Source organism: Erigeron canadensis, chromosome 2, assembly GCF_010389155.1.
Source record: "Erigeron canadensis isolate Cc75 chromosome 2, C_canadensis_v1, whole genome shotgun sequence".
In the NCBI taxonomy this organism is placed as follows: Eukaryota; Viridiplantae; Streptophyta; class Magnoliopsida; order Asterales; family Asteraceae; genus Erigeron; species Erigeron canadensis.
This window is the reverse complement of record NC_057762.1, coordinates 17,390,909-17,462,997: the sequence shown is the minus strand read 5'-3', so window position 1 is coordinate 17,462,997 and position 72,089 is coordinate 17,390,909. Positions and strand designations below refer to the sequence as shown.

The 72,089-nt window shown below is 38.0% G+C and overlaps 4 protein-coding genes across 4 annotated transcripts; 3 read left to right on the top strand and 1 right to left on the bottom strand.

Annotated features, from left to right (window-relative positions):
* Nucleotides 1-18,756: 18,756 nt before the first annotated feature.
* Nucleotides 18,757-21,990, bottom strand: LOC122587796. Its single transcript, XM_043759962.1, has 2 exons — nucleotides 20,524-21,990; nucleotides 18,757-20,355 (listed from the first exon to the last, which is right to left on the bottom strand). The coding sequence occupies exons 1-2, from the start codon at nucleotides 21,988-21,990 to the stop codon at nucleotides 18,757-18,759; spliced, it is 3,066 nt and encodes a 1,021-aa protein (XP_043615897.1).
* Nucleotides 21,991-25,675: 3,685 nt separating this feature from the next.
* LOC122587795 lies at nucleotides 25,676-26,758 on the top strand. The gene is made up of 2 exons (XM_043759961.1): nucleotides 25,676-26,025; nucleotides 26,413-26,758. Exons 1-2 carry the CDS (start codon nucleotides 25,676-25,678, stop codon nucleotides 26,756-26,758), a joined length of 696 nt encoding a protein of 231 aa, XP_043615896.1.
* Nucleotides 26,759-32,306: 5,548 nt separating this feature from the next.
* On the top strand, nucleotides 32,307-34,924 carry LOC122587794. The gene is made up of 2 exons (XM_043759960.1): nucleotides 32,307-32,552; nucleotides 34,742-34,924. The coding sequence occupies exons 1-2, from the start codon at nucleotides 32,307-32,309 to the stop codon at nucleotides 34,922-34,924; spliced, it is 429 nt and encodes a 142-aa protein (XP_043615895.1).
* A 4,957-nt stretch (nucleotides 34,925-39,881) lies between these two features.
* Nucleotides 39,882-40,328, top strand: LOC122587793 (secreted RxLR effector protein 78-like). The gene has a single exon (XM_043759959.1). The coding sequence runs from the start codon at nucleotides 39,882-39,884 to the stop codon at nucleotides 40,326-40,328; it is 447 nt and encodes a 148-aa protein (XP_043615894.1).
* Nucleotides 40,329-72,089: the final 31,761 nt, after the last annotated feature.

Below are 72,089 nucleotides of genomic sequence, written 5' to 3'. Positions count from 1 at the left end.
CCATCAGTTTGAGGATGATAAGCAGTGCTCAAGTTAACTCTAGTACCTAACTCTCGTTGAAGACTTTCCCAAAAGCTAGATACATACCTTGTGTCTCGATCCGACACTATAGACAAAGGAACACCATGCTTCGAAACGATTTCATCTATGTACATCTTCGCCATCTTGGTCAATGGTACATCTTGCCGTGTTGCTAAGAAATGAGCACTTTTCGTCAACCTATCCACAATAACCCATACCATATCATTTCCTTTTGGTGTTCTAGGTAACTTGGTCACAAAATCCATAGTAATATGATCCCATTTCCATTCCGGAATCTCTAACTGCTGCAACATTCCATATGGCTTCTTGTGATCAGCTTTAACACGAGCACAAGTCAAACATCTTTCAACAAAAAGCGCAACTTCCCCTTTAATATTTGGCCACCAATAAAGAGGCTTCAAATCTGCATACATCTTTGTAACACCGGGATGAACTGAATATCCTGACCTATGAGCTTCTTCAAGAATCAACTCACGGTTACCATCAAGCAATGGTACCCAAATCCGGCCTTTATAGGTCTGAAATCCACGGCTATTCATTTCCATAGCAAGTCGCTTCTTCTTGCCGATACTTTCTTTATCAACATTTTCTTTCAGTAGAGCTTTAGCTTGGGCTTCCTTGATTCGTTCAAGTAACCCAGACTTAGCTTGGACAACCATACTCATCAATCTACAAGAAAAATTCTTCACTTTTCGGCTCAACGCATCTGCCACCACATTAGCTTTACCAGGATGATACTTTATCTCACAATCATAATCTTTAAGGAGTTCCATCCATCTTCATTGTCTTACATTCATATCCTTTTGAGTGAACACATATTGCAAGCTCTTATGATCGGTGTACAATGTACACTTAGTGCCATATAAGTAGTGTCTCCATAACTTCAAAGCAAACACTACAGCGGCTAATTCAAGGTCATGAGTCGGGTAGTTCTTTTCATGAGGCTTCAACTGGCGTGAAGCATATGCAATGACTTTGTCTCTTTGCATTAGAACACAACCCAAACCTGAAATAGATGCATCGCTATAAACAACAAGATCATCAGTACCTTCTGGTAAGGCGAGGACAGGAACTTCACATAGCTTTTTCTTTAACGTTTGGAAAGCCTTTTCTTGTGCTTCAGTCCACACATACTTCACTCCTTTCTTTGTCAATTCGGTCATAGGCTTAGCTATACGAGAGAAATCTTGAATGAACCTTCGATAGTAGCCCGCTAAACCAAGAAAACTTTTGATTTTCGTAGGCGTCTTTGGTTGTTCCCATTTGGAGACAGCTTCAATCTTTGCGGGATCAACTTTAATAGCTTCGGAAGAGATGACATGCCCGAGAAATTGAACTTCTCGAAGTCAGAATTCACACTTTGAGAACTTTGCATATAACTTTCTCTCCCTAAGAACCTCAAGGACGGCTCTTAAGTGCTCACGGTGCTCAGCTTCAGACTTCGAATAGATAAGAATATCGTCAATGAAGACAATCACAAAATGATCTAAGAATGGGCGACATACCCAATTCATTAAATCCATAAAAGCGGCAGGAGCATTTGTCAACCCAAATGGCATGACAAGAAACTCATAGTGCCCATAACGTGTATGAAAAGCTGTCTTGGCTACATCTTCCTTTTTGACTTTTAATTGATGATAGCCAGACCGCAAGTCGATCTTTGAGAAGTAAGAAGCACCATGGAGTTGATCGAAGAGATCATCGATACGTGGGAGAGGATACTTATTTTTAACCGTTCGCTTATTAAGCTCACGGTAGTCTATGCACATACGCATAGAACCATCTTTCTTTTTGACAAAGAGAACAGGAGCTCCCCAAGGCGAGGAACTTGGACATATGAAACCTTTGTCAAGTAGCTCTTGGAGCTAAGACATAAGCTCTTTCATTTCTGTAGGAGCCAAACGATATGGTGCTTTTGAAACAGGAGTAGCACCGGGTACAAGATCAATCTGAAATGTAACCTCACGGTCGGGAGGAATACCAGGAAGATCATCAGGAAAGATATCAGAAAATTCAGAAACCACATCAACATCTGATATGGGAGACTTTTCTTTTCGTGCATCAATAACATTAGCAAGGAAGTGGTTCTTATTCTGTCGGTTACATTTGAGAGCCTTCATCAAATTAATGATCTTCAAGCTTCCTTTCTTCTTGTCTCCATAAACTGAAATAACTTTACCATCTAGAGAAGAGAAACGCACGATCTTTTGGGAACATAAAATGTTAGCATCATGTTGAGATAGCCAGTCCATGCCAATCACCACATCAAACCCAGCAAGAGTAGTGGGCAATAACTGAACCGGAAAGGAACGACCTTCTATTTCAATGGAACAATCATCATAACCCTCTCGAATGTCACTAATAGTACCGTTAGCAACCTCAACTTCTATAGAACAATCTAGGGGAGTAGTATCTCTATCGAGCTTAGGAGCAAATAAAGTAGACACAAAAGACCTATTTGCACCCGAATCAAAAAGAACAGAAGCAGGTATTGAATTAACAAGAAAAGTACCGCTTACTACCTCATCGTTGTCCTTGGCAGCTTCAACTGTCATCTGTAAGGCTCGAACTTTTGGCTTTGGTGCAACTGTCTTCTTTCCATCATCTCTTCCTTGCGGGCAATCCTTGATGAAATGGCTGTGTTGGTGACACCTGTAACACTTGGGCTTGTCCTTGCATTCTGAAGTAGCATGACCAGTACCACCACAAGTATCGCACCTACGAGTCTCATCTGAACATGGACCTGAGTGAGGAGCCTTACAAGTACCACACCAGTTCTTCGGCTTTGCATAGTTGTTGCTTCCACCCGTTGACGATGATCTTTTCTTGAACTTTCCACTAGAACCCGATGATCCATCATACTTCCTTTTAGAACCAGATTTTTTTATCATCATTTGCCTTCACAGTAGCCTTCTCAGTCTTAAAATCATCATCCAGCTTCTTAGATTCCTTGATAGCACCTGCAAGAGTAGCATGTTGCCTACAGATACCCCGATAGCTAGCTGGAATACCATCTACATAAGCAGCAACTTTGTCTTCTTCATTAGGAACCAAGTGCTCCACAAACTTAATCTTTGACATGAACGAACGAGCATATTCGGCCATGCCTCCAACATCAGCTTTAAGAGCACGAAATTCCTTCTCGAGCAACCTTTTCTCACGGGTACCAATATACTCCTCCATGAACTTCTCCTTGAATTGATCCCAAGTCAAAGCAGACCTCACAGCAGGGGTCATAGAAACCGTAGTGCCCCTCCACCAATCACGAGCACCCTCTTTCAACATTCTAGAAGCACTCAACACCTTCTTATCTTCAGGGCAATCACATGAAGCAAACACAACTTCAATATCTTCTAGCCATTCCATACAATCAACTGCATCAAGGTTACCATAAAAGTCCTTTGCACCACATCTCTTGAAACTCTCAAACTTGAACTCCTTAGGTCGTGGAACATAACCAACGGGAATTACATTTCCTCCAGCAGTAACATTCTCAGCATGAACAACAACCCGATCATTCACTGGAGCACCTTGTGACCTTATCATGGATGGCTCAACACGGTTGGAGCGATTAGAAGCAGTATGCTCTTCCCCGTGTGAGTTGACTTCTCTTTCAGCCCTTACTTGTGCAAGTTCTTGTTCGGTTCTTTGTAGTTGAGCTCGCATAGCCCTCAATTCCTCATACATTTCAGCTTGAGTAGGAATTTGCTCGATTACTGGGTTAGCTCGTTCAATCTTCGACCTAGTTGGTTGTTCACCAGGATATGGCCTTCGAATAGGCCTTGGATTAGCCGGATTTCCAACCTCATTCCGGTTAATAGGAGCATTGCTAGTGGTAGCTCCATCAAGTTGACTAGTAGCACGAGTATTAACCATTTTGTCTACAACATAATGACGATGATTAGAGACGAATCGAGTGAGAACAAAAGAGAGGTTAGGGCCTACGTAATTGCATAAACATATCGTAAACATAATCAAGCCTCAAACCTACACTCACGCTCATCCCAACCCGTCCTAAAGACATTTAATCATAAAGCTAAAGCATTACTACTTAAGCCTATCATTTCTCATGCGGTTTAAGTCCAAAATCCAATGGTCTTGGTCAAATTTTGGTTCACTTAAACCTGGCTCTGATACCACCATGTAACAACCGTCGTTTAAAAACCTGGATTTTTAAAAACTTTGCCAAACGGCGTTTAAAATGTAGCGGAATAGATCACTTTAAAAATTGCCCCATCCATAACGGATGGTACCTTTCATAAATGGTGTTACTAATGTGCATCATCAAAACAATAAAAGTAAAATCCAAGTCATGGCACCAACATAAATGCCATCATTATTACATGCATCATAAATCATAAATAAAGTAGCCAAACAATGGCTAAGAGGTGCAGTCTAAGCATTCAATGTCTAATGTTAATTTTCTTTATTACTTCTACCCATCTCACCGAGCTAATCTTTTCCTAGCTCAAGCCTGCTTATCCTGAAGGCACAACATTTTCAAAAGAGCAAGTGTTAGCTAATAAATTAGCTAAGTAAGATAACATGATTTGAAAACATTTGCCATTTCATAATATATTAACAAAAAACGTGTCATAAGAGTTAATATCACATACAAACCATATAACACAATAGGGTCATCATATACCTAATGTGCCTAACTTTTCTTTCATATCTTTCTTGCATTACTTTATATCTTTGCCTAGACATAGGATAAGTGACTTATGCCACTTACATAGGGATGTGGGGTTGTGTGTAGGCGGTCATAGACCATACATGGAGTCCTCACACCCGACATGATGGGTAAACCATAAGGTGGTCCATCGGCGTCGTTAAGGAAAGACAATGTCTATCCAACTGAATAAATCGTTTATGCCTTTACGCATTGGTGGTTAGTTACTCCACCCGAAATATTCAAACATAACTATGCCACGGGAGGTATCATGATTCCCAAACCACGTGACCACGTACGCACTAGCTCCTTAGAACTAGCACGGGTTAAGCTTAACACAAGACTTTACATATGCTCGAGACTTATTAATTATATTAGCTTAGGCTAACTTTCACTTAAACTAATCACATAAAATCATCTTTACTTTAGGGCCCTTAAACGTGCACGTGACATGGCAATCCTATTCATATTTCTAGTGAGTAGGTGTTCAAGCCATGCAAACATTCATATAATCATAGCATTAAATCATTTCATATCACATGCATATCATCATACCGTTAAAACATACATAACTTACCATTAATCATCAATGGTAATTATACATATCCCATGAGAACCTCCCATATAATCTCATAATCATAAAAACATACAATTATATTTATTTGAGGGTTTAACTTATAAAAACTATGTTTTGTTGTACCATCAGGTGACGAAAGATGTTCTCTTACCTCGAAAACCTTACGCTTTACTTCACAAACGTCCAAACACCTAAATTATGATAGCATTAAATAATATTTATCAACATTGACCATCTTAACAGTTAACACATCTAAAATTGTACAAACTGTCATAGTATTTACCTATTAGTAAAACTAGTTTTTTCATAGCACCATGATAACAGTATTACGTACATATAGCATAAATTATAGAAATCTTCATATTTTAAAAAAAAACTCTTGACGTTGGCCACAATGTACTGATCGATGTTTATGCCAAATTCTTAACAACATGATCATGCAATTAAAATAATAAAATATGTCATAGCATGTGCCACATTAATATATCCTGGTTTTTTAGACTTTGAACAAAATATTAGTATATTCACTACTTGCATGAAATCTATATTGGGCTACACTACAAAATAGTGTTCGTCTTCCTCGCATTTAAATAAACCGCCATGAACACAATTGTAAAGTTCTATTTATCTGCTACTTAACCACAATACGTAAAATTCAGTATTATTTTGATACGTCTAGACCAAGACTTCAGGTTATAGATCACAAGAACATATTTTATACCCATTCGAAAAAACGCGATAAAAAGACGTCAACTGGATGGGACTTTCTGAAACATGTCTATGCGAATTAAACTTGACTCAACATCTATTTGTTACTTCATTACCACTAGTTTAACATACTGGCATAATCTCTAACGATGTAAACATACGTGACTACCTGCTATTTTTTTTTTTAGCGAACAACATCGATCATGTTGACTCAGAAAATTACCAGACTTGCTACCTTACGATACATATACATATACTTATGTTTACTCGCTAACTTATTTACACAGCTAGTTCGTACCTACTGATAATATATATTACAAACACTAAACTCGTAAGCACGTCGTCTATGGTTGTTCATATAAAAAAAATAATCAAATTAGTTCAGTGATTTGTACCTTGTTTATTCGATCGCAGAACTAAACCCAGAAGATCTCTTTATTATTATAATTATTATTAGATGCAAGTATAGAACAAATTTATAAGTATAATTCGGCAGCTAGCATGACCCAACAAACTCAAAAAGTAATTTTTCTTTAATTATCTTGAATCACCCAATGAAGAATACAATTAAATTGGATCGACGCAGCTTTTCCCTATTCCTTATTTTTATGGGTTTCGACGGCCACAAGGCTAGGGAAACGATATATATATATACTTTGGGTTTACGGTATATTAATTCTAATAGGAATAGATTATGTACAGTTTTTCTAAATGTACACTTAGCCCTCTAAACACTAAAAAAAAATACCATATTAACACACATACACATTTAATCACCTAATTTCATTAAGGCACATACATTTGGCGGAACCTAACGCTAACGAACAGTGTAGTCAAATAGTCAAACTTGAAAAGTTTGGGATGTTACACAACGTCTTCTTCACCAGTGTTCTCAACAACATACCAATCGTTCTATTTGTAACTTCAGTTTGCCCATCAGTTTGGGATGTTCACTGAAATATGCTACTGGACGCCCTATTTGCACTAGAACTGCACCAATACCCACACCACTGGCGTCACACTCTAGCTCAAATAACTGATCAAAATCTGGCAAAGATAATACTGGAGTTGAACTGAGCATTTCCTTCAGTGACTCAAATGCTAACTGGGCTGAACTTGGCCAGTCAAACACACCTTTCTTCAGACAGTCAGTGATTGGAGCCACTACTGTAGAGAAATTCTTGATGGACCTTCTATAAAAAGATGTCAGTCCATGAAAACTTCTTACTTTAGTGAGTGTAGTAGGAACTGGCCATGATTTGATGGCTTCCACCTTTGAAGGATCCATGGAGATACCTTCTTTCGACACCACATAACCAAGAAAGATTACACTTTCTACCATGAAATCACATTTCTCCAGTTTACGATGCAATTGGTGTTTTCTCAGTAAATCAAACACACTTCTTAAATGATCAACATGTTCAGCTTCAGATTTTGAATATACCAGAATATCATCAAAGTATACAACAACAAACTGACCAATAAGTGGTCTGACAACTTCATTCATCAGTCTCATGAAAGTACTGGGAGCATTAGATTAACCAAAAGGCATTACTAACCATTCATAAAGGCCTCCTTTGATTTTGAAAGCAATCTTCCACTCATCTCCATCTTTCATTCTGATTTGGTGATAACCACTTCTGAAATCAATTTTGGAAAACACACTGGAGCCATGTAACTCATCAAGTATATCATCCAACCTGGGAATGAGATATTTATACTTAATAGTTATATTATTTATGGCTCTACTATCAACACACATTCTCATCGAACCATCTTTTTTTGGAACCAAGAGAGCTGGAACTGTGCAAGGACTTATACTGGCTCTCATATAACCTTTGGCAACCAACTTATCTACTTGTCTTTGCAATTCTTTTGCTTCAGTTTGTGAACATCTGTAAGCAGCTTTGTTTGGAAGAACTGCCCCTGGAAATAGGTCAATCTGGTGTTCAACACCTCTTACTGGCGGCAAACCCTCAAGTAGGTCTTCTGGGAAAACATCAGTGAATTCCTTCAGTAAAAATTTCAGAAGACTGGGACTCCAGTGAGCTCCTTTTCTCCAGTACGCTCTAGCACCAGTAACATCACAACTGGAGAGCCTCCAGTTAACTCTTCTTCAACTTCAGTTTGAGAAATAAATAAACACTTGCTGGGTTGATTCCCACTAATTTTCAATAACTCATTGGGTTTTAGAGAAGTCAAAGTGACCTTCTTCCCACTTACAAATAATGAATAAGAATTTACACAACCATTATGAAATACATAATTATCAAATAACCAAGGTCTACCCAGTAAAATATGACAAGCATCCATAGGGACAACATCGTAGACAATTTTATCTTGATAAACAGATCCAATGTAAAAAGGAATAGTAACTTGTCGATTGACTTTTACCTCAGATCCTTCACTTAGCCATTGCAACTTGTATGGACGAGGATGCTTTACTGTTGGCAATTCCAGTTTCTCTACCATGTAAGTAGAAGAAACATTAGCACAACTCCCACCATCGATAATCGAATCAACACCTTGCCTTTAACAATACATCTGGAATGAAAAATATTCGCTCTCACGACCAACATTTCTCCAATATCTGCACCAACATATGTTTCTTCACTTTTATCATCATCATACACTGGTTCACCTTCTTCAGTGTCAACATCTGGTAAGCTTTCAATCTCCTTAGCAGTAAGTGCTCTCTGGTTGGGGCACTGTACCTGGAAGTGACCAAAACCATGAAACTTAAAGCATTTTCTTCCAGCTGGCTCTTTTGATCCTCCAGTTTCTTTCTCTTTGCCTCTGAAGGACTGTTGACCAGTTGTACTAGGCTTCAGAGCTGGTTGACTAACTGGTTGACTAGAACTGGAAGAAGTCTTAGTAAAAGGCTTGTACTGGACCTTCTTTTTCAGTTGCTTCTCAATCTGGAGAGCCAATATGCAAGCACCTTCATATGTCCAGATGGGTTGCAATTCTATCTTCTCAGTAATGGATGCATTCAACCCACCAAGGAATCTGGCAATAGTATGTTCTTCAGCTTCTTTCACACCAGTTCGAGTCTTCAGTTGCTTGAATTCCCTGATATACTCCACAACTTCTTTTGAGCCTTGCTTCAGATTGTTCATCTGAAGATATTGATCTTGCTTGTACGACTGAGGAACAAATCTCTTCTGCATAACTTCCTTCAATTTGGACCAGGTCTTGATTCTGCTTTTCCCTTTATAATTTCTTTCATCTTTCATATTATCATACCAGGATGAAGCATACTTTTTCAACCTAATAATGGCAACCTTAAAACTTTTCTTATCATCATACCCTTTTATCTCCATTATTCTATCCATTACCTGAACCCATTCAAAATAATCTTCAGGATTTGAAGAACCAAAAAAATCTGGTGGATCTATTTTAATACCTTTAGTATCATCCTTATGTCTCCTATGCCTTCTTCTAGACTGATTAGACCCATCATCAGAATCACTAGAGGATCTATGAATACTATCAGATCTATCACTAGGATCTGGAGATTCATCATCCCTTTCGCCCACGACACGTTCCCTATTGAACCTTAAACCACCATCTTCTAACAGATTAACAACCCTACCAAGTGTTTCTTGTAGATCTTCAATCTGCCTATCTCTCCTAGCATTATGAGCTTCTCCTAGAGTCATATTTCTTCTATAAGCCATTTATATTCAACAAAATAACACCAACAATAACAGATTTAGACAAAACAAGCCACAATCCCAACAGATCTAATCTGACCCAACAGACAAGATAACAAAACCCACGGATAAAAAGATTAGGAAACCTTTAAAATGATTGTTCCTTTGAAAGATGGTCATATTTATATATATATTGAAATTATATTTTCTGGAAAATTTCATGAAAAGATGTATTTGATGTTGTCTTGTTAGATCCATTAAAGTTTGCATCAAAAAGTGTGGTTATATAATGATAGCTTGTAAAGAGAGTTTTTGCATGAAAAGATGAATATGTTTCTATATGATTTTTATACATATTTTTCTGGAAATGTTCATAAAAAGAATATTTTTATATTGTTGAATGAAAGTATGATGAAGATTTATTGTCAAAATATTGAGATAATTGCATGTTTGTTAGATTTAAGAAAGTTGGATCTTTTGTTGGATTATGAGATGAGGCTAGGCTTGTTCTAAGTGAAAAATAGGTTAAAAGTTATGTTAATATTCTGGAAAAATTTGTAAAATGTCAAGGATATAAAGCTTGAATCAAAACTTGTTAAAATAGGCTTGAAATCGTAAACACGAAAGCTTGCAAAAATGCATTTTGAGCATACACATGCACCATAATCTTATGGACAAGAAAATATGATGAACCTACTGGAAATAATGTGTTTCAAAAGTATAAAAATCAAGTCATTTGCTGCATGGCAAGATTAAGCTCAAAAATCACCTTTTCGGGTCAAATAATCACTAACCGAAAGCACAAAATTACACATATCACACCACCACCACTCTCACGACTTGAACCATCAAAATATGATGCACTTTCTGGACAAAATGAAACAAGAGCAAAAATCCTTTTTGAAGTAGCTAAATTGCTTAAGAAATGAGGCTTAAAACGTTATTTCGGTAAACGATTTTTATGCTTAAAAGTCCTCAAATTACAAAGACACAAGAGAGGTTGAATTGATTAAAATTTTTATTGATATAAGTTGCCTAAAAGGCCTGGGATTTTTGGACAAAAGCTTTTGTGGTGATTTGTAAGAATTTTTTAAAAAATTTAATGAATTAAAAAGGTAATTAAAAGATATATAAATTAATTAATAAATTGTATAAATTATGAATCTGATCAAAATTACATAACCAATGTTGAAAGTGACCAAAAGCTACTGGGAAAAGATAATTATAAGTAAAGGAACAAGAACTATACAATTTAAAGGTAAATTATTAAGTAAAATCACTAATTAATCACTATTATTAAATAGTTAAATAGAAATGAATAAGTATAAGTATAAATCATAATATTATAAATCAAGAAGCATAAAAAACAGTAAATAATCCATATATAATTATTCATGAATTTTAAAGACAATTTAAGAACCTAAAAATACTAATAAGGAATTATTTAATTAATAAATCCATAAAATAAATAAATAATTAATTAAATATTATTAAATCAAATGAATAAAAATAAATCAGTAAAATATATCCACATACATATTATAAGAACACAAATGTCAGATATTATCATTAAACAAAGTATGCAATGGAAATTATATATAAAACAAAGTCAAACTACCGAAATTCCAATAAACGTATAAAATCGTACAAATGACCTTCACCATCAAACATCTTCCAACCAAATGATGTGAATGATATAATGCACTTGAATTCCATAATTAAACAGCAACCAAAGATGAGCAAGTCTACTAGCGTACATATCATGATCTAGTTTACTAGTTCATGCAACACACACTTACGTTGTGTATATTTGAATACCATGGTTTAGGCTTGCTTAAGGGATGACACCACTAGGCACTCTTCACGCATTTGAACAGCTCTATATCACTCTCGAAACAAGTGAGTCATAGCCCCCTTTCAAATTGTTTTATGTGTTTTAACTATCGGGGTGAAATGATTCTTGATAATATGAATATGAAATGGAATTGTCTTGTATGTTCAATGTGATAAATGTTTTATGATGAGCTTGAGTTCTGTCAACCCGTTTTCTTTCAGTACACTACTATTTACTCCGATAGTGGAGGCCTGTGTTAGATAGTTGCGCAACTAGGTTTCGTCCACCCACCCGGAGCGTAACGGTGGAAGGTTGGTTGCCTTTGTGACGACCTTCTCTTCCAGTCCGACCGGAGCGGTGTTCTAACTACCTTAAATTAAATGGTCGTCTCCATGGCGCGACCCTACTTATAAATAAAGCACTTGATTGACAGCTTGTGCTATGAAATGAAATAATATTATTTGGACATGAAAATGGTAGTAGTAGTGGCTCAAGCATTTATTCATCAAAATTTACTTGAAAATGCCCTCGTAGCTAAACGAAATCAATGTTATTATGTTGGATATTATGAATTGAACATACGGTTTTGGAAATGAATATTTTAGAAGAATACTTGGAAGTTTTATGACTCATTATCTCTAATTATATTGGAAGAAACATATGTTGTTAGTTAAAAACCTATGAACTCACTCAACTCTCGTAGTTGACACTTTTTCTTCATGTTTTTCAGGTTTAGAGCATTAGGTTCGTAGCTTGGACCGCCTCTTGGACCTTGTTTGCTTGTTATTCGGTGGACTTGTAATGCTAACAATTTGTCTTTCATTTATGGATTATGGCTATGTAATGGATTCTAAAACGTCATCTTGAACTTATTGTCTTTTGATTTCGAATGATATTTGAAACTTAATGTTGATGTTTTATCTTTAAACTTTTGTACCATGTCGTTCTGTGGCACTTCGTGATTCCGCCTTAGTCAGGGTGTTACAGAAAAATGGTATTAGAGCCAGGTTATAGAGAATTTTTGCTATAACCTACGTATTTTCAAAACGAGTCGAATATTTCTTAAACAATTGAGTCGATCATAAAGTATTCTTGTTTTACTTATGCATAGCCTGATCAACTATGCCTAATTAAAAATTTAATATGGAATGATCGAAATGGCTGTCTAAGGAATATTCAAAATGAATCTTTTGAAAATGAAGCTTTAAAACGATTCTTGGTGCAAAAGATACATAACCAAATCCAATGTTTGCATTACATATTAGAACCCTTAGTTAATACCCCCACTTGGCTAGTACTACGTTGTCTATTTAGATATAATACACAAGAGCTATGCATAAGTCGAATTCTAGTCATTTCGTTGATTCTAAATGATTATGTGAGTCGTGAGTGTCGAGTTGGTCGTTAGTAGTTTTGGTATACGTCGATTGTGAATGGTCATGTCGTTGCTCGGTCGTCAAGCTTGTGAGTCGCTGGTCGAATGGGTTGGATGTCGTCGAATGGTTAAGGTCGTCCCGTGGTCCATCAAGTCGTCTTGCTGTCCTTAAATGGTCAAGTTGGTCGTCAATGGTCGTCTAAGCGTCAAGTGGAGTCGTCATCTTATATTTTATGTAACTTGTGTAGGAAACAATATGTCGCAAAGAAGCGAGGCATCATGATCTTCCGGACACGCAAGAGACATTTACGCGTTTGTGGACATGGTCCGGGAAAGGCATGAAATACAAGAGAGCGAGGAGACGGAGCCCACGATGGACTCCCAACAGACCCCACAACGAGAGGAGGAGTCCGAGCCGATGGAGGACCCGTCAAATGGTGGTGATGCTAGGAGCGTTGCTTCTAGTCAACCGGTACGCCGCTCGCCCTCACCTCCACCATCACCACCAGCCCCTAGAGCTCCTCCACCGCCGAGACAAAATGCGGCTATGAATGTATGTGATGGACGCTTCCCAACTCATGACCCATACTTCCACCCACGCCTCCCTCGCAATCATCCTTACCATCTCGGCCCAAGACAAGCAGAGATTCCCCACCATCCCGTTTATGGAATACCCCCTCCACTTCCCGTGGGTATGACTCGGGAGAAAAGGGAACGAGTGTGGGATATAGCCGGTGGATTAAGGGATGCCCGAGTGACGGTTCGACATCAAGAAGTCATGATGGAACACTACTAGAAATAGGGCTATCCTTTACGCGCAATGCCCGTCAAGAAGAGGTCTGATGACGCGCAAATGCCCGTCAAGGAAGGACCAATCATAAAGCTTCATGACCCGCATCTGGGCGTCATCCGTTTATGACGCGCACGTATGACACGCGTTTATGACTCTCCTTTTTGACTTCCTAGGAGGGGTGTCATATAGTTTATGACCCATTTTTTTGACAAATGTTTTTGCGTGTCATAACTTATAAAATCAATTTTTTTTATTTTTTCTGTTTTTTAAAACCTGCTTATATAAATAATAAACCTGGTAATAAAACCTGATTATATAAATAATAAACCTGATAATAGTATAAAATTAACACATTTCATATATATATCAAAACCATGCGTCACCAATCCACTCTTCTCGAATCTCGTCCAAATCAACATTCATGTACTCATTGCAATCACCACCAATCTAGTAAAAAATAAAACAGCAATTTAGAAACTGTACAAGCTACTTAACAGCAAATGTTAACCACCAAACAATGTTAACCACCAAACAATGTTAACCACCAAACAAATCAATACTTTAAACAGTTAGCTTAAAACAGTTTCAGGTCTAGCTAATAACTAATAACACAAGTCCAGCCCTAGCTTAAAACAAAGCTCCATTTCTCCCAATCTAATGGCACAAGTCCAGCCCTAGCTTAAAACAGTTTCAAGTCACAATTACACAATCACAATTGAACTACTTTAAACAGTTTCAGGCCCCTCAATTACACACTTACAATCTCACCTATGCAAAAAATATGTAAACTGAATTTGCTGTGAGAATTTAGAGACTCAAAGAAAGTTACATTGCATTTCATTAAAGACAATGGCCAATATATATAGCCAAAACTGAGATTCTTATCTCATGACATTCTACTAACATCTCTCCACTCCTAAGTGCCATCATGCCTTAATAAACTAGTAGCTACCTTAATTTAACTCCTAGACATAACTTGTAACATGACTTAATTATAATGCAAAGGACAGATACTAATTAAACAAACCACATAACTATTTGAAATATTTCAAGATTAGCCAACAATCAATTAACTACTTACAGTGTGATTTTCGAGAACCCCAACTCCATGTTTAACTATTTCTTTCATAAACTTCAACATGAAGTACCCACATTCGGTGCTTCCCAGCTGACGTGGACACTACACAAGAGATATACAACATCATATATCCAATCAGTAGCATATTCTGCAGCATAAATTCAGCAACATACAATAACTAGCTTCCTCTATGTTTAACAATCAGCAACATACAACTAGTTGGATCTTGATCAGTTTCAGGTGTACTAACCAAGTAACTAACAAACTTAACATACAACTAACTACATAACAAACAGCAGCAACACAAGATAATATTCAACAAATAACTAATTACCTTAGATTTAACCCAGTTAAGTTTAGTCCTCTTATTGCTTCCAGATTCCACATCATACAATGCAATTGCCCTAAAAAGAATTAACCCAGTTACTATTACATCATACTTACACTAACAATTCTATAATTTGTATTACTTACGCATCCACTATTTGCTTGAACTGAAGATTGACGTCGCTAGTCTTTAGGGAATCAAGATAATAGCGGGTACTTGTCTTCATGTTAATCACGCCTAACACCCAATGTCTTCTACAAAAAACAAAGATCAAATTCTGTTAATTACTGTTAATTTTTATTAATTAATTTAAATGTTATCGAAATCAAACCCGGGATTGTATGGTAGTAAGACAATGTCATTTTGCTTCCTTGTAGATAACCTTCTTGCAATAACTCGACTTGCATCCTCGATATTCTTGGCCCTCGCTTTACGTTCATGATGCATGATCGCAGTCGAGGTCATGAAACAGACTCCATGATCTCTGTGTGACCCATTCTTGATTTGCTCATACAGGTACCTGTTAACAATTAACATACGAAGTTTACTGTACAGTAACTTCTTAAACCCTAGTTTTATCTCTCTATATATATATATATATATATGTATATGTATATGTGTGTGTATAATGATGTATAGATGTTTCTGTGGTGGTGCAGTTACTGCTTGTCAATCTGTATCTAATTGTCAATATACACATGTATATATATACGTATATATATATATGTATCCGTATCTAACATCTGTATCTATAGTCATGTTAACATACAAGTACCAATTTTTTATAAACTATATTTATCACTTACATGATATAAGAAGCAACGACAGCCCGCTTAACTCATCCATTGCAAATAGACTATCAAAATCATTCCAATTTAAGTACGTGTAACTGGCATGCCCAAACAAATCATCCTCGCATTGCACTTTTATGCATTCGACCTTTGCTACTTGTCCATCAACCATCATTGCAATCATTTTCAATCCCATCCTTTCCTCAATTCTTTTCCTCACTCTCCTCTGAGCTCTCGTCATCATTTTTTTCAACGGATTTCCTTGCTTAGTCACTTTTGCAATGGAGGCGACAGTTTCTACGCTTTTTCCCTTATCAACTGCAACTGTAAACATAACAGTCTCTCGTCACTAAATTAAACTCTCTCGTCACTAAATTAAACTGTACATATATGATGTTTTTGGGCATCGTACCTGTTTTTGGCATCATCACTTCTTCTTCGTTGTCGGATTCTCTTTGTCGCTTCTTTTCATTTTTCTGGTGGGTCGACCCACTGCCCACCTCTCTTTTATCCTCTTCTTCTTTCCCTGCTTCTTTTTCTTTTCTTTCTTCTTCTAATTTCCTTTCTTCTTCTTTTCTTTGTTCTTTTCTTCTTTTCTCCTTGTCAACAACAACCTTTTTCTCCTTCTTTTTGGCCACTATCTTGTTCTGCAAAAATATAAAAAAAAGTCATACTACAGATACCATTTTCTTCAAATGATTAAACTGTTTTATAAAAAAGTCTTACCAAACCAGAGCATGGAATGACTAGGTGACTCGACCAGCTTAGTAAGTACCCAATGGCATCTTTAACAGTCTCAACGAACTCCTCGGGAATTGGATTCGGTATCAAAGCTTCTGCTTGAAGAGATACGTCCACCTTAACTTCAATGTTCCCATCTAACATTATATATGAACAAATAAATATAAAATAAGTAAGAATATATATAAATATTAAATAAGTAATTTAACTTCAAATACCCGAGACATGATTCACTATGGTTCCTTTGGCGACTATATTTGAAGGATCGTTGACTGCATGTAAGCATGTTTTATCCTACAAATGTGCACAGTATTATTAAAACAGACAAGAATTGCACAATATTATTAAAACAGACAATATTTGAAGACTTATATTTGGTTCACTTGGTGCATCTGGTTCTTCGTCTTCATCGCTACAAATTTGATAATTACTTGCACCCTCTGAAGCATTGGTACTTGCACATTTTCTTCTTTCTAACTCATCTTCAACAGCTTTTAGCCGTTTAAGCATTATCTTACCATGTTCTTGCAGGTATTGCTTGACATTCCTGGGTATTAAAAAATATTGTTGCGGTGTTATATATCGACTCATCCCACATACACGCCCACGCTGTTCATCAGTACCCAGGGCCTCTGTAAGCAAATCTAGTGATCCCATTGGATCCTCTGAAAAATCCTTGTCCTTCTTCAGCATCTCCTGATTAAACAAAACATATATATATATATAACTTAACAGCTATTGACTTATGGTCAAAAGTCAAACTTTAAGTAACACTAACTAAACAGCTAACTTTGTTGACTAACTGAGAAATCTGAATACTAACTAAAAGATACCAAAATAAAACTGTTAAATATGAGTACTTACAATTTTATCGAAAACTTCTTGGACAGCTGGGTCGTAACCTCCTTTTTTCTTTTTTCTTGCTTTTTTCCAACATTCTACCCTATCAATCTCCTCTTCCCCTTTGCCGGTTTCTTCCATCTAAAAAAGTTAAAAGCAGAAGTTAAAAAGAATCAACATAAACAATACAAAAGTTAGCATAAGCAATAAATTCCATACTATCTCAGAAATAAGTCCAGAATATCCCTTTCGGCTCAAACGATGGTTGTACTTATTACGTTGACGAAGTTTTGAAGCCTTCTCACTTATTTCCTGCATAAGTATATACAATTAATATCCTACAAACTTTTTTTGTTATTAATAACTGTTTTTGGAAACTTAAACAAATACCTAGAATGAAGGCTTAGTTTTTTGTGATACAAAAACTTTCCAGTCTTTCTTTTTAACGGATGGATACTTTTCAGGAGGAGTATATAATTGCTTTTTAGCCTCCTTAGATTTAGCATCTTTTAGTGGCTTAATGTACTGCTTATAAAGATAATGTTTGAAATTTTTCCACTTTATCCTGATTGATTGGAGAACTTGCTTCCGACTGCTTTTGTGAAGTTTAAAATGTGTCTGAAACATAAAAAATGAATCAAAACATAGTTAGAATAAAAATACTAAAAGTAAAACATAGTCAGAATAGAATAATTAGGGTTTGAATTAAGGGTAAGCAAAGAAGTTTGAATTAGGGTTTAAAATAATTAGGGTTTTCATCCTGACTAAATTTGAAAAAACCAAATAAACATAGTCAAAATACTTACACTAACATATTGCCAACAAGCTTCCTTCGTTTCGTTATCTACAGTCAACCAAGAATCATAGGTTATGTTTACCATAGATCTTGCCACCAATCCCTCAAAAGTAGACAGTTTTGTTGTTGTCCTTCCAGTTGGCACACCTCTTTTATTACAAGTAACCACTGTCCTTTTTTTCGCCTTCGCTTTTATTGTCGGGCCTCTATGCGATTTGGAATCTAAATCACCATCCAAACTCGACTCAGAACCAGAAACCACATTTTCTTTGCTATCTGAATCAGAATCAGAACCAGAGATCACATTTTCTTTGCGGTCTGAATCAGAATCAGAATCGGAAGCCTTATTTTCTTCACGGTCCGAATCATTATCCGGACATGAGGCCATCTTTTATTACCAAAAAGCAACCTGTTTTGAAATAAAGAAAAATAAACAGTTATTTTCATACCATAAACTTTAAATAATAAATAATGCTTGACACAAATAAACAGTTACTAAAATAAACAGTTATTTCATACCAAAAACTAATGATCTAAAACGAATATGCTCTCATCATCCGAGTGCGTACACTTAAAATCATCGTCTAGATCTACAAAAGACAGGTTCATATCTTGTGTAGCATCAAATTCAAACACATCATCAGTTTCACCATTATTATCTCCATACTTTTGCATCCTATGTGGTGTGAAGCCAACAACAGACAGGTTCCTATCTTGTTGGTCCTGAACATATAAAACTTGTCTTGCTTGACTAGGTAATATGAAGGGTTCAGACTGTTGACCTAGCCTATCAAAGTTAACCACTGTGAATCCTAAATCATCTTTTTTTACTCCACGACTATCTACCCACTCACACATGAAAACAGGAACCGTAAATGTACGATAATCAAGATCCCATATTTCCAATATACGACCGAAGTATGTAATAGCACCGTACACCGGATTGGAGTCTTTTGCACTAGCAATCTGCATAGTATTTGCAACTACAGATACTCCACTACCTTGAGTGGTTTTAGATTCATCACGCTCTTTTGTATGGAATTGATACTCATTTACAACATACCCGGTATATTTACTAATAGCAAAATCAGGGCCCTTTGCCAACCAACGAACAGTATCACCGGTATTTTCCCTGTTAGCCAAACGCTTATCAACCTCGTTCTTAAACCAGTCAATAAACGTCCGACTATGTTGGCTCTGCAACCATGTATTATTTCGACGCGGGTTAAGATCCTTCAGTTCTGTCATATGCTGCTCTATGTATGGTTCAACGTCGGCAGTGTTTCCTAATACATAAAGATGAGCTTGATCAAGTAACTTAGAATCCACAACATAGATGGTAGCATGCGATAAAGGTTTACCAGTGCGGTTTCTTTCATCAGCACCATCATGAGGATTGCCAATTGATTTCATGTTTTCCAAGTAATCGGAACAGAATTCTAATGCTTCCTCTGCCACATAACATTCTGCCATGCAGCCCTCGGGTCGATAATGATTTTGTACATAACCTTTTAGTGTTTTCATGTACCTCTCAAACGGATACATCCACCTAAAGTGGACTGGGCCACATAACCTCACCTCTCTGACTAAATGCACCATCAAATGAATCATGATATCGAAAAACGAAGGCGGAAAATAACACAATGTTACTACGATGTCAGTTTGCAGCTTGCCTAGCTTACTAACATCAACTACTTTACTACACAACTCGTTGAAGAAATTACACAAGCTTATAATAGTCTTCCTAACTTTCACGTCTAACACCCCCTTTATTGCAAAAGGAAGAATCTGTTGCATTAGTACGTGACAGTCGTTGGACTTCAATCCATTCATCTTCGAATTATCATCGGACACGAGATTCTTGAAATTGGAGGAATACCCATCAGGCACCTTTATGTTGGACAGCGTGTGATAAAACATGCGTTTCTCCGCGCTATTTAATGTGTATATCGCAGGCGGCAGATAATGGCCCTTCACTTTTGGTTGACTTATTAACTCAAGCTTAATCCCTAACTCCTCCAGATCTTGTCTTGCATTTAAACCGTCCTTCGTCTTGCCTTGCAAATTCAGTAACATCCCATAAATACTCTCACATACATTCTTTTCTATATGCATAACATCTAACTGATGACGAACAAGCAAATGCTTCCAGTACTCAAGTTAAAAAAAGATTGATTTTTTACGCCAAAATTTCGATCTCTCATCGATAGTTTCTTTTTTCTTTTTTGGCCTTTTTTGCTGACGTGACATTTTCTTCTTTGATTTTTTATTCTTCAACACCCTCCAGATCACTTCCTTCTTTGCCTTTTTCTTCTTCCCCCATTTAGTCGTAAACCCTTCCAGATAGTCGTAAACTTCTTCACCCGATCTCGGTTTTTTCATCACACCGCTCTCTTGTTCATTATTGAAATCTTTTTTTCTTTTGCGAAAAGGATGTGTAAGTGGGAGGAATCTTCTATGCCCGAGGAAGCATACTTTTTTGGATTTTGGCAACCACTGTGAGTAAGTATCCTCTGAGCATACTGGACACGCGTTATAACCTTTGGTAACATACCCCGACAGGTCACCATATGCGGGAAAGTCATTTATAGTCCAAAGTAAGACTGCTTTTAGATTGAAGAACTGTTTCTTATAAGCATCATACGTCTTAACACCAGGTTCCCACAACTGTTTCAGATCCGCTATTAGTGGTGCCAAGTAGACATCAATACTGTTACCAGGTTGCCTTGGACCTGATATCAGTAGAGTCAACATCATGAACTTTCTTGACACACACAAATAAGAAGGCAGATTGTACGTTGCTAGGGTAACCGACCAACAACTATACTTTGCACTTAATGACTTATGAGGGTTTATACCATCCGCAGACAAGGTTAATCTCAGATTCCTGTCTTCCTTTCCAAATTCTTTCCACTTGTCGTCAACAAGCTTCCAAGATGGAGAATCACAAGGATGTCTTAGCTTGCCATCACTGACCCGACCTTGCGCATGACAAGTTAGGTCATGTGCGGTTTTTGGTGACGAGAACATTCTTCTAAATCTAGGAATGGGCGGGAAATACCAAACAACTTTTCTCGGCACTGTCTTGCTATTCTCCTTCCACCGAGAAGTGCCACAAGTTGGACATTGAGAAGCATCCTTGTGCTCATCCCAGAACAAGACACAATCATTCTCACAGGCATGATACTTAATGTATTCTATGCTTATTCCTTTCAGCAACTTCTTGGCCTCATATATCGACTTAGGAATTGTATTAGTTGAAGGCAAAACATCATTTAGCTCGCCCAATAAAGCATCAAAGCTTGTATCAGACCAGCCAAATTGACCCTTCAAAGCTTGGAATTTCAGCAAACAATTTAGTGCATTATACTCAGACCCTTCATACAGTGGCTTGTCGCATTCTTCGAGAAGTGACTTCAATAAGCTAGGTTCATTCTCTGCATATGTGAAGGCCTCATGTAGCATCTGCTTTGTGTAATCGAACTCGGGAGGTATAGACTCATTAGGGCATGGAGCTTCATCCTTAGATGAATTTTCTCCGTGGAAGGACCAAAAATTATAATTCTCATCGAAACCGTGTTTAAACAGGTGATACCGCACGTTGGAGATGGAAGTGTGACACAAATTGCTACAATTTACACAAGGACACGGAATGGCGTCGGAATTTGGGTTATTGAATTGTGCAAACTCTAAAAAGGCATTCACACCTTCCTCGTATGCGATTGATAATCTATCGGACAAAATCCAAGATTTATCCATAACCTAAAATAGAAAAAGATAACTACTTAGTAAAACAGAACCTAGTAAACTATACATGTTAAAACAAAAAAAGATAGATGCTAAAACATGTTTAAGATTTTGGCTCCCCTTCAAAGAAGAGTGTCACATACATCAAGTTGCCTTGATTGCGAAAGCCCTTAAACAAATTATCACATAAACACATAGATGCTGATCTGGAATTTCCAGCAGCTTAGCACAAAACTAGTCAGCACAAACCTAGTCAACACATACATGTTATATTGCTGGTGATACCAGCTTAAAACAAGAACACTAGCTTAAACAACAAGAACACCGGCTTAAAACTATACAAATCAATATTTAACTACATTACTACCCTAAAAATGATAAAACTACATTATTTACATTTTCACAAACACCTTAAAACAAGAACACATTAAACATATACAAATCAATAAAACAGAAAACATTAAAGCAAAAAGCATATTGCTAAATTAGGGCAATAATTACTAAATTACTACCTTAAAACTATACAAACAGCAAATTGTAAATATACAAGAACACCAGTAAAATGTTTACATTTTCACAAACATCTGGTGTGCTACATTAAACAAGAACAAAAACATATTAAATTGTAAATATAAAACTGCTACATTAAAAATCAATAAACAAAAAACATTAAAATAGAAAGCATACCAATTAGGGTTTTGAAATTAGGGCAAACTGATGGGTTTTGAAATTAGGGCAAACTGATGGGTTTTCAAATTTGTGGGTTTTGAGTGATGAGAAAATTAGGGTTTGATGGGCGGGAGTATTTTGAGAGTTTTTAGAGGGGTTTGATGTCGAGTGAAGGTTTTGAGATGGGAGAATTTAGGGCGGGATTTAATTGAGAAATTTAGGGGGGAAGATTTGAGAGGGGTTTGATGTCGAGGGGTTTGAAGATTTGAGAGGGGTTTGATGGCTGGATTTGATTGAGAATTTAGGGCGGAGGGTTTGAATTTTGGATGAAAATGGCTGTGAAAATAACTAAGGAAGATGAAAAATATGGTGGATAGTTTTCAAAGAGATTTGTAAAAAAAACACAAGTAAAATGCATAGAGAATCGTGCCAAAAAAAATGATGATTCCTATTTAGGACGAAGCAAAACGAGCGTCATCTAGAAACCTATATTTTTACAGATTATGACCCATATGTTATGACGCTTCTTAAAACGCGTCATTCTGAACAATAAATTTACTCGTTATGACCCTTTTTTTATGACGCCTCACTTTGCGTGTCATCTATTAGTGTGGCTCATAAAATGCGGGTCAAGGATAGCCCTGTTTCTAATAGTGGAAAGAGCTTTGGGAGCAATGAGACGAATGGGAGACGATATAGGCATGGCAATAGATGGAGTGCGCCGGATTTATGAGGTGATATTCATGATGGGAAGAGTACTTGCAGCGGTGTGCTCCATTGTGGTAGTTCTTGTGCTTAGGAAATGACCCTACGGATGTTTTATTCATGAACTTATTCGATAGACAAATGTTTGTACTTTGTTATGATTTTCTTGAACTTGTTTGTGGTTGTGTGACTATGATCACATGGTTGTTGGCATATGGCAATTTTGTAAACTGATATTGGATTATATGAATGTGAGCTTGATGCCTTTTTATGATTATACGATGTGTTAATCTCTATGTGTTATAGTTATGCCTATTGTAAAGTGATAGTTACAACAGGAAATCAGTTCTGACCACTTTTGGTAGAATGGCCATATTTGGAGTTCTTTGGTCTTTTGAACTGATTCCAATTGGAGGTGAAACTTAACTCATGGGGCTACATTTTATATTTTATGAGTTTTTCCCAGATCGTCCATCTTGAGCCACTTTTTCGTGCTCCAAGTTCGTACACAGATTTTGGAAAAATCTGTCTAGCAACCCAAAAACAAGATTGATACGTTTTAAGCTTACCCAATCATTTCTTATTCATAGTGATAAGTAGGTTGTGATTAAAGGAAGGAATATGAATTTAGAAATATATGTATACCTATGCATACAAATGAGGCCTTATTAAACTAAGTAATTTAAATGAACACGTGTGAGATCGAAAGTTGTGAGTCGGGTCTATGCCATATAATCCTATATACGAATGACTAAACTATGTTCTCTTTTGTAGAGACATGGCACCACTAATGACCGGCGAGGAAACAAGTGCTGAGGTTAGGCGCCAAGAGGAAGAGGCCCGAAGGAGGACCGAGCTAGCCGACCTCATTTCTCAACAAATCAACTTCGTTATGCCAACCATTGCCACCCAAATCGCGGAGAATGTGACCGCCACACTTAACACGGCTTGGAGACAAGATGGAGGAGGCAATGCCAATGATAGGAATGCCTACAAGACTTTCACCTCTTGCAACCCTATGGAATTCTATGGGACGGAAGGTCCTGTTGGTTTGCTCACATGGTTCCAAAGCATGGAAGCCATTTTGAACATCATTGATTGTGCACTGGCCGACCGCATCAAGTTTGCGGCTAGCAAGCTCCAAGGAAGGGCACTCGCTTGGTGGAACCTCCAAGTTACTACGAAGGGTCAAGCTGTGATGAATGCCTTGACTTGGGAGCAGCTCAAAGAAGAGATGAAGCGGGAGTATTGTCCTATGAAAGGAATGGAGTTAGAGGCATATGCAATTCGTTTTCATGAGTTGTGTATGCTAGTGCCTGACATGGTGAACACCGAGGCGAAGAAAGTTGAGAGGTTTATTTATGGGTTGGTACCGGAAGTAAGATTGATGGTCACGGAGGCGAACCCCGCCACACTTGAAGAAGCGATAAGTTTGTCAACAAGATTGGTTAATGACTTGGTTAGGACCGGGAAATACTCGTGAGGCGAGTCAAGTTCAAGGCAAGGAGGAGGAAGCCGATTTGGTGATCGTAAGGGGAATGGGCCGGATAAGAGACAAAAGGTAGCGAGAAACTATGGTGTTGTTGATGACAACCCCAACCCAAACGGTCGCATGCCGCCAAGGTGTAACCGTTGTGGCAACCCCCATCGAGGAGAGTGCAAGCAATGCACAACTTGTGACAGATATGGACACCTTGCTGCCTATTGTCGAAGTGGAGCAAGAGTTGGAGGAAATCCCAGAGCATGTCGTGAATGTGGAGCTATGGATCATTGGAGGAACGCTTGCCCTAGGTTGGGACGAGCTCAAGGAGGTCGTGGAAACATGAACAATAAGCGTAGGAATTTTCGAAATGTTGGCAACCGTGGGAATCAAGCAAATCAAGGAAACAATAGGAACCAAGTGAACCGAGGTAATGGGGGAAATCAAGCAAACAATGGGAATCAAGGTAACAACGTGAATCAAGGAAATCAAGGAGGTCAAGCAAGAGGACGAGTGTATGCAATGGGAGCAAATGAGGCACGTGATGACCCTAATATCATCGTAGGTACGTTTCCCTTAAATAATGTTTATGCCTCTATGTTGTTTGATTCCGGAGCCGAAAGAAGCTTTATTTCCTTTGAATTCAAGGAATTTATCGATAAGGAATCTAGTGAGCTTGATGAAACTTACTATGTTGAATATGCTAATGGAAACGAGTATGAAACTAGGGAGATTATTGCTGATTGTAAGTAAACTTTAGATGAAAAAGATTATAGTATAGACTTGATTCCCATAGAAATAGGAAGCTTTGATGTGATAGTAGGAATGGATTGGTTGTCTAAAATGCGTGCTAAAATACTTTGCCATGAAAAGATCATTAAGATTCCTTTAGATAATGATGAAGTGCTTATAGTTCAAGGCCATAAGGCGGGAATCCAGCCCAAAATAGTGTCGTCCATGAAAGTGAGGAAGTATTTACGTAAGGAATATCACACGTACTTGGCACAAGTAGTGGATAAGCGAGTGAAAGACAAGGACCCTCTTAAGGTGAAGGTGGTTAGAGATTTCCTAGATGTATTTCCGGACGAACTACGTGGACTTCCCCCTGCGAGACAAGTAGAGTTTACAATTGATTTAGTTCCCGGGGCAACCCCCGTAGCTAAAGCACCGTATAGGCTAGCACCCTCCGAAATGTGAGAACTCTCGCAGCAATTGCAAGAATTGCTTGATAAAGGTTTGATCCAACCTAGTTCTTCGCCATGGGGTGCACCAATTCTTTTTGTCAAGAAGAAGGATGGATCTTTGAGAATGTGCATAGATTATAGGGAGTTGAATAAATTGACGACCAAGAATAGATATCCGCTGCCACGAATAGACGATTTGTTCGATCAACTTCAAGGAGCGTCGCATTTCTCAAAAATCGATCTTAGGTCCGGCTATCATTGATTGAGGGTACGAGAAGAAGATGTACCTAAAACGGCTTTTAGGACTCGCTATGGGCATTACGAGTTTCTGGTGATGCCATTTCGTCTCATAAATGCACCTGTCGTTTTCATGGATTTAATGAATCGAATTTGTAGGTCATACTTGGACAAATTCGTGATAGTATTCATTGATGACATTCTGATATACTCTAGAAGTAAGGATGAACATGAGAAACATCTAAGAATAATCTTGCAATTACTTAGAGACGAGAAGCTATACGCAAAGTTTTCTAAGTGTGAATTTTGGCTCCGACAAGTCCAATTTCTTGGACACATTGTGAACAAAGAAGGAATCCATGTAGATCCGGCCAAGATAGAAGCGATTAAGAAGTGGGAGACACCCAAGTCGCCAATGGAAGTGCGTAGCTTCCTAGGTTTGGCAGGCTATTATAGGAGATTCATCCAAGGAGATTCATCCAAGGATTCTCTAGGATTGCAGTAGCTTTAACCCATTTGACCCAAAAGTCAAGAGAGTTCGTATGGAGTGAAGAACAAGAGCAAGCGTTTCAAACGCTTAAGAACATGTTATGTGAAGCACCAATACTAGCATTGCCGGATGGGATGGAAGGATTTCTAGTGTATTGTGATGCATCGAATAAAGGACTTGGATGTGTGCTTATGCAAAGACACAAGGTCATTGCGTACGCATCTAGGCAATTGAAGCCACATGAGAAGAATTATTCAACTCATGATTTGGAGTTAGGAGCCGTGGTATTTGCCTTGAAGATATGGCGACATTATCTCTATGGCACTAAATACACCATATTCACCGATTGCCTCGAACAAATAGAAATGGACCTAGTGACGAAATTGCCTCGAACAAAGAAAAGTCATGATTCTATATGGGTGATGGTTGATCGTCTTATGAAATCAGCCCATTTCATTCCCATCAAAGAAGATTGGAACACCGAGCGTCTAGCTCGCTTATACGTTGAAAAGATTGTGACGTTGCATGGCGTACCTTTGTCCATAATATCCGATAGGGAGGGTAGATTTACCTCACGTTTTTGGGGTCATGTGCAAGAGGCAATGGGCACAACATTAGCACTAAGCACGGCTTACCAGCCTCAAACGGATGGACAAAGTGAGCGAACGATACAAACGTTGGAGGATATGTTAAGAGCTTGTGCATTAGAATTTAGTGGAAGTTGGGATGAACACTTGCCATATGCTGAATTTACTTACAATAATAGCTATCACTCTAGCATACAATGTGCACCATTTGAAGCCTTGTATGGGCGTAAATGTAGATTACCCATGTGTTGGATAGAAATGGGTGAAAGAAGTCTAGCTACCGTTGGTTTTGTCCAAGAAACAACGGACAAGGTAGCTATCATTAAAGAAAATCTTAAAGCCACGAGAGATCGGCAAAAGAGTTATGCGGATAAAAGAAGAAAGCCACTAGAATTTGAAGTTGGCGACAAAGTGTTCTTAAAAGTGTCGCCATGGAAAGGAACCGTGAGGTTCGGTAAAAGGGGAAAGTTGAGCCCTCGATACATTGGGCCATTTGAAATTGTTGCTAGGATAGGCCCCGTAGCCTATAAGTTGAAGTTACCCCAAGAATTAGGAGATGTTCATGACACATTCCACGTATCAAACTTGAAGAAATGTTTAGCGGATGATTCGAAAGTAGTCCCATTCGAGGAACTATGAGTGGAAGATAAGCTCCAATTCCGTGAGGAGCCCATAGAAGTTCTCGATCGCGATGAGAAGCATCTTAAGAGAAGCAAAATCCCTATCGTTAAAGTTAGATGGGATACAAAACGCGGACCCGAATTTACGTGGGAACGTGAGGACTTCATACGTGAGAAATATCCGCACTTACTCCCCGAGCAAATTCAAATTCCGGGACGGAATTCTTCTAAGGGGGTAAGGATGTAACAACCCTACTTTTTAAATATTATATACATGCTAGTTAGGTTGTTTATGTTCCCGCAAGCCATAGTTATACTTGAAGCTAGTAGATAATGCCCCTGAATTAACAATCTAAATCTATTGTTAGCGTTGAGTTCAACTTAATAAAATACCATTGAACAAAAATTTTAGTTGATATTCGATTAAATTATAAATAATAATACAAGTCTCACAAGTTGAGCTAGCAATCAAAATTACTTATAAATGCCCAACAATTTAACCATCAAGCCAACTAAATAATATTTGATCATGGAAATAGTATGAACACCTTGAAATAATTGTAAGTTCTTTATGTACATAAAATGCTTGAATAATAATAAGTATATGTATATATGTTTAATATAAATACAAGATTTACAACCAATGAGCCATGTAACAAATTAAAACACCAAATATATATATATATATACATATATATATACACAACACATACATATATACATACCTATGCTAGATTAAGTAAATCACCTACACTACAAATATATACAAATTAATATTCTTACAAAAAAATATACATACACCTTATACAAATATCCTTACAACTTTTATTAAAAAAAAAATGAGAAACCCCTTCAATACCCCCCATTTGGCCGTCCCCCCCTACACACACACACACACACACTCCACTTTTGAATTTTTACTTCTTCCAATTCACTCTTGAAACTCACATAAAACACACTCCTCACATTTTACACACACTAGTCATCATATTCTCTCAAGGAAATCTTTCTCCCTCCCTTTCTTCTCTTCCATTTTCGGCAGCCTTAACCCAAGAAAAAGGCAACATAGATCAATATTAACTTGTATTAATAATAAGGGTTAGACTAGAATAAGTAAGAGTTTTGGAGCCTCTCAAGCCATGAATTTTCTGCCATATTTCCATCATCTAAAAGTGTTCTTCAAGGGTATATATCTTCATTTCTTAACTAGATGAATCTTATTCTTGTTCATATTAAAAAGGTTTTATCAAAAGATTATGTTTTCCTTATGTTTTCTTTTGAATATACACTTGATGAGTGCAAAGTTGACAGGATCTTTCTTTCCATGCTCATGCATGTTGAATCCATGAAGAAAGATCCAAGGATTCAACTAGTTTAACACCCAAAAGTGTAGATATAAATTATATAACTTTTAAAATGATTGTTCCTTTGAAAGATGGTCATATTTATATATATATTGAAGTTATATTTTCTGGAAATTTCATGAAAAGATATATTTGATGTTGTCTTGTTAGATCCATAAAAGTTTGCATCAAAAAGTGTGGTTATATAATGATAGCTTGTAAAGAGAGTTTTTGCATGAAAAGATGAATATGTTTCTATATGATTTTTATACATATTTTTCTGGAAATGTTCATAAAAAGAATATTTTTATATTGTTGAATGAAAGTATGATGAAGATTTATTGTCAAAATATTGAGATAATTGCATGTTTGTTAGATTTAAGAAAGTTGGATCTTTTGTTGGATTATGAGATGAGGCTAGGCTTGTTCTAAGTGAAAAATAGGTTAAAAGTTATGTTAATATTCTGGAAAAATTTGCAAAATGTCAAGGATATAAAGCTTGAATAAAAACTTGTTAAAATAGGCTTGAAATCGTAAACCGAAAGCTTGCAAAAATGCATTTTGAGCACACACATACACCATAATCTTATGGCCAAGAAAATATGATGAACCTACTGGAAATAATGTGTTTCAAAAGTATAAAAATCAAGTCATTTGATGCATGGCAAGATTAAGCTCAAAAATCACCTTTTCGGGTCAAATAATCACTAACCGAAAGCACAAAATTACACATATCACACCACCACCACTCTCACGACTTGAACCATCAAAATATGATGCACTTTCTGGACAAAATGAAACAAGAGCAAAAATCCTTTTTGATGTACCTAAATTGCTTAATAAATGAGGCTTAAAACGTTATTTCGGTAAACGATTTTTATGCTTAAAAGTCCTCAAATTACAAAGACACAAGAGAGGTTGAATTGATATAAATTTTTATTGATATAAGTTGCCTAAAAGGCCTGGGATTTTTGGACAAAATCTTTTGTGGTGATTTGTAAGAATTTCTATGATTTAATGAATTAAAAAGGTAATTAAAAGATATATAAATTAATTAATAAGTTGTATAAATTATGAATCTGATCAAAATTACATAACCAATGTTGAAAGTGACTAAAACCTACTAGGGAAAAATAATTATAAGTAAAGGAACAAGAACTATACAATTTAAAGGTAAATTATTAAGTAAAATCACTAATTAATCACTATTATTAAATAATTAAATAGAAATGCATAAATATAATTATAAATCATAATATTATAAATCAAGAAGCATAAAAATCAGTAAATAATCCATATATAATTATTCATGAATTTTAAAGACAATTTAAGAACCTAAAAATACTTATAAGGAATTATTTAATTAATAAATCCATAAAATAAATAAATAATTAATTAAATAATATTAAATTAAATGAATAAAAATAAATCAGTAAAATATATCCATATACATATTATAAGAACACAAATGTCAAATATTATCATTAAACAAAGTATGCAATGGAAATTATATATAAAACAATGTCAAACTACCAAAATTCCAATAAATGTATAAAATCGTACAAATGACCTTCACCACCAAACATCTTCCAACCAAATGATGTGAACGATATAATGCACTTGAATTACATAATTAAACAACAACCAAAGATGGGAAAGTCTACTTGCGTACATCTCATGATCAAGTTTACTAGTTCATGCAACAACACTTACGTTGTGTATATTTGAATACCATGGTTTAGGCTTGCTTAAGGGACGACACCAATAGGTGCTCTTCACACATTTGAACAGCTCTATATCACTCTCGAAATAAGTGAGTCATAGCCCCCTTTCAAATTGTTTTATGTGTTTAACTATCGGGGTGAAAAGCATGATATATATATATATAATGATTCTTGATAATATGAATATGAAATGGAATTGTCTTGTATGTTCAATGTGATAAATGTTTTATGATGAGCTTGAGTTCTGTCAACCCGTTTTCTTTCGGTACACTACTATTTACTCCGATAGTGGAGGCCTGTAGTTAGATAGTTGCGCAACTAGGTTTCGTCCACCCACCAAGGGATCCCCCATCCAGGATTGGAAGAAGTGCTATATGAGGACTTCCGGAGTGTAACGGTGGAAGGTTGGTTGCCTTTGTGATGACCTTCTCTTCCAGTCCGACCGGAGCGGTGTTCTAGCTACCTTAAGTTAAATGGTCGTCTCCATGGCGCGACCCTACTTATAAATAAAGCACTTGATTGACAGCTTGTGCTATGAAATGACATAATATATTATTTGGACATGAAAATGGTAGTAGTAGTGGCTCAAGCATTTATTCATCAAGATTTACTTGAAATATGCCCTCGTGGCTAAATGAAATCAATGTTATTATGTTGGATATTATGAATTGAACATATGTTTTTGGAAATGAATATTTTGGAAGAATACTTGGAAGTTTTATGACTCATTATCTCTAATTATATTGGAATAAACATATGTTGTTAGTTAAAAACCTATGAACTCACTCAACTCTCGTAGTTGACATTTTTTCTTCATGCTTTTCAGGTTTAGAGCATTAGGTTCGTAGCTTGGACCACCTCTTGGAGCTTGTTTGCTTGTTATTCGGTGGACTTATAATGCGAACAGTTTGTCTTTCATTATGGATTATGGCTATGTAATGGATTCTAAAACGTCATCTTGAACTTATTGTCTTTTGATTTCGAATGATATTTGAAACTTAATGTTGATGTTTTATCTTTAAATCTTTTGTACCATGTCGTTCTGTGGCACTTCGTTATTTCGCCTTAGTCGGGGTGTTACAGAGCTAGCTATCGAGGTATCTATAAGCAACATGATACTCTTGCAGGTGCTATTAAGGAATCTAAGAAGTTGGATGACGATTTCAAGTCCGAGAAGGTAAATGTGAAGATTGTGGATAACAAGAAGAGTGGATTGAAGAGAAAGTCAGATGAGTCATCAGATTTTGGAAAGAAGTTTAAGAATGGTTCGACTTGAAAGGGCAAGGACCATGGGAAAAGCTAGTCACTGGTGTTCGGCTTGTAGAGCTCATCATAGTGGACCCTGTTTGGAGAAAACTAAAAGATGTGATAGGTGTGGTAAGCAGGGACATGTTGCTTCTAGTTGCAAAGATAAGGTTCGATGTTACAAGTGTGGTGAGATGGGAAATTTGGTTGCTGATTGTCCTCAAAAGAAAGATGGTACACAAAAAGCTAAAACTCGTGCATATCAGATGACTACCATGGAGGAAGAGGATGTATGTGAAATGTGTGTCTATTGTGTATTTCGTAATTAGTGTAATTATGCTATGGTAGATTGTGATGGAAATGTTGGACATTATGATGTGTCGATATAGTTAAAAGTACACATGCGAGGATTGATATATTTATAATTATGGTCCGGAACATAATTATAAATGTATCATGATGCGGGCATGTTCACTTGATGGTATTCAAGTTGATTAATGGAAGACAAGAAATGAAGGGTGATGAGGGAAGAAATTGATGGAAAATGTGGTGAAATGTTGACTTATACGTGTGTGGAAAGTAGTAAGAAGAGAAATGGAGGTGCTGATATCTTGAAATGATTCTGAGGACAGAATTTTTTTAAGGAGGGGAGAATTAACATCCCAAAACTTTTTAACATTGACTGTTAACTTGTCGTTAGTGATAGTTAGTTACTATGTGTTTTTATGTGCCTAAGTGAATTAAATGAATAACGTGAGATATGTGTTAAAGTGATTTAAAGTAATGAAATTAAAGTTGATAATGATTAATAAAGTCAATTAGTGTTCCCGATAAAATATAAGGATCGTTAAATGTTTCTGAATGCGTTAAACGAGCCGTTAAGTGCCGAAAAGTGTTAAACGGAAATGCGAGGGCCTAGATGTAGAGTTTTTTAAGTTACTCCAGTATATATATGGCCTCATCCACGACCCAAAGTCTGGGAAATCAGATTAAACCCCTATAAAAGTCTTTCGCACAAAACCTAGGTCAATTCCACAATTTCTAGTCGATTTCGGGTGACTTCGGAAGGGTTTTCGCTTGCTTTTCGATCCATTAATCACCCTACAGGTATTATATCATCAATTTATTGTTGATTAAATTTTAAAGTAGGTTTTGTACCTGTAGATTCGACCTCAAGGGTTGGGATTGTTTAAAGTTGTTGTTTTCGGTTTAAAACGACGTTATCGTGAGTAAAATCGTTAATCGAGATGATTAATCATATCAAGATGCAAACTTTAACAATGAATTATGTGTTCTAGATGTATTAAAGCCTATTCCAGGTGTTTAATTGGAAATTGAGTTTTTGATTAAAATGTTACCGATATTACGTTTTTCGGGTGTTTTAAAAAGTGAATCAATGTCGTATTTGATTCAAGGATCAATTGATGTTTTCAAAAGCTTAATCATGACCTAATGAATGTGAATTTAATGGGTGTAAGTCGTAGTGGAGGTTTGGGATCCATTTGGAAGGAGTTTGAGATGAAACGAAATCGAAGTTGCTGGTCGATTATGATGTTGATATCGTGGAAAGTAGTAAGAAGAGGAATTGAGGTGTTGATATCGTGAAATGATTCTGAGGATAGAATCCTTTTAAGGAGGGGAGAATTGTAACATCCCAAAACTTTTTGACGTTGACCGTTAACTTGTCGTTAGTGACCGTTAGTTACTATGTGTTTTATATGTGCCTATGTGAATTAAATGATTAACGTGAGATATGTGTTAAAGTTATTTGAAGTAATGAAATTAAAGGTAATAATGATTAATAAAGTCAATTAGTGTTCCCGATAAGATATAAGGGTCATTAAGTTTTTCTGAATGCGAGAATTTATCAGTGTCTCAACCCTAATGTTCTCTCCCTAACCGTGGGAAAAATGTCGATTTCAATTTCTTTAATCTTGGGAGTCTTTAATTGGTCTGATCATCCATCCCTGCATGCTTGTTAACTATCTTAATTACTTTCGTGTTTGGTGGTGTGTTTTTAGGCCAGTTAGGGTTTCTCTTATTTTTTTCTTTTCGCTTTTTTCATCCATAATATCCACAACCCTGTATTCTTGGCTGTTAATCTGATTGTTTAGTGGCGTGAGTTGCTTGGTCCTGCGGGATTTATACCTTGGGTACCCATTTTACTAATCAGTTTTGGTTGATAGCTAGAATAAGGGTTTGTTAGAATTAGGGTTTCTTTGTTCGTTGTTGCGTGCTGTCTTGTTTACTTAATTTTTTAGTGTTTTTGGGACAACATGTTTTATTCTGGATTAATGGTTAGGTTGTTCTTTAATCTTGAGGCACTTGAAGAACAATTTAATAAGATACGAGAAGGTTTGATCAACATGACTAGTAATAAAAAAAATTAAAAAAAAAAAGGCAGAAGCTCGAACCCAAAAAGTAAGAATAATGGAAAATCGGTTGTTATTCAAAACTAAATTCTTATCCTCTCAATCAGGATACTAAAAAACATGCAAAGGATATTAGTACTAGTGATGGTAGTAAACCTAACGATCAGTCTCCTCAAGTTATTGACACGATTGCTGATAATATATCTGAATTAAAGGGAGGAGAGGATGGAAAAAATGGCGATGCTGTGGAACATACCCCTACTTATGTTGGGGTCACATCAACGTTATGAGAGAATATACCAAAAGCTATTCCTTTGAGCTATGCTGATACACTAAAAAATGAGTCAGCAAAGAGGCAAGTAAACTTCCGGATGTTGGAGTCAAAGGAAGTGTTGGATGATGTTGATATAGTCCTGCCACATGAGTCAGTTAAAGAGGTACATGACAGGTTTCAAAATACTCTATTTGGTTATTTCTTAGGGCAACGGTTAGCGTTTCTGGTTGTTGAATACTATGCGAAGAATAACTGGTCGAAATATGGGTTTTTGAAAGTCATGATGAACGAGAATGGTTTCCTCTTTTTTAAATTTGGAACTAAGGAGGGGTTGAATAAAGTGCTTGAAGGTGGCCCTCAGATGATAAGGAGTGTACCGATCATTTTAAATGTCTGGTCACCAACTATGAAAGTTAAGGTTGAGGAAATAACCACTGTACCAGTGTGGGTTAGGCTCCATAATGTGCCTATGGCTGCATACACAGAGGTTGGTCTTAGTTTGTTGGCTACTAAGTTGGGAACGCCAAAGATGTTGGATTCTTACACCACTACCATGTGTCTTGAATCCTGGGGGAGAAGTAGTTTTGCATGTGCATTGATTAAAATTAAAGCTGAAAACCAATTTAAGGATGATTTAGTCATGGTTGTCCCCAATTTAGACGGTGACAGTTATATAAAGGAAACGATTAAGGTGCAATATGAATGGAGACCCCCTAGGTGCTCTACAGGTTGTGTTTTTAATCATGCTGATGCCTAGTGCTCTAAATTATTCCTTAAATCAGTTAATAATGTGCAAAAATCTGAATCGAAAGTAGATGCCGATGGGTTCCAAGTCGTGAAAAAGAAAGGGAAGGGTGCAAAGCATGAGTTTCCTATTAGCAAGCAGAAACAAACTTTTATGTATAGGCCGGTTAACAAGCAACCTGCAAAATATGTCACAAGCTCAAAGGTACATGATAAGTCAGAAACAAGTATGAAAAATGCTTTTGATCCTCTATGGGACTGAACCTAGTAAACCATTGCTTACAAAAGTTGATGAGAATGAACTTAGACAGACCAAGAATACTTTTGAAGACATGAGTTCAGATGAGGAGGATGTACTAGGAAATATATACTGAAACTGAACAATTCATGGCATCGAAAACAAAAAACTCTGAGGGGGCAAGCACTCCCAGTCCAAATGGTTTTAATGGGTAGCATTGCAGCTTCGAATATAAGGGTGTTGAACCGCCCTTTGAAACAAACGGAGGTTCGACATGGAGTTAATGAAAATCAACTAAATGTTTGTGCTATTATGGAGTCTCATGTTGATGTGTGTAAGCTTTTTGATACTTGTTGAAAGATTTGCCGTCATTGGGATTGGACCTCTAATGGTGCGTTATGCTCAAAAGGTGCACGTATTATTATAGGTTGGGACTCTAATGTGGTTGATGTTATGGTTATTACTCAATCCGATCAGGTTATTCATGTTCAAATTTTCTATAAGATTGATAAAAAGGCATTGTTTTGTTCTTTCATATATGCGGATAATTATTACAAGAACCGTAGGGAATTATGGCAAAATCTGCGTGTACATAAGCAAATTGTGCGTGACAAGCCATGGATTATTCTTGGAGACTTTAACTCATCGTTGAATTTGGAAGATAGTGTTCTTGGTTCTTCAACAATTAATATTGGTATGCGTAAGTTTACGAGATGTGTTAATGATATAGAAGTCATGGATATTAAGGGTACTGGTATGCATTATACATGGTCTTGGGAAACCTAAGAGGTCGGAATTCTTAAGAAAATTGATAGGGTTATGGGGAATATTCATTTTTTCGATGAATTCCCTTCTGCCCATGCATATTTTCACCCTTATAGAGTGTCTGATCATTCACCATGTGTGATAAAAATGCCTTCCGTAACAAGAGATAAGCCAAAACCATTTAAATTTCCAAACTTTCTTATCCATAAACAAGGGTTTATGAGGTTATTGTAAAAGCATGGGCTACTAATGTAGAAGGGTACAAGATGTTTCAAGTTGTGAAGAAGCTAAGAGAGCTGAAATCTCCTCTTAGGAAGTTACTGCACTCTCAAGGTAATTTACATAATTGGGTTAATTTGTTGCGTGCTGAATTGGATGATGCGCAAAAAGCTACTGAAAAAGACAAGTTGAATGTTTCTTTGAGGGGCATGGAGGCGAGTTGCTTGAAAGAGTTTGAGGAGGAAACTTTGGATGAAGAACGATTTCTGAAACAAAAATCAAAAGTGCAATGGTTGAAGGTTGGTGATTCTAATTCAAAAAATTTCACAATTAAGTGAAAAGTAAGAACCATCGTACTAGAATTGAAAGAATAATGGATGACTAGGGTAATATTTCTGAAGGGGGTGGGGTAGCAGATGTTTTTGTTGCTCATTATAACAGATTCTTAGGTGAAGCTGGACAATCTGATCTAGACCATCTTGAAGGTGTTTTTTGTAATAAGATTGAGACATCTATTAGAATGGTAAAATAGGTTACCCATGAGGAGATTAAATCTTCTATGTTTTCAATTGGTGATGATAAGGCACCGGGACTTGATGGATATTTCACTGCTTTTTTTAAACATTCATGGGACGTCATTGGACAAGAGGTTTGTGATGCTATCCAAGACTTCTTTGTTAGTGGTAGAATGCTTAAAGAACTAAACCCACACTATTATTGCCTTAATTCCTAAGGTGGTTACTCCTTTAGCTATCACTGATTATAGACCTATTTCATGTTGCAATGTGTTATATAAGTGCATTAGTAAGATTATTACTAATCGCATTAAAGATGCTTTGGATGATATAGTGAGAAATAACCAGTCGGCATTTGTTCCTTGAAGGTAAATATCGGATAATATTCTATTAACACAAGAATTAATGCATCATTATCATAGGAAATTCGGGGCCCCTCGGTGTGCTTTTAAAGTGGACATTCAGAAGGCGTATGATGCGGTTGACTGGAATTTCTTAGGTAAAGTTTTGACTGGTTTTGGGTTTACATTGTAATGGAAGTGCTCACCTTATGCTGATGCAGGGGACAAATAAGGAATTTAAATATCATTAAAAGTGTGAAAAAATTCAAGCTTGTTAATCTTTGTTTTGCAGATGATCTATTTTTGTTTACTAAGGGTGACTCTCAATCTGCTCAGATAATAATGAGGCTTGGGATTTGGCCTCGGGGCTTTGGAATTATGCTGATTAGAGAAGAAGCTTGAGGATTCTCTCTTCTGATATCTACTGGCCAAAGAGTTTATACATCGTGTAGCCTGATTTGTTCTTTTCGTTTTTCTAACTTGTGATGTAGTTGCTTACTTAGCTGATTAGAAATAGCATGTTAACATATATAGAGCAGGTCATATATTTGAAATAATGTGACACAATGTCATATTCTTGTACTGATTGAAGTTATTATATAAAATCATCAAGGTATCCGATTACTAGAAAAAAAAAGTGTTTCTGAATGCGTTAGACGAGCCGTTGAGTGCCAAAATGAGTTAAAAGGAAGTGCAAGGGCCTAGATGTACAGTATTTTAAGTTTCTCCAGTATATATATTGCCTCATCCACGACCCAAAGGCTGGGAAATCAGATTAAAATCCTAGAAAGGTCTTCCACACAAAACCTAGGTCAATTCCATAATTTCTAGTCGATTTTGGGTGATTTCAAAAGGGTTTCCGCTCGCTTTTTGATCCATTAATCAACCCTACTCGTATTATATCATCAATTGATTAAGTTTTAAAGTAGGTTTTGTTCCTGTAGATTCGACCTAGAGGGTTGGTGTAAGGTCCTGTTGACTCTATAACATCAAGATTTGTATGTATCTAGGTGTGCGCAATCCACCTGAATCTGTTCTTAAGGCTTTTAATATAATCACACAGATTTATATGATAAGAACAGGAGATAATAAGAATTCCTTTGTTATCTCAGTCATATAATAAGAACAGGAATGAATTACAACCTATCAAGATGACTCTAATGACAATGAATAATATGGTGGACTTACGGACTGAGGTTTGCGCATACCTCAGCCTGCTGTGAATGAAATCTGTCTAGACTCTAATCATGGACTAAAACCCTAGACCTATAAAACATATATATAACTGACACATAATATAGGGGTTGGACTTGGGCTTCTAGGACGTATACTACACTATCATCTTATAGAGATTAGTGTAGTATAGATATCATCACATACAACTAATGTCACGTATATATCAGCCTCTTATAGCATCATCTTATAGACATAATCTCATAGAGATTAATGTAGTATAGACATCATCTCATACACAATGCAGTATAGATAATGTCTCATACCCAAATATGCAATGTAGTACAAGTGAAACTCATATAGCCCATTTCCTGAATTGCATTGCAGCGGACAATAATAGGTGCACAGACACTGCACCAATAGTTGGAGTTGTTTAAAGTTGATGTTTTCGGTTCAACACGACATTTTCGTGAGTAAAATCGTTAATTGAGATGATTAACTGTATCAAGATGCAAACTTTAATGATGTATCACTTTGATTAGATGTACTAAAGCCTATTCCAGGAGGTTAATTGGAACTTGATGTATTGAGTTTTTGATCAAAACGTTACCGATTTTACGTTTTTTGGGTGTTTTAAAGAGTGAATCATTGTTGTATTTGATTCAAGGATCAATTGATGTTTTCGAAAGCTTAATTGTGACCTAATGAGTGTGAATTTAATGGGTGCAAGTTGTGGTGGAGGTTTGGGATCTGTTTGGAAGGAGTTTGAGATGAAACGAAATCGAAGTTGCTGATCGAACCCCGATATGCAGCGCATAAGGATTCCATGTGGCGCATAATAATCTGCTCAAGGAACTCAATCATACTGTTATTGCTTTAATTCCAAAGGTTCAATACCCTACTAAAGTTTCTGAATATCGTCCTATTGCTTTATGTAATGTGCTTTTTAAGTGTCTTACGAAGATCTTGTTGAATAGAATGAAAAGTTGCTTGCATGAGTTGGTTAGTGCAAATCAATCAGCCTTTGTTCCGGGCAAAAGGATTACTGATAACATTCTTCTAACTCAAGAGCTGATGCATAACTACCATCTTGATAGAGATCCTGCATGGTGTGCTTTTAAAGTTGATATCCAGAAGGCTTATGATACGGTTGACTGGAGATTTCTTAGGAAAATACTTCTAGGCTTTGCATTTCACCCGCGCATGGTTTCTTGGATTATGGAGTGTGTTACGACCACAACTTTTTCGCTGAGTATTAATGGTGCCTTAAATGGTTATTTTCAGGGTAAAAGAGGACTTAGACAAGGAGACCCATTATCCCCATATCTTTTTACATTGGTAATGGAAGTGTTAATTTTAATCCTTCAAAGACAGATTCGGGACGATTTACCTTTCACAAAAATTGTGAAGAACAATAGATTATAAACCTTTGTTTTGCTGATTACCTTTTCCTTTTCATGCATGGAGATGTAGAATCGGCTGGCGTGCTTTCTAGGGCATTGGATGAATTCAAATTTGCCTCGGGATTAACTCCAAGCTTTGCAAAAAGTTCTGCATTTTTTTGTAATGTACTAAATCATGTCAAATTGGGAATTCTAAACGTTCTACCATTTGAGGAGGGTCGACTCCCTGTTAAATACTTGGGTGTGCCGTCGGTTTCTTCTAGACTTCGATATCGTGATTGTAAGGAACTGATTGAACGAGTTCAAATCCGAATTCAAAGTAGGAGGAACAGATTTTTGTCTTTTGAAGGCCGATTACAACTTATAACTTCGGTTATTTCTTCATTATATGTTTATTGGTCGGCTGAGTTTATTCTCCCTGTTCAAGTTACGCAAGAGATAGAAAGATTAATGAGAAACTTCCTTTGGAGCTCGGGTGATCAAGGAATGGGTAAATCTAAGGTTGCTTGGGAAGATATTTGTCTTCCTAAAGAAGAAGGTGGGATGGGTATTCGACGAATTGAACCTTTTAATGCTGCTCTTATTTCTACTCATATTTGGAATATTGTAGCTAAAAAAGATTCACTATGGGTACGTTGGATTCATTCGGACAAGTTAAGGGGTAAGACTTTATGGGAGCTGCCAATTCGGGGGTCTTTATCTTGGAGTTGGCGCAAAATCCTTCAGGGAAGCCTATTAATTCAAAAACATTTGTGGTTTGCTATTGGCAATGGGATTCCTGCTTGGTATGATTCATGGTGTCTAAATGGCCCAATTATTGATGTTTTATCTGTACGAACAATTACTAGCTCAGGTTTGGGTCTAAGAGATAAAGTCACTGATCTTGTACAAGATAATGCTTGGAGATGGCCATTGCATTGGAATGATATGTTTCATAGTATTCCAATTCCTGTTTTTAATCAGGATACACGTGATAAACTTTTATGGAAGGATAGAAATAGCATCCTCCAGGAGTTTTCGGTGCTTATTGCTTGGAAAGATTTAAGACCACGAAGTGATTATGTACCTTGGCATCATATTATTTGGTTTTCTCAAAATATCCCAAAGCATGCTTTTGTTTTGTGGCTAATTTTTAAGCGCAGATTGAAGACCCAAGATTTGATGGCGCATTGCAATTGGACAGGTGCTACAACGGCACTTTGCTGCCCACTACGCGAAAGTATACCTGATTCGCACAGCCATTTGCTCTTTGATTGTCTCTACTTAGCTCAAATTTGGAATTCTATCAAGTTGAAGGGTGAATTATCAAATACCTCTTCTGATTGGGGATCGATTATTAGTGTACTGATGCCTATGACAAGCAAGAACTCGATCAAGAGTGTGGTGGCAAAATTAATTTTGGCAGCCACTACTTATTTCATTTGGCAAGAAAGGAATTCAAGGCTTTTTCGTCAACAAAAGAGGACTACTGATCAGCTATTGGGAGAGATCACCAACACTATTCGTCTAAAGCTCCTAACCTCTAGATTCAAGAAAACAAGACGGGTAGAAAGGTTTCTCACTGCTTGGGACCTGCCTTTCTCTCTTATTAGACATTAGTTCTTGATTTACTTGTTCCTAGTTGTTATGCATTGTAATAGCTAGGTGGGTTTGTTTTAGTTTGCATTGTATGCAATGGATATTAAGTCAATTGGCAGACATGTTGCTTGTTTTTATTGGTGATGATTAATACAAGTTAACAGGGGTTACGGCGTTTTACCGAAAAAAATAAAGTGCGTCTGGAACTTTCTGACTTCTATTATGCGGCGTTTGAATGGGGTATACGACACATATTTAGGTCTGGTTATCATTTAGGCTTTGTTTTAGTGCTCATTTGACCCTTAGACCTCAAGTATAAGTTATCTTGATGTTTAGGGACCTTGGAGAATTTCTTTAAGGTCCTTTTTATGTTACATGTCGCTTGTATGTGTGTGATAGGTAGTCAGGAACTCGAACAAGATACTTTAAAGTTGCTTATTGATCTTTGTACTCGTCATCAGGTAAGATACATGACTTTTCTCACGCTAGAGGCACAACAAAACGCGATTTTCTATAACTAACCTCTTAATCGGATTATCTTATATGTGCGGGGTTTTCCAGGTTATGCGAGAGGTTATATGGGAATATATGTATGTTGAAATGACTTATGTTGATATGATGACGTTTAAAGTAGAAGTGTATATGTGCATATGAAGTATGATGCTTATAATGACGTTGTTATTATGTGTTTAAGATATGTGTTGTTGATAATGTCGTTACACCTTTCTGTTGATATGTAATGACTTGTTGGTGACACTTAAGTATGATATATCCAGTTCACTAGATACACGTAAGTAATGCTATGAGTAATGCACGTTAGTGAGATTACAAGTTGAAGTAGATGTGACGTTGATTAGGTAATGAAAATACCTAAAGTTAAAATAAAGTGTGAAATGTAGGAAATCATTCTAGCCTTAGTGTTAGCGCATAAAAAGTAAAGTAAAGATGTTGATAAGTGAGCTTAGGTGAAAGTGTAGCCTAAGTTAATAAAGATAAGAAGAATCGAGCATAATTTCTGTAAAGCTTAACCCGTTCTAGTTGAAAAACTAGTGTGTACGTGGTCGCTTGAGTGGCTCCTTGCAGCATAGTCGTTGATCTAGTATTTCTGGTTGGAGTGACTAACCATCATGACGGGATACAATAAGTGGTCGCTTGAGTGTTTTCTTGCATCATAGTTGTTGATCTAATATTCCCGGGTGGAGTGAGTAACCACCAGTGTTAAAAACGTAACGGGATGCTTAAAGGTGATTAAAGTTGATAAGTTGATTCGTTGATTAAAGTGGATCAAAGTTGATAAGATGATAAGTTGATTAACTTGCTTACGTTGATTAAGTTGCATATAAGTATGATTTATCGTTGATAGTCATAGATAGGAGTATGTACTCTACTCTAGTTAGTATGTATACGTGGGATATGTTTCGTGTGTTATGCTAAGTTATGAGATATTGATTATGATAAAAGTATATGATGATATGATGAGATGTTGACTAAGTTGTAAGATATGTTGATATGTTAAGAGATGTTCATTAAGTTGAAAGATATGTTGATATGTTAAGAGATGTTCATTAAGTTGTATGTACTCGTTGATGTGATATGAAATGTGATGGAATGTGGAAAAAAGAGAAGTATGGGTTGATCTATGATAATTGTGGATGAAGTGTAATGTGATCATGTTTTAATAAGTAAAATATGAAGAACTTTTATAAAAGTAAAATGAAGAACATTTTCTCAAATTGTGTGTATCTTACTTAGCTAATTTATTAGTTAACACTTGTTTTTATGAAAATGTTGTGTCCTTCAGGATAAGCAGGTTTGAGCTAGAGAAAGGTTTAGCTCGTGAGATGGGAAGATACAATAAAGAAGGATAGCATAGGTTGTTGAATGCTTAGACTTCCCATAGCCTATGTTTCGGCTACATTATGGACGTTTATGATACATGTAATAATAAATGGCATTTATGTTGGTGCCATGACTTGGATTTCATTTATATTTTTTTGATGATGCTATTAGTAACACCATTTATGAAAGGTACCAACCATTTCGGTTGGGGCGGTTTTTTAAAGTGATCTATTTCTGCTACGTTTTAAACACCATTTGGCAAAAGTTTTTGAAAATCCAGGTTTTAAAATGACGGGTGTTACATGGTGGTATCAGAGTAATGGTTTAAGTGAACCAAAGACCGACAAAAAGCCATAGGTTTTGGACTTAAACCGATAAGGACTCAATAGGCTTAAGTAGTAATGCTTTAGCTTTATGATGAAATGCCTTTAAGACGGGTTGGGATAAGTGTGAGAGTAGGACTAAGGCTTAATATGTTTTTGTTGTTGTTATGTATGATTATGTTGGTTTGCCTTATTCCTTCACTTTTCTCGCTTTCTCCGTCGATAAATGTACTTGTTGCTTTGATAGACGATCTCCTAAGGTAATGTGTCAATTCCCCAGTCAGAATTTGACAAGTATGTATAGTTGATTTATGTGCGATGTGTGGTCAAAGAATTTTCAATTACGCCTTAGTAAGTTGAGCTTGAAGCTGAAGTGTCATGCGAGATGGAATTCGTTGAATTGACTCCAACCCACCGGTTAGAGACAAGGACCATAAAGGAAAAAAAGGTATGAGATTTCATGTATGTAAAGGAAATTGTAGAGTTTCACTATGAGAAAGTGGATGCACGAGTTGACGAAAAGAAGTTTGCGTTAAAAGGATGAATGATGTAAGTTCTTTGGGTCTTATTCTTCTATCGAACCCAGATTGACTTAAGGATATATCGAGGTGCAGAATTCCTCGAGATAAATCACGGTTTTTATATCCACTTTTTATGATATATATATATAGGGGTGAGTTATTTAGAAGATAGAAACTTTAACATCTTCAAGAATTACTAAAAACCCTAGTTCTCTCCTTCACTCATGGCGATTTCCTTTCTTATTTCAAATCCTAAATTGATCTGATCTCCTTGTAAATAAGTCCCTCTCATGAATCTTAAATCCGTTAGGGTTTGAGTTCGTTGAAGTGCAAATTTGAGGTGGATCTTTTCTTTTTAGGGTTTCTTTCTTTTTCCTTCAATCGCAAACTCTAGTTCTGGTTTCAACTCTTACTAAGTATGAAGGTTCTGATCGCGGCTAACAAGTTTAGTTCAAATAGATCGCTTGAAGTTTTTTAATTGATAAAGATTTTGTTGCTAGAATTTAGGGTTTTCGGGTGTCTAGGGTTTATTTTTCTGGTTTTTTCTTGCTTTTCACGTAGTCATTTGTTTCGGTTCTCTTGTTTCATTTGTCTGTATGGTTAGTTAGTTATGGAGGGATTTGTCCAACAAAGTCTACCAACACTGTGGAGGTGGGCTAGCGGGTAAGATAAAGAAAATTGATGGGAAAACCCATGCACCTATACGATCGATCTTAGAAAACCCTAAAAAGGGTTCTGCTGATAAAATGCATGGGACGGGTTCCGGTAATAGGATCCTCAATAATGATGTTCGAGTTAAGGATGTTGATGTTGAGGATGGTTCGGCTACCACTGGTGATTCTCATGATGCTGAAGATGCTAAAAGCGTTGATGTGCAATATTTTCAACCGGAAATCTTTACTGCAGAAAATCAGCCATCTCTGGAGGTGGATGAAAAGGCTGAGCAAACACAAGCTGATATTAAATCCAAGGCAGTATCTTTTGTGGCAGGTGACAGTTCGAGTAAGGCAAACAACAAAGTAAAAAAGGGTAAAGATCAGGTTGATGTAAATGCAAAGCTTATGTCGTATGCTTCTAAAGTTCAATTGCAGCAACAAACTCAATGTAAGGTTAATATTCGCAAACTTGAATCCATGGAACAAGTAGAGGATGCTGATGTGTTGTTACCGGTTGTATCTATTAAGGAGGTATGTAGTCGGTTTGATTATACATTATATGGATATTTCCTGGGAAAACGAATTTGCCTTTCCAGTAGTTGAAAATTTTGTAAAGAATGCCTGGATTAAACATGGTTTAAAACAAGTTATGATTAATGCCAATGGGTTTTTCTTTTTCAACATTCACTCACAGGAGGGAATGGATTATGTTTTGGAGAATGGTCCTTGGATTGTTCGAAATGCACCAATCTTGTTGAATGTATGGTCGCCTAATTTCAATCTCACAAAAGCAGATATCACTAAGGTGCCGGTTTGGGTTAAGTATGTTATTATCTAAATTTGGTGAACCTAAACAGCTAGATTCTTATACGACTACTATGTGTATTGAATCTTGGGGTAGGAATAGTTTTGCGAGAGCTCTTGTAGAGTTGGATGCTAACATGGAATTTAAGGACCAGATTGTTGTTGCTATCCCGAATCTGGATGGGGCTGGATATACCAAGGAAAAGATAAGAGTTGAGTATGAATGGAAGCCCCCAAGATGTTCAGTTTGTTGTGTGTTTGGCCATAATAACTCACAATGTCCTAAATCTATTAAAGAAATCCCAAAAGAAGCTGCCAAGGTAGATAGTTATGGTTTCCAAATGGTTCAAGGAAGAAAGAAAGCTTCTAAGCAAGGATTTCAGATAGGGAAACAGAAAAAGAAGGCTAACTTTGTGTATAGACCAGTCACAAAGCCTAAGGAAAATACTACTGATGCGAGTACTTCAAAAACTCCGGTAACCACTAGAAATTCTTATGAGCTGTTGAATGAGTATGGGTAAGGTGCAAATGAGCCGATTTTGACTGAAGTTAGTAAACGTACATGCAATGAAGCACCAACGGTTTCTACTAATGCAGATGATTCTGATGAGGATGAGGTTGAAAATATATATAACGAATCAGATTTTCTCCATGAAAGTAGTAGTGAACCAAACAAATTTTCAGAGGGGGCAAGGACTCCCGATGTTGTGGGTTCTAATTTGCATCATGGAATATAAGGGGGTTGAACCGCCCTCTAAAACAAATGGAGGTTTGACATGTAGTAAAGAAAAATCATTTGAGTGTGTGTGATATTATGGAGTCACATGTAGACATTAGTAGGGTTTATGATGTTTGTAAGAAGATTTGGAGGTCTTGGAATTGGACATCGAATGGAGTTCTATGTACTAAGGGAACGAGAATTATTCTTGGTTGGGATACAGACTTGGTTGACTTAATGGTTATTTCGCAAATTGATCAAGTCATACATGCCCAAGTTACATTCAAGGTAGATCGTAAATCTCTATTGTGCTCTTTTGTTTATGCTAATAATTACTATAAAAGGCGTAGAGAGTTATGGCATGAATTGTGTAAATTTAAGGTTTTACTCATGATAAACCTTGGATTTTACTTGGAGATTTTTACTCTTCTTTAAATCTGGAAGACAACTTGTTGGGGTCTTCAACAATCAGTATAGGTATGAGGGATTTCAAAGAATGCGTAGATATAATTGAAGTGGTAGATATTAATAGGTCGGGCTTACACTTCACTTGGAATCAGAAACCGAAAAGAGGGATAGGTGTCTTTAAAAAGATAGATCGTATAATGGGTAACATGAAATTTGTGGATGAGTTCCTAGCTGTTGTCGCTCTTTTTCAGCCTTATAGAGTGTCAAATCATTTGCCTTGCGTGTTGAAACTTCCATCAATAACAAGAATGAGACCGAAGCCTTTTAAGTTTGCAAATTTTCTTGTACATAAACAGGGTATTTTAGAAGCAGTAGAGTGTGATTGGGCAGAGGTTAAGAAATTGAAGAAGTTAAAAATTCCTATGCGTAAGCTTCTTCTTAAACAAGGTAATTTACATGCCCATGTTGATAGCTTGTGAAAAGAGTTGGATGATATTCAGATTGACATAGATTTTGACCCATTGAACAATACTTTGCAAGATAAAGAAGCTAAACTCCTGAATGATTTCGAAGAAGTGCAGCTTGATGAAGAGAGGTTTCTCAAACAAAAATCAAAAGTAGAGTGGCTGGATGTGGGAGATGCTAACTCAGCGTTTTTCATAGGTCTTTAAAATGTAAAAATCATAGGTCACGGATTGATTTTATCAAAGATATGCAGGGAGTATTTCATGAAGGTGGGGCTTCCCAAACCGCTTTGGTTGATCATTATACGAATTTTTTGGGTAAAAGGGGCACAACCACACTTACTCCTAATTTGTTTCAAAATTTGTTGAATCATACAAAAGCTTTGGATATGGTTAAGCATGTCACAGATGATGAATTTAAACACGCAATGTTTGAAATAGGAGAGAATAAAGCTCCAGGGCCTGATGGTTACACATTTGCTTTCTTTAAAATGTGTGGCAGATTGTTGGTCGTGATGTTTGTTTGGTGATTCATGAATTCTTTCGCAATGGGCAGATACTTCAACAAATCAATCACACTATCATTATCTTGATCCCTAAGGTTACTACCCCTTCTTCTATTAACGATTATAGGCCTATTTCTTGTTGTAATACACTTTATAAATGTATTAGCAAGATTGTTACTAATAGAATTAAGGAAGGGCTACATGATATTGTTAGCATCAATCAATCTGCATGTGTGCCGGGGAGAAGGATTTTGGATAATATCTTACTCACTCAGGAATTAATGCACAATTATCATAGGAATCTTGGGCCTCCAAGATGTGCTTTTAAGATTGATATCCAAAAAGCCTGTGATATAGTTGATTGGGAGTTTTTAAGAGCTATTTTAATTGGGTTTGGGTTCCACTACACTATGATCAAATGGATTATGTTATGTGTTTCTATTGCCTTGTTCTCATTGTGCATAAATAGTAATCTACATGGATACTTTAAGGGTGCGAGAGGATTAAGACAGGGGGATCCATTGTCCCCATACTTGTTCACTTTGGTTATGGAGATACTAACGCTGATTCTTAATAGATCAGTATCGGTTGTATCCAATTTCAGGTTTCATAACAAGTATGAGAATGAGAGGATTATTAACTTGTGTTTTGCAGATGACCTATTTATCTTCTCACAGGGGGAGACCAGATCAGCTCAAGTTATTATGGATTCTATTAACGAGTTTAGAAACATGTCTAGTCTTGTTCCAAGCTTGCCCAAAAGCACAGCGTTTTTCTACAATGTTACCGACTCAGTTAAGAATTCCATTCTTATTATATTACCGTTTGAAGAAGGGAGTTTACTAGTTAGATATCTTAGTGTTCCACTTATTACTACTAGACTACTGCATAAAGATTGTATGGTACTTATTGAACTCATGGAGAAAAGGATTACTGATTGGCGCAACAAGTACTTATCTTTTGCAGGACGAGTCCAACTAGTAAGTTCTGTTCTCTCATCTTTGCATGTATATTGGTCATCAGTTCTTATTCCGAAGAGTATTATCGCTAACCTTGAACTCAAAATGAGAAAGTTTTTATGGAATCATGGTGACATGGTGAGAGGTAAAACCAAAGTAGCATGGAAAGACCTATGCCTTCCGAAGGCAGAAGGTGGATTAAGGATAAGGCGAATTGCTGATTTCAATAAGGCACTTATGGTAAACCATATTTGGAATTTGCTTACTCATAGAGAATCACTATGGGTTAAGCGGATTCACTCGTATAGATTGAAAAACGCAATTTCTGGGCTGCTCCTATGAATCAGAACTGTAGTTGGGGATGGGGGAAAATATTGCAACTCCGTGACTTGATTAGACCCCATATATGGACACGACTTGGTGATGGGAAGAGTACATCAGTTTGGTTTGATAAATGGGTTGTTGAATGTCCTCTTAGTCATTTTATATCACCCAAAGATATTTTTCGTGCAGGCTATACTCTACACAGCACGGTTTCGGATTTACTAAGTGAAGGAGTACGGAAATGGCCTGTTGCTTGGTTAGATTTGTTTCCTGTCTTAATTAGCATTCCTGATCATCAACTCTCACTGGGTGCTAAGGATGCTTTAGTTTAGAAAGATGGGGATGGGCTCAATCCGTAATTTGCAAGTATAGTGTGGAATTCATTGCGAAACAAATAGGATGAAGTTGCTTGGCATCGTGCAGTTTGGTTTACAAAAATGATTCCAAGGCATTCTTGTTTGATGTGGCTGATTATGCGGCGCAAATTGAGAACTCAGGATCGTATTATGAAATGGTCGTCTGGAGGCAACATGAATTTTAACCTTGTTTGCTGTTTTTTATTCAAGCAAGGCCCTGATCACATAACCATTTATTTTTTGAGTGTTCTTTTTCTTCTCAGGTTTGGCTCTAATTGGGAAGATATTGTGGATTGGTTGATTAGTCGATAAAAGTCAAATTCGGCTAAGAGTGTTATTGGAAAACTTCTTGTTGCTGCTACAACTTATTTTATCTGGCAAGAGAGGAACAATAGATTATTTTCAAATGATGTTAGAACCGTGGAGCAGATACAGGATGTTGTGGCTACCACAGTTCGATTGAAGCTGGTTACACTACTTTTCAAGAATGCTCTACAGGTCGTACGCTTCACTGAAGCTTGGAATTTGCCACGAAACCTAGTGATTTTTGATCATAAATGGCGCTGAAGACATAGCTTAAACTTTGTTTTATTTAGAATTGTTAACTAGTGTGCTTTCATTGTTCTTCTTTGATTGCTGGTTTCTTTTGTTTACATATGCATGGCATGTCATGCATATGAACTAGTATGGTATCAGAGCAACCCTTGGGATTGTTAGGAGTGTGTGGCGCACTTGCATAACTCAACGAGGCCGTTGAGGAGGTGTGAAAGCATACATCGCTAACATACGAGGGTGATCTTGGCTATAAGTGAAATCATTGGTCTTACATAACACAACGCGTTTTGGTCGTATTAGCTATGGATGAGAGGAAAAACTCCATAGTTAAGCATGCTCGGGTGGCAGCAATGCCAAATGGGTGACCCTTCTGGGAAGTTTGTCCGAGCAACCAGAAACAAAGCCGTGAGCCTGCGGGCAAAGCGGACAATATTGTGTTGTGATAAGGCGGGGTGTTACAAGTAAGCATACATCGCTGACATACACGGGTGATCCTGTCTATAAGTAATATCATTGGTATTACATAACACAACGCGTTTTGGGCTTATTGGCCGTTGATGAGAGGAGAACTCCACAGTTAAACGTCTATAAGTAATATCATTGGCTGTTGTGGTAAGGCGGGGTGTTACACACCCATCATTGCACTAAGTCTGGGTGACTCATGGGTGCCCGATGTACCTTCGCCAGCTCTCTTTCTCCTCTTGAGTGGTTGACGTGAACTATCTTCTTCTTCTGCCTCCTCGGGCTGGAAATCTACATCAGCCTTCAGTTCCCTGATGTGCAAAATCGAGCTTTAAATTTATAAAACTAAAACTACCCAAAAACTCACTACTACGCACTCACGGGCAGTGGACCCGATCGTTTGTAATATAGTTAAGAGATAAGTCTGAGTTCGTTCTCAGGGATTGGAAATGACTAGTTGCTTATGAGATGGTTTGGAAAACCGGTGTTGCTTCGAAAATCCTCTTGACAAATAAAGTAAATGGGTTTGCAAAATAATTGCATAAATTTAAAAGAACACTTCAAACAATATAATTAAAAGTCATCCCCACCTTGACTTCCCTCGACTTCAAATGTAATTGCATTTAATGAAGAACAAATTCTCTAGAGTTTAAAGATAATCGTGACAAGATTAAGCTACTCACGTGGTACAAACCAACCGTGAACAAATTATCGAATCACCTAACTACTAGTCGAATTACCCAAGCCGGTACCACCAAAACTAAGACAATTCTTCTAAAAATCAGTTTTATTGACTATCAAATTATCAATTGAACCTATGTGACAATAGCGTGGTACCACCAACTGATATCAATCACGCTGACAAAATTAATCTTTTCTTAAAATGATATTCACTATCATACCATGAACTAGTGATAATTACTTATAGACAAGTAACCGTTTTAAAATCACATGCACATTCAACTGGTACCACCAATGAAGAATCATATGCAACCAATATCAAAATTAATTAATGAAAAGAGTTAACATTATCAAGATCACAGAACAACGATAATTAAACAAAACCCTTTTTAATTAAAAAAATAATAATGCAATCACATTATCCGTCTAGTTTCATCAAGGTGGATGATTAAACGTTTAGCCACTCATGATCAATTTACAATAATAAATAAAATAGAAGAGAAACATGATGTACCAATCGTTTGAAGAAAACAAAAAATGCAAGACAATAAGTAGATACGATCTAGATGGGTGCCCGTAAATCTTCAACGAATCCGCCTAAGAAATAATCTTCATTGGAGGAAGAAGAACCCTTGTAGAACAGCTCCCAGAAAGATTTTTGATAGCTAATTTTCGACCTAGGGTTTCCTATTTATACTCTTCCAAAATCTGATGCGGAAACATGGCAAGTCTGATTAACCCGTGCACCCACTGCGGCGCAGTGGGGTTGAGACTTCCCTCACTGCGGCGCAGTGAGGTATTATTTGACTTTGACTTCGGCTGACTGCGGCGCAGTGGCTTGTGTGACCATCACTGTGGCGCAATATGAATCCACGACCTCCTTTCTTCCTTTCTTGACTGCGGCGTAGTCATTCACTTACGACCCCCACTGCGGCCCAGTGGGGCAATCTTCATTTGTTTCCGAGGATATTGGCCGCGGCGCAGTGGGCTACGTGCATCCCCACTGCGGCGCAGTCATTGCTTGTACAGAACCATCTAATTTAGATCTTGATTACTTGCCAAACTCCGTCGTTTCTTCCACTCAAATCAACTCTCATCATCATAACGTACTTCCTGGCCAATAATCATCCGAAAATGTACCAAATGAACGCGTATCCTGTTTAGAGCCTGTAAACACTAACAAACACCATAAACGCGCCAAATGCATACAAAAACGACTTAAAACATATAGTAAAATGGCCAATAACGATGTGGGTAATGGGTATAAATTAGTCACATCAAATCCCCCCACACTTGAGCATTGCTTGTCCTCAAGCAAATCTAGAATTTAAGACAAAGTAATCCTTGATAATCAAACTATCAAACATGTGACAAGTATCAAAAAGAAGCAACACCAAGCATGTCAAATGATAGAAAACGGGTGAAGCAGTTTTAATCTTAAATGAAAACTCAAAATGTTTGACAATACCTGAATAATCCGCAAGCCACGATAATCAACTAAGCCTAAATGAAAACAAACGATCCTATCAATATCATTCTACTCCAACAAACTTATTTTCGGGGTTGAATATATGAAGAATCACTCATAGCTCAGTCGTGATGTATACTCTTTTACCATAGGCTTGAACCAGGATCGTCACTCCACCATTAAGGCACAAGGATCAAGTACATCATCAAAATAGGCATTAAGGGTGGTTGTTTAGTTAAACTATGTATAAGGAATATGTGCAATAGGATATGGGAAATTTATTGGTTGAAAGTGAAAGGGAAGAGTTTATAGTATGAGTTATATTGAATATTAACAAATTAGTCTAATCACCCTATACCATTGATTGCCAACAAACCACTAACCCATAAGATGTTATCCGGAGAACACCTCCAAAGTACCAAGTAAGCCCGACACCATTGTGGTGTATCAACTTCAAACAACTTATAATCAACCAAATCTTCCAAAATTAATGATACAACAACTTCCTAGACATTTAAAGTTGAGAAATACCTATTAGTATCCCAAGTTCTTTCTTTTCTTTTTTCTTTTTTTTTTTTATTTCTGTTTTTCAATTCTATTTATTAATTTTGAACCATTTTTACTCTACTAGTAGATACCCTCTTACAATGATAAACATGCCTATAACACTTCACTTTCTTTGTTTGAACAATCCAAGTCAATCTTCAATAACTTAACCCATTAACATATTCTCATAGACAAGAATATTCCACAAATCAACCCATTGAAACTCTCCCAAACCATCCAAACAAACCAATGACAATCAATGGCCCCCCAGATTAGACTAACGGTATAATTAGGTAAAGTTTACATGAATAAGTGGATTTATACAAATGAAAGGTAAGTTATAGTGATGTATATGTGTATATATTGCTAAGGTATAAAAGAAAGGAAAATTGTGTGAATATAGACAAGTATATATATAAGGTTGTATACTAGGGATATGGATATACAAAAGAAAAATGAAAAGAAGGAAATAAAAAGTATGGTCAAACCTAAATATCAATTCGTCATCCAATGTACTCGTCACAATCACCAGGCCAAGTTCTAGAATTAACACATCACCGGTTATACTCTTATCAAGAAAAGAACCCGGAAATGGCTTAGAAATACCTCAAACACGCACATCTTAGTGTAGGGCATCAAAATGAAAACCCTTACTCCTGAATAAATCCAAGAGCCTTAGAGAGGGACGTATTTACGAAGCAAACAAACCAAAACCGTCACCTGACACACTATATATGAAATGATGAAATCTCACAATTGGGTGTTTTGGATATATATGAGTATGCAAGTAATGTTATCAATCCCGAAGGACTAGCCAAATAACCGTTCAGGACACACTTCGCCAATAAAAGCACATACCGGAATGAAGACACATTTTGTTTTGAAACCAGTTATCGACCCCGTGTCACAAACGGCACTTCCGAAACAGGAAGGATACTTTGGTTGACGGGATAAACAACTTGTGCCAAAACAGAAGGTGCGAGAGTTGTGTGTGCATCAAACATAGCAATACAAATATGGCGCTGAACTTACTGCCAACATACGCACACCATCACACAATCAACACATTGATGCCATAGAATAGATGAGAAGAGAATCCAAGGGGTTCCCCCCACACTTGAGTTGCGCTATAGCCATCGAATGTAATAACCTGCTCAAATTCCATCAAAGCAACCCAAAATAGATCAAAGCAATACGTATACCTACTTGTTCATGCAACAACTAAAAGAAAAAGAAAAAGAAACAAAGACAATGTTTCATCACCCCGTAGGGTGGATACCAACACAAATAAAGAAAGAAAATAAGAAATAATGTATCAAAGTACAGTCATCCATGTATCAGAATGAGCAACTATCAATCAGCATATTACCACATCCCACGATACCGGATGGAAGTCATCCTCATCATCACTGCTGCTGCCCATGATAACCATACGGAGCACCGGGTGGGCCAAACAAATCATCCACCCAGCTGGTAGCCTGCTCTGGTGTGCCTCCTGAACCTGAATTGCAATAGCCGTCACCCGGCTGATCATGCCCCTGTCCAGAACCTCCAGCGGCAAATCCTCCTGAGCCTCCAGCAAAATCAGCAAATCTAGAGCTGGCACCTGCAAAGAAACTAGGAATGGAGGAAGAAATCCCAGCATCACCACCTGTATATCGACCAAACTGAACTGGCCCTCGGGGAGATCCTCCCAAGTCATGGGGCCGTGGGGACATCTGAGATGGCGTGAAGAAGTAAGAACCGCCATCCTGTCGATACGGTGGAACACGGATAGGTGGAGGGCTGAAAGGTGGAATCAGGTCAGGCCGTACAAACTTGGTCCCCGTATACTGGGCCTGCTACATCGGCTGGTAGTAATCAAGAGTGTAGTTAGTATGGACCTGCTGCGACCCTAACCAAGTCACCTCCTGATCCATACGCCGCTGATAGTCATCAAAAGCCTGGCGGCTGGCCTGCTGCCCCTCGTAGATCTGCTGGAGTTGGGTGCTCAACGGGGTCAAGTCTATACCAGTGGGAGCCCGCCTCCTAGGTTGCTCCTGTGGAGCATCCCTCATCTCAACATCCTCAGCTCCCTCCACAACAGGAGGCGGTGCAATAAGCCCAATGTCATCCAGCAGTCTAGAGTTCTCCGTTTGCGTCATCTTCTTCACAATCTTGGCCCTAACCAACTCGGCCTCAGTCAATGTCTCCTGAAAAATAGGGGGAGAAAGATCGGTTTGGCACTCATCCGTATCAAAAATGCCCATGCGCCGATAAATCATCGTCACAAAGTGCCCCAATACCAACTCCGAGTCGAACACATCCTATCCAAAACAACAACGGGGGCCAAAGCAAACCTCCTAGGCGCCCCCTCAGCAAACAACTTCATCAACCAGAGATCAGTCTGGTACGCTTTGTCCCAGTGAGTGGACCGCTGTACCAGAAATGTGACAATCATACGATGGAGCATCCTCAACCGCACACTCCTGATCTTGGAAACACTACCCGACCCCCCAGACGGCCAAGCTTCACCACCAGTAATCCGAGTCCAATATTGAGGAATGGACTCACCATCAAAAGCCTGCTTAACATATAAGCCCTGCCTCAACAAACTCCTAAACTCGCTGCTCTTTAACTGGTCCAGAGTGTACATGCCAGTACAATAGCCAAACTGGGCTATAGAAATCTTTCTCGCAACACCCCCACAGTGGAAGGTCACACAACGCTCCTCAAAAACCAGAAACCATATTAAAAACGAAGAAAATCTACGCAGGAAAGTGCCCCATTGCGGCGCAGTGGGCATCAACACCTCCTCACTGCAGCGTAGTGAGGCTAAGTCAAAACTTGGTCAAGGATTACCATTGCGGCGTAGTGGTCTGAAGCTACCCTCACTGCGGCGCAGTGGGGTTCTAAACATGTGCGGGTCACAAGACATTGGACTGTGGCGCAGTGGATCAAACCCACCACCACTGTGGCGCAGTCTCTTGAAGTCCTGGGCAAGTTCTTGATGTTCATCACGAATTTCCAGAAAAAGGGGTACATTAATCCAACTAAATAGCAATCACTACAAATTCTTCCATTAACCCCCCCCCCCCCCCCACACACACACACTTGTTGATCAAAAAGCCCCAATTTTTTTTCAAAACCCTAGGTTTGATTTAGACTCAAATCCGGATGAACAAGTGTAAGATTCGTGAAATTGAACACTACATTATCATCTATACCCCTCAATTGACAAAACCCACCAACAAATTTAACAATTACACCCTAAAAATCAAGAAACCAAATTTGCAAGATTAAAAGGAAAATAAACAAGAAAAAACTTACATTCTTTCCCAAGGTAGTGATTGAGAGATGAAAAGCTAAAAGAATAGAGAAAGAAAAGTGCAAGATGTTGGTGGATTAGAGGGTAATTTCTGGACTCAAATATGTTCTTGGAGGGGAGTTCGTTTTTTGCCTCTTAGAGAAAGAAGATAAGAAGTTTTTGAATGTTGAATATGTGGTGAAAACCTTACCCTCTTTCCTTTTTTACTTTAAACACCCGATCCCCTTTGACCAGTCAACACGCCCACTGTGACGCAGTGGGCTCCTCACACCTCCACTGCGGCGCAGTGGGGTGATGGTCAATATAGGCCGTGGAAATGGACTGCGGCGCAGTCGGTGTTACCACCCCCACTGAGGCGCAGTGGGGAACTATTCTAGAATTATTTTTTTTTTCGGTTTTAAACACAACTTACCTCCAACCGCTTCTCACCACATTCGGACGCCTACACATGTTTAATCACAAAAGGACCTATCCACCTAGAAGTTAACTTTGGTTGTCTAATTTTAAATTTCGATAAAAATAGCAAGAATTTTGCTCCAACCTTGAACTCCTTTATACGGATCCTTTTATCAAGGTAAACTTTGGTTTTCTCTTTATAAAGTCTTGAGTTTTCATATGCACCTAATCTAAGCTCATCGAGCTCATGAAGTTGCAATAACCTAAGTTCACTGGCCTCCATCATGTCTAGGTTCAAATTTCTCAATGCCCAATAGGCCTTATGCTCTAATTCAATCTGTAAATGACAAGTCTTACCATAGAGCAACTTGTATGGCGTAGTGCCAATAGGCGTCTTAAAGGCGGTCCTAAATGCCCACCAGGCATCATCTAACTTTTTCGACCAAACCTTAGGGTTATCCCCGACTGTTTTCTCTAGAATTCTTTTCAATGCCCTATTGGTGTTTTCCACTTGACCACTGGTCTGTGGGTGATAAGAAGTTGAAAAATAATGACAAACACCATACTTCTTAAGAACCTTATCTAGTTGATGATTAGCAAAATGTGTTCCACGATCACTAATTAAGGCTCTAGGGCAACCAAACCTACTAAACAAATGTTTCAAAAACTCAATGACTACCCTCGCGTCGTTTGTAGGCAAAGCCTTGGCTTCGGCCCACTTAGACACGTAGTCAACAGCAACTAAAATATACTAAAACTTGTTAGACGGTGGGAATGGTCCCATGAAGTCTATGCCCCAAATATCGAAAAGTTCACATACCTGAATTCCTTGCTGTGGCATTTCATCCCGTCTTGTGTTGCTTCCTTGTCGTTGGCAAGTGTCACAGGTTTTGACCAACGTTTGAGCCTCTTTGAAAATTGTAGGCCAATAGAAACCTGCATCAACAACCTTCTTACCTGTAACCAATGGACCATAGTGACCTCCGGTTGGCCTGTAATGGCAAACATCCAATATCTCCCTAGTTTCAGCTCTTGCGACACATCTTCTTACCATACCATATGCACAAATACGAAATAGATATGGGTTATCCCAGAAATAGTGCTTAGCATCCGATATGAGCTTCTTCTTCTGTTGACCCGAGAATTCATTTGGTATTTCACCTGCAACCAAATAATTAGCAATGTCAGCAAACCAAGGACCTTCATCAGAGTTAGAAATGACATTTAAATATTCATCAGGGAAGTTATCCTTAATCTCCCCATCTTGAAGCTCCTCCCGGTTTGGGTCCTCTAACCGGCTCAAGTGATCAGCTGCTAAGTTCTCGACACCTTTCTTATCTTTGATTTCAATATCAAATTCTTGCAACAACAAAAACCATCGGATAAGTCTAGGCTTTGCATCTTGCTTAGAAAACAAATACTTCAAAGCAGAATGGTCAGTGAAAACAACAGTTTTACTTAGTACTAGATATGACCTAAACTTATCAAATGCAAAGACTACCGTAAGCAACTCCTTCTCTATAGTAGTGTAATTTTGTTGGGCGGGATTCAAGGTTTTACTAGCATAGTAAATTGGCTTGAAATGCTTATCATCCCTTTGCCCAAGCACGGCTCCAACAACATAGTCACTTGCATCACACATCAGCTCAAAAGGTAAATTCCAATCCGGTCCAACCATACTGGGAGAATTAGTCAACTTCTCCTTCAATACCTGAAAAGCACTTAAACAAGATTCATCAAAAACAAAAGGGACGTCCTTCTCCAGCAAGTGGGTCATCGGACGAGTAATCTTAGAGAAAGCCTTAGTGAATCTCTGGTAGAAACCGGCATGGCCAAGGAAACTACGTACCCCTTTCACATTGGAAGGCGGGGGTAACTTAGCTATTACATCAATTTTGGCCCTATCAACTTCTATCCCAGCCCTAGACACCTTATGACCTAGAACAATCCCCTCGGTCACCATGAAGTGACACTTCTCCCAATTCAAAACTAGACGAGCCCTTTCACACCTAGTCAGCATCTTATCTAGATTATGCAGGCAAGACCTAAAAGAATCCCCGAATACCGAGAAATCATCCATGAAAACCTCAGTTTTCAAGCATGTCCTGGAAAATAGCTATCATGCACCTTTGGAAGGTGCCCGGGGCATTACACAAGCCAAAAGGCATTCGCCAGTAGGCGAAAGTACCAAATGGACATGTAAAAGTGGTCTTTTCTTGGTCTTTCGGGTCGATGGGTATTTGGAAGTACCCGGAGAACCCATCCAAGAAACAAAAATATTCATTACCTGCAAGTCTTTCCAACATTTGATCAATAAATGGAAGGGGAAAATGATCCTTACGGGTGGCATCTTTCAACTTACAGTAATCTATGCAAACCCGCCAACCCGTGACAGTCCTAGTGGCCAAAAGTTCATTGTTTTCATTTTCAGTTACCGTCATGCCCCCCTTTTTGGGAACACAGTGGACGGGACTTACCCAAGAACTATCGGCAATCGGGAAAATCTCTGCATCTAACAGTTTAATCACTTCTTTCTTAACTACCTCTTTCATATTTGGATTAGGCTTCCTTTGTCTCTGGACAACGGGCTTAAGATCATCAACAAAATCTATCTTATGCATGCAAAAATCAGGACTAATACCTGGAATATCGGTGGTCTTCCAAGCAAAAGCCCGCTTATGAGCTTTGAGCACGACCAAAAGAAGATTTTTCTCGTCACTCGAAAGTGTGGACGAGATAACAACGGGCAAAGATGATTTACCTGATAAGTACGCATACTCCAAATGTGAAGGCAACTGCTTAAGCTCCAGATCAGTAGGTGGTACATCAACCGAATTCGGTATCCTTGAGCTTCCATCAGCAACTACCTTCTCAAAACTCTCATCTTCTGGGGGTGTCTCATCCATACTAACTGCCATCACCTCTGCAAACAAATCATCATCATCAATATCCCTAGCTCCTAAGCAAACGAGCTCATCATCAACTTCTGTTTCCATGAATTCCTGAAATTCTTGATCTAAAGCATCATCAATAACATCAATCCTGAAACAAGTCTCATCAGTAGAGTAAGAATGCATAATAGATCTTTCAACATTAAACACAATTCTATCAGTACCCACACCCAAGGAAATTTCCTTATCTTTCACGCGGATGATAGCATCCGCGGTATTAAGGAATGGTCTACCTAAAATCAAGGGCACCTTAGTATCTTCCTCCATCTCGAGGATCACAAAATCAACCAGAAAAACTATATGACCTACTTGGACAGTCATGTATTCAGCAATCCCAATGGGATACTGAAAAGAATGGTCAGCTAAACGAATACTCATGCGAGTAGGTCTCAAAATTCCGGAAGCCAAGTTACTCCATACCGAATAGGGCATCAAGTTTATACTAGCTCCTAAATCGGCAAGTGCCTTACAAGTCAAAGAATGAATAGAACAAGTGATAAGGAAACTCCCTGGATCCTCAAGCTTGGGTGGAATCTGTTGGTTTCGCAAGATAGCAGAACACTCGGCATTCAAATAAGTTGCATTCACCCCATCCATCTTTCCTTTATCCGTCACAAGTTCTTTGATAAACTTGGCATAGTTTGGCATTCCCTGTATCAAATCAACTAAAGGAACATTAATGTGAACATTTTTAATCATATTAACAAACTTATCATACTGTTCCTTCAGCTTAGCTTTCCTGAACCGTTGTGGAAATGGAACCTTAGGCTTATATGGCTTGGCCTCGGGTGTCACGACTGATTTCGGTGGAGTAACCGGAGTCTTCACAGTCGGTTGATCTTCCATCACAATCTCCTCAACATCTTCAGCTTCTTCATTTCCTGTATCCTGCACATCTGAAACAATAACATTAGGATTAGGAGGAGGGGCATAGGATCTACCTGTACGAGTAGTAATGGCCTTCGCTTGCTCCTGATGAACAGGCGGTGGAGTGTACTTCTGCCCGCAGTTAGACCCTTGATTCTGCTTTGGATTCTGCTGAGTGTTACTAGGTAAAGCACCCTGGGGCCTAGTGAGAGCAGCCATCTTACTTTCAAGATCCTTAAAATTAATATCCTGATTTTTGGCATTCATCTCCACCTTACCATTAATCCTGTCTAGCCTCTCACTCAACTCCCTAGTATCCTCCTTTATATTCTGGATACTTGTGTTTGTCTCAATCTGATTGCTCATCATCTGCTTCATCATTTCTCTCAACTCGGCATTAGGATCGGTAGTAGAAAAGGAAGAACCCGATCCTTGGTTTTGTTGAGTCTCCTGCTGCTGTGGCTGACTTTGATAATTGCTCCTTTGCCACCTGTTACCAGAAAAACGAGAAGTATTAGCAGGAAAATAAGAGTTATAAGAATTCTTACCTGATGACCGCTTCTGAAAGCCGGTGTTTCTCTGAAAACCTCCTTGCTGATTTTGAACAAAACTAACATCTTCAGGTCCCCGGTTGGGACATTCTTCTGAATAGTGTGTCTCTCCACAATGATCACACCCATCAGCTAGCACCTTCACATCTCGTTCTAGATATCCAAATCGTGATTCTTGATTAGCAAATCATTTATCCATTCTTGCCGACAAAGCTTGAATCTCATCAATGACACTAGCATTGTTGCTTCCATCTGCTCTTGCAACCTTACTTTGCTTGAATCGGTTCTCATTCTTCAAAAACCTCTTATCATCCATGGCCACATTATTCTTCACCATACGCTCCAAAATGTCATAACCTTCATTTGGAGTGATCTTGCTAAAACTTCCACCGAAAGCATATCCCATCTCTCTTATGGAACCCTTATTCAATCCATCAAAGAATATTTCAAAATACTTCTCCTTAGTCAACTCATGTCCCGGACAATTTCTTAACATCTCCTTGAATCGGATCCATGCATCAACAACATCTTCACCATCTTCTTGCACAAAGGACCTTATCAAGTTCTCTGATTGTCTCTGAGTTCTAACCGAATAAAACTCTCCAATAAAAGCCTCTTTGAGTTGATCCCAAGTAGTGATTGAATTCTCGGGAAGATCATTGAACCAATCTTCGGCATCTCCGGTGAGAGTGGTAGGAAAGGTTTCAAGTTTGACTGCACTCATTTGGTTTTGTCGATGTTGATAAAGCCTAGCTAACTTCTTAAACCTCTCCAAATGCTTATAAGGATCCCATTTCTTCTTACCATCAAATTTTTGCTCTTCAATGCTCTTAAGATGGTTGGGCTTCAAGTTGAAATTTTGATCAACACCCGGTGGTCTAATGGCGGAACCACGAGCCGTAGGAATGGTTCGGGTTCGGTCACCATACCAGATGTCGTTTGTATCTCTTGGTGGATTGTCACCCATTTCTTCTTTCACAAGTGCAAGCTCAAAGAATTCCTCTAGATAGAAGCCTTCTTCGTCCGAATCCAGTGGTGCTGTGAAATTGATCCTGCGTCTAGGTGGAGTTTTCAATGGACTAAAAAGAGGTCGCCCCGAAGAACGCAAAATCATCAACTATTAAAGAGTCCTGCAAAACACAACTAACACCACACGTCAAATGCACCTGTGATAATTCAAGAAAACAAATCTAAACTAATAAAGCAATTAACTCCCTCATGCGTGAGGAAGGATCAAACCACTAAATTCACAACTAAATCGGCACACAATCCCCGGCAGCGGCGCCAAAAACTTGATGTGCAAAATCGAGCTTTAAATTTATAAAACTAAAACTACCCAAAAACTCACTACTATGCACTCACGGGCAGTGGACCCGATCGTTTGTAATATAGTTAAGAGATAAGTCTGAGTTCGTTCTCAGGGATTGAAAATGATTAGTTGCTTATGAAATGGTTTGGAAAACGGGTGTTGCTTCGAAAATCCTCTTGACAAATAAAGTAAATGGGTTTGCAAAATAATTGCATAAATTTAAAAGAACACTTAAGACAATATAATTATAAGTCATCCACCTTGACTTCCCTCGACTTCAAATGTGATTGCATTTAATGAAGAACAAATTCTCTAGAGTTTAAAGATAATCGTGACAAGATTAAGCTACTAACGTGGTACCACCAACCGTGAACAAATTATCGAATCACCTAACTACTAGTCGAATTACCCAAGCCGGTACCACCAAAACTAAGACAATTCTTCTAAAAATCAGTTTTATTGACTATCAAATTATCAATTGAACCTATGTGACAATAGCGTGGTACCACCAACCGATATCAATCACGTTGACAAAATTAATCTTTTCTTAAAATGATATTCACTATCATACCATGAACTTGTGATAATTACTTATAGACAAGTAACCGTTTAAAATCACATACACATTCAACTGGTACCACCAACGAAGAATCATATGCAACCAATATCAAAATTAATTAATGAAAAGAGTTAACATCATCAAGATCACAGAACAACGATAATTAAATAAAACCCTTTTTAATTAAAAAAATAATATTGCAATCACATTATCCGTCTAGTTTCATCAAGGTGGATGATTAAACGTTTAGCCACTCATGATCAATTTACAATAATAAATAAAATAGAAGAGAAACATGTACCAATCGTTTGAAGAAAATAAAAAATGCAAGACAATAAGTAGATACGATCTAGATGGGTGCCCGTGAATCTTCAATGAATCCGCCTAAGAAATAATCTTGATTGGAGGAAGAAGAACCCTTGTAGAACAGCTCCTAGAAAGATTTTTGATAGCTAATTTTCGACCTAGGGTTTCCTATTTATACTCCTCCAAAATCTGATGCAGAAACAAGGCAAGTCTGATTCTCCAGTGCACCCACTGTGGCGCAGTGGGGTTGAGACTTCCCTCACTGCGGCGCAGTGAGGTATTATCTGACTTTGACTTCGGCTGACTGTGGCGCAGTGGCTTGTGTGACCACCACTACGGCGCAGTATGAATCCACGGCCTCCTTTCTTCCTTTCTTGAGTGCGGCGCAGTCATTTACTTACGACCCCCACTGCGGCGCAGTGGGGCAATCTTCATTTGTTTTCGAGGATATTGGCCGCGGCGCAGTGGGCTACGTGCATCCCCACTGTGGCGCAGTCATTGCTTGTACAGAACCATCTAATTTCGATCTTGATTACTTGCCAAATTCCGTCGTTTCTTCCACTCAAATCAACTCTCATCATCATAGCGTACTTCCTGGCCAATAATCATCCGAAAATGTACCAAATGAACGCGTATCCTGTTTAGAGCCTGTAAACACTTACAAACACCATAAACGCGCCAAATGCATACAAAAACGACTTAAAACATATAGTAAAATGGCCAATAACGATGTGGGTAATGGGTATAAATTAGTCACATCATTCCCTTTCAGATTGAGCAGCACTTTTTTCTTGGAAAAGCCTATGTGCTCTCTCTGAGGGTCCTGATGACCATCGTCATCATCACTTGAGCTCTCCTCTTGATCGCTCTCAGTGGCACGAGGATCACTACTTGCCTCATCATCGGCCTAAAGATCCTCGAACATCTCGTCAATCTCTGCCTCCAGATTTGCACGAGCGTCAAAATGTTGAACCTGATGGATGTCATCGCCAGGTTCTCACATTTGTTGTGCAACCTCCACAACATCTTTAGCATTGGCTTGACCATGTTCTACTTAGAAGAATAGATCGTCAACAGCTTCAAAATATATTGTAGGTTGTTGCACGGGAGTTTGTTATTGCTGTTGTTGTTGTTGTTGTTGTTGTAGTAGTACTTGGTGTGCTGCAGATGATTGTTGTGGAGCTTGCTGTGGAGCTGCAACAACATTTCCTTCAACATCAGACCCATCGTGTGCAAATCCGTCATTGTCTGGTGCTACATATGCCAGATCTATGACTCCACCAAATAGATGTCTGTCTGTCGGTTAAGCAGGAGGTGAGAGTGGACCTATATACTTGTAACTATCACGAAATAAGCGATTCTGCATAGTAGTTACATGCTCCACAGGACCAACCTGTGGTAGATTGGGCAGACGAGCGTTGATGATCATCATGACAAACCGATGATACATCAAGAAACGCTCGTTGGCAGCTGCATCATTTTGCCTTCTAATCTCGTTGAAGAAGTAACGAGAAAAGTTGTACACCTTGTTCAGCATATGGGAGACAACTTGAGACTGGGTCTCGACATTCAGCTTGTCGTACCCTGACTTCCTGTTGCTAAGAGCAACCAAGATCACATGGCTGAAGAACCTCCATTTCCCATGAATACAGTTCTTCGTGAATGTGTATCGGTTTAGATCACAAACATAACTCATTCTTCTATAACCTCCATATCTTAGTGCCAGTGGGTATGTGATGGGACCATTTGCTCCTCCCTCTTGGGGTTCAGTACCCAATCCAAGTGTCTGGACCAAATCCTGAGGAGTAAACTGGATGATTTGATTATTCACCCTAGATTCAATCCTATGATTTTCTCCAGCAATATATCTAGTAGAGGCCCAGAATTGACGAAGATATGTCAAATAGATCACCGGGTCAGCAGTGAGAACCCTTTGGACTCTTATCGTTGAAAGAATTCTAGAATCGGAACAAACTCTACTACATTCTCCTGGTGGACATCCAAGTTAATCAAGTAGTTATGATCATTATGGAACTGTCTCTCAGCCATCTGCAAAAAGATACAAACAACAAACACAAGGTTAGCAACAATATATAAAGTCCAACTTTAAAGTTCCTAACATTTTCTAAACCCCTGAAACTCTTAGTTTCACTGATCCTGAGAATGCTATCAACTTTAACCATCGACAAATAAGTTGAACGATAAAATTCTTAACATTTTCCAGGATAGAGAAACCATTTGTTTCATAACCTCCCAAAACATTACCAATTTTATCGAATCGGCACGTCAAAATTAAAACTCTTAATGTATTCCAAGATAGTGAAACCGTTTGTTTAATAATCTTCCAAAACATTTTTAGTTTCAATAATCGACAAATTGAACTTTACCAAATTTAACCAAAACCATTTGTTTTCATAAATTTTTAAAGTCCAATTTTATAAGGCATATGCACTTTCTAATATGACTTATTTGAAAATTTTCCGGTTTTGAAAATTTTCGGAAGTCCTAGAACTAGCAACTTCCTTATACACACACATATGGTGACACTACACATATGGTGTTGGGTTTGACTGGTCAATACGTGTTATGTTTCATATTTTACTTATTTAAAATTTTCCAATTTAAAAATTTTCTAACTCATGAAACACACAAAGTGTCACAACACGCAAATGGTGACAAACAGGCAAAATGGTGTATTATGGCACAGGAAGCATATCAGTCAAATGTGTGCTCTTTGTGATGATGTCATCACAAACATGCAAAAATTGGGTAAGATGAGTGTCAAGAATCTGGGCATCGAGAACACGCATATTCCATATGAACACGCATACGCAGACTCATCACCTTCAAATCTTAATCCAGTGTTTGGAACTCTAAAAACTCCTAAAAACCGATTAGCACTGTATAAGTCCGATTTATCAATTTTTAGGTTCCATTTCTCCATCCATAACGTGTTTATAGTCCCATTTAGTGATTTTATAGGCAAAATTAAAACCCTAAATATTTGGCCATTAAACATTAAATCTGTGTTAAAGGTAGTGTTTCTTGTGTCCTAAACACTAACTATCAAGTCTATGGGAATCGGAATAGGTGTATATGAACACACAAAAGGAAGAACGCGCAAATGTGGAGGTTTTCTGACAAGAAACAAATGATTTTGAAAATGAATTAAATGCGTGTATTAAGTCAGCCTTTTATACTCACACACAACACGCAAACCCTAGCTGTGTTCAGACACGCATATTCGGCCCATTATGCTAGAACACGCAAATTAGGCCCATTTGGCAGATCACGCATATCTGGCCCTTTTGGCAGACGACACATATCTAGTCCAACAGTATAATACGCAAAGTATGCCCACTTAACTCAAATATGCATATTTAGCTCATTCTGTAAAACACGCATGAGTTTACTTGGTACAACTCACATAATACACTTGACCTAATATTTCGATTCATGTGAACCTTGACTTTCCACAAAGTCAACTTTCACGAACTTTATTAACACTTTGAAAATTCACCAAGAATTTTCTCGAACTCGGTATGATTAACAAAAACAATTCTTTAGAGAACACGATAAGACAGGCACCAAATTTGATTCTATATCACTATTCTTCGTATTTTTCTCGATAAATGAATTCTTGAAAATTGTCACCACTTAAACAATTTTGCAAAGTAGAATCATTAACTCAATATCCGATATGTCAATATTTAATGAATTACATAGCACCATTGTTAAGTATTTGACAATAACAGAAAATGGACACAATCAATGCTGTTAAATAAATTCAAATACAAAAAAAAATGATAAGCAATCTCTCCATCTTTATTTTCGTCTCCGTTTGAATTTATTTATTTTTGGTTAATTCCAATCATGGTGAATTTTATACCATAACCAAAACATTACAAAACAAGTAGTAAGGCTAAAGTACCATACTAGTTTATATCCATGACATGCCATGCAATGTTAACAAGCTATATGTTTGATCAAATAATCGCACTATGGCTCAACCCGAGGTGTGAATATGGTTGTTGGTGTTTATCGGTGATTCCCTTATGGTCAGAGGGTCGAAGACCGCTTTACACCTTATTATTGATGATTTAAGTCAATTTGTTCGGCTTAGAATTTGAAGGTTTATTGTGGGGTTTATTCGGAGGTCGAATAAACTATGAATGAGGGTTATGTGTGTGATGCGTATGATGATGATTGTGCCGCATGACTGTTCCTCTATTTATATAGAGGGTAGTTAACTTGGAGAGGAGGGTAAGAGAATTAGGGTAAATCTCTTCCTCTTTTGTGAACATCTTGCTTCCTTTTTGAGGAGATTTCTGGTAATCTTGTTACCAAGTCGTGTCCATGATATTCGGACTTGATACATATTTAATAGGATAATCATGGGAAAGATCTTAATTCGATCTTTCTTGTATATCTCCTCGAAGCTGGGTACTTGCTACCTTGGGCACTGGATTAATCATATTGAACGGATGTTGAGCTCCGTTATGCCTAAGTAATTTTACCTGTACGAAGGTGACTGCTTCGGATACGGAGATAGAGCTCCGTATAGGGTATATCATCAAGCCCCCCAGTCTGATTGGAGATGCTATCTGTAGGATGTCGCATTAGACTAAAAAAATATCATAAATAATTGTCATACCTTCGGAGCTTTGATTGAAGGTCTTTATCCCACTGATGCTATAGTTGTTTCTTCCGAGCTTTGCATTAAGGGTAAAATTGTCATTATACCCTGTCGCGTATCTATCCCTTCGATAGGTTAATACGAACGCGCGTATCCCAATGGGAGACTTAATCGATGCCTAGGGTTATTTGTGCGCCTTTTTTCAAACCATCAGTCTCATCCCCTATTTACTCTTTTGACGGCTCTTAGGACTTTCTCAATCTCAACTGTTCCCTCTTTTGTTTCACTCTTCCTTTTTATCAATCATTTCCATCCCCAATCAATTTTCACTGTTATCATGGATCGCAGTCATTTTCGTATTATCAGCACTGCTTATTCAGATTTGACAGAGGATGATGTCGCCTGGTTTTGCCAGTGTTTCTGTCGCCCTAATGATCCGGAGATTAGAGTTCCGGGTCGGTCAGAATCCATTCTTAATGCGCCTTCTGGCTTTGTAGGTATGTACACCGCTCCTTTTTCCTGTGGTAATCTTAGGTTTCCCCTGTCCCCTTGGTTGTTAGGGTTACTTGATTACCATGAACTGCATGTATCTATGGTTCATCCATTAGCGATCGCCGTGATAGTATCGTTCATCATTGTTTGTCGGGCATTTGAAATAAAGCCCCGGATAAGTTTTTTTGGGTATTTTTTCAAGTTATGTGTTCGTGATGAGTGGGTTATGGTGGAGGAGAGACCCGGTAGGTTGTTTTTTGATATAGTGGGTTCTGACATGTTGAACTAGAGGCCAGTATATTTGTTTTTCAGTGAGTAATATATTCACCCAATGTTCAGGGGTGTATTGGGTAGAAGTAGGTTGGTGCCGAGGATGTCGTTTGAGGATAGTCATCTTGCTTGGCGCTCTTTAGATAATGAGTTGATTCGCCAAGTGCTTGTCTCTCCTTTTTTGCTGATTGCATATCCCACCGTGATCCTATATCTTGCTGGGATTACATTTTCATGGGAAGGTTCACTAGACATGCCTGTGTTGATCTGGTGTTGCGAAGGTATTATCATTCTTTCTTTTCTTATTCTTTCTTCGAATGGCTAGTGTTTGTATCTTATATTTTCCATATGTTGTTTGTAGAGTTGACTCTTAGGGATGCTGTCGTTATGAATCCTCAGGGAATGGTGGTTGGCAGGAGACCCTTGGTTCCCTCTGATGGTGAGGGACCTTTGTTTGGTAGGGTGCAGCTGCCTCCTTCAAAAAGATGAAGGACTGGTGAGGGCCCTTCTACTATAAAAGGTATTATGGGTATTGAGACCCCTGTGATTATCCTGGATTTGCCTACGAGGGTTGAGATTGTCGCAATGGTTACTCTTCCAGTTTCTGGTGGTGATCAAGGTTTGACATTTGCCCCCTTTCTCCTGTTTTTTTTTTTTTTTTTTGTGATGTGCTTCTTAGGTGTATTCTTTTTTCCTTTTGTAGCCGAGACTTCTGACCCTGGACAAAGGCCTAGGAATGAGCCAGTTGACGAAAAAGGAGCCATCACAACTGTTGTTGGCACTTCCTCAGTTAGACCTACCTCAACTGGAGCTACCACAACCGGTGTTGGAGTTTCTTATGGAACAGGTATTTACCATAATTTGTGGTCTTCCTCTCTTTTTTTCTTCTTTTTTTGAATTGTTTATCATCGTGAACTTGTTTTAGGGATCTCTCTTCTTAGTGATCTACCTGGTCCTCAGCTTTGCCGGTAGAGTCTAAATATGATGGCCTCTGGTCATTTGAGGACCATACTAGAGACCATGCTTGCTCAAAGGCTTGTTGAGTTTTCTGATCAGGCTTCGTTCATTGTTGGCATGATTAGCTCTGCCGTTGCTGCCAGGATGCGCTACCTGGAAAACAATTTGGAGAGGCATCAGTTAGAGTTGATTTCCCTTAAGAATGCTCCGTCTTCCTTAGGTGCTTCTGCAGAGGGAGCTTTCTGAATCGCAGGAGGCGCTTTCTCAGGCTACTCAGATTCTGGATGCCGCTCAAGAGCGTATTGCCTCTCTTGTTTCTGATGGGCCTGCTGGCATGATTAACAGGTTGGAATCGGAGCTCGAGGATGCCAGAAATGCTAACCGGCAACTGATTTCTGGTGTTATTCCTCATGTTTTCCTATTGCTGATGGCGAGCCCTAAGTTTGATTATAGCTTTGATGAGCTGGTTGAGGCTAATCGGGCTGATGCTCGGGCTGTGCTTGCCCTTCGATTGGAGCGTGAGGGAGTGATTATGCTTAGACGTGATAAAGAGAGGCTTCTTGGTAGAGAGGTGAGGATTGACAACGTTGAGGAGGCGTTAAGGAACATTACCTATCCTTTTATAAAGCAAATAGCCTCTAATCCCGATGCCTCTGTTTCTGAGTTGTATATCATTAGGCCTCAAGGGATGTAGATTCTATCACAATTTTGTGTATGTGTGAATGACTTATTTTCCTTCCTCCGTATTGCTTCTCTTTATTCATTCGTTCTGGGAGAATGGTATCCTCATTGGTGCATTCCTTGTTTAGGGAATGTCTCACACACTAATGCTTATGTACTTCAATCATACGGAATGAGTAACTTATGCATTAGGCTCATGGGTTATTACCTCATGATTATTTTGAAAAGTCTTATGGGCGTCCCCTTAACAATATAAAGATTTAAATTTTTATGAGCATGTAGAATAATATTACGATCGTTTTTATTTATTTGGGAGCTTGTAAGTACATGGTAGGAGGATTTTACAAAAGAAAATTTGTATTTTTCTAGCTGCTAATTTTATGCTACCCTATTTGCTTCGTTAATTTGGCTTATCCCGGGAAGAGATTATGCTACAACCGGTCTTGATGCCTTTCGAAGTCTTTTGTCTGACGTCCTCTTCATTTTCTGTTTCTCTAGAGCTTTTTGCTTTGAAGGATCCTTCTTCCGCAGTGGGTCTCATTCGTCCCCTAGAGCCCTTCTGGATAATTCTTCGGTTGCGTTTGTACAAGGGCACGGAGGTCTCACCCTTTGCGTCTGCGGCCAATGGGGAGATCATCGTTTGCATTCCTCCGCGAAATTTGTATTGTACGCATCCGTGTATCGTGGATACTATCATTTTGAACTTCCTCAACCCTTCCCTACCTAGTAGCATGTCGTAGGGTGAATTTGCTTTTATCACTACTGTCAAGATTCTTGTGGTCCTGCGCTATGGGAATCCTCCGATGGTAATATCCAACCATATTTGTCCCAATGGGCGAGTTCGTTCACTAGTGAATCCTACCACTTCGCCTTTTAGTGGTAGTACAGTTTCCCGCAGCCTCTTTGGCAGTCGGAGGAAGCTTTTTTCATAGATTATGTCACGTCCACTTCCTGTATCCACTTGTGTGTTTTTCAGGCACACGCTACCTATGTTGACCCTTATCAATATTGGGTCTACCGAACCTTGTCCTTCCAGATCATCGAAGTGGTAATGTTTTGGTCCTTCCTTGATCAGGGACTCGACAATATCCTTCTTCGGTGTTCGTCTGGCTCCGGCTCATCGAAGCTCGGCCTACTTCGTCTTACCAGATGCGACAACTTGTTTTCTCTTGGGACGTCATCTATCTGTCTCAATAAATCCCTGCAATAATCTGTGTTGTGGCCATATCCGTTATGGAAACAACAGAGTTTATCTAGATTTTTCGTTCCTCTTCCGGATAACGGTACCGGCTTTACGAACGTGTTTGCTATCTCCTCTGTTGACAGGATTTCT

What these genes read in the sequence shown, in the direction of transcription:
- LOC122587796 (XM_043759962.1), bottom strand. Translation starts at nt 21,990, where the DNA reads ATGGATAAATCTTGGATTTTGTCCGATAGATTATCAATCGCATACGAG. An exon ending in AGAAAAAGGCAAAGAAGGAA is followed by an intron (nt 20,356 to 20,523) that starts GTGATCTGGAGG and finishes GTTCGTCATCAG; the next exon opens with TTAGATGTTATGCATATAGA.
- LOC122587795 (XM_043759961.1), top strand. Translation starts at nt 25,676, where the DNA reads ATGCGTGCTAAAATACTTTGCCATGAAAAGATCATTAAGATTCCTTTA. An exon ending in AGGCTAGCACCCTCCGAAAT is followed by an intron (nt 26,026 to 26,412) that starts GTGAGAACTCTC and finishes TCGAATTTGTAG; the next exon opens with GTCATACTTGGACAAATTCG.
- LOC122587794 (XM_043759960.1), top strand. Translation starts at nt 32,307, where the DNA reads ATGGGAAAAGCTAGTCACTGGTGTTCGGCTTGTAGAGCTCATCATAGT. An exon ending in CTACCATGGAGGAAGAGGAT is followed by an intron (nt 32,553 to 34,741) that starts GTATGTGAAATG and finishes CCTCTCAATCAG; the next exon opens with GATACTAAAAAACATGCAAA.
- LOC122587793 (XM_043759959.1), top strand. Translation starts at nt 39,882, where the DNA reads ATGAAAAGTTGCTTGCATGAGTTGGTTAGTGCAAATCAATCAGCCTTT.